At 35.1% G+C, this 72,089-nt stretch overlaps 2 protein-coding genes and 1 non-coding gene across 6 annotated transcripts; all 3 read right to left on the bottom strand.

Moving 5' to 3' along the window:
• Positions 1–40,838: 40,838 nt before the first annotated feature.
• LOC131178088 (small nucleolar RNA R71) lies at positions 40,839–40,945 on the bottom strand. Its single transcript, XR_009147221.1, has one exon. It is a non-coding gene; the product is annotated as a small nucleolar RNA R71 (small nucleolar RNA).
• An 18,202-nt stretch (positions 40,946–59,147) lies between these two features.
• On the bottom strand, positions 59,148–64,636 carry LOC110643719 (vacuolar protein sorting-associated protein 29). 2 transcript variants are annotated; one of them, XM_021796192.2, is made up of 4 exons: positions 64,402–64,636; positions 64,036–64,212; positions 60,264–60,401; positions 59,148–59,609 (listed from the first exon to the last, which is right to left on the bottom strand). In XM_021796192.2, the coding sequence occupies exons 2-4, from the start codon at positions 64,165–64,167 to the stop codon at positions 59,307–59,309; spliced, it is 573 nt and encodes a 190-aa protein (XP_021651884.2). In that variant the 5' UTR covers positions 64,168–64,212; positions 64,402–64,636; the 3' UTR covers positions 59,148–59,306. The 2 variants fall into 2 exon arrangements, with proteins under 2 accessions (XP_021651884.2, XP_021651885.2); XM_021796193.2 differs by having other exon boundaries at positions 64,036–64,178; positions 64,402–64,604.
• An 829-nt stretch (positions 64,637–65,465) lies between these two features.
• LOC110643712 (probable serine/threonine-protein kinase PBL3) lies at positions 65,466–70,195 on the bottom strand. 3 transcript variants are annotated; one of them, XM_058137709.1, is made up of 7 exons: positions 69,759–70,195; positions 69,290–69,409; positions 68,350–68,690; positions 68,132–68,267; positions 67,102–67,238; positions 66,844–66,967; positions 65,466–66,119 (listed from the first exon to the last, which is right to left on the bottom strand). In XM_058137709.1, the coding sequence occupies exons 3-7, from the start codon at positions 68,434–68,436 to the stop codon at positions 65,680–65,682; spliced, it is 924 nt and encodes a 307-aa protein (XP_057993692.1). In that variant the 5' UTR covers positions 68,437–68,690; positions 69,290–69,409; positions 69,759–70,195; the 3' UTR covers positions 65,466–65,679. The 3 variants fall into 3 exon arrangements, with proteins under 3 accessions (XP_057993692.1, XP_057993694.1, XP_057993688.1); XM_058137711.1 differs by having other exon boundaries at positions 69,290–69,406; XM_058137705.1 differs by lacking the exon at positions 69,290–69,409.
• Between the last annotated feature and the right edge of the window lie 1,894 nt (positions 70,196–72,089).

The following is a 72,089-nucleotide window of genomic DNA, read 5'->3' as shown; positions in this document are numbered from 1 at the left end:
AAAAGTCATAACTCAAATGGGAGCTCATCTCACTCATCCAATCCCATCATGCATACAGTTAAAAATTTTACAGGTCCAACATAACTTTTATAATACAGGCCCAAATTAAACATAAGTGCTTCTAACACATGCGGAGTCTAAAATTTAACTCAATTGTACAAAATACATTAAATACTACTAATGAACCTGCGAAGAAGAAGAGCAAGTTAGCCACAACAAATAATCCTCCTGTAGCCTAAAAAAATAGATGAATAGGAGTGAGCGTTCGACTCAGAGAGTAAAATATCAATTTTAACCAAAATCTCTATAGCTATCTAAAGCTAATGCACCCTATGGAGTGAAATGCAACATCGTCAAAAATTTTCATATCATAATAGCAAAAAGGCAATTTGGATTACTCACACACCCAACACTGTCAAGCAATACATATATGGGAGCTGATCCCCTATACAACCCTCTTAATCCAACCTCTGCCAGCGAGTGTCTCTCAAGCCGGACTTTTGCTTAATAAATCAAATTCGGGGTCCCAGTGAGTATCTCTCAAGCCGTGTCTACCCCAAAGAATCGAGTCCTAGTGAGTGTCTCTTAAGCCGTGTCTACCCGTCCTGTCCATATCCAATACCATACCACACGCACACCACGCACACACACTGCTCCAAATTATCACAAACATCATCCATGGCACTTCAACAATTATGAATGCAATATAAAATGTGCCTGGTGTTTAACTACATAAATACATATTTATAAGTGATGCATGGGCATGCTTGAACATATAATAATATCAAAATTACAATTAAAATTAATATTTTACTCACAGACTCAACCGAAGTCACTGTGGCGGCTAGGCAGAGGAGAAAGACTATCCCAGCTCACCTGAAAATTTTATTATAATTATTTAATACATTTGACTCAATATAAACTAAGAAAAGACCAAAGATATCCTAAGTCGTGCCGAAAATCCGGCAGAGTCTCCCCTATAACTAGGACCTACCCAACCTGCAAAAGGGCTTAAAACGTACTTCTATATCCACAAACCACACACCCACAACTCAATTACTTCACATAACTTCTCTTAGGCCCATCCAAACAGTCAACAATCACAATATGAAAAATTACAGTTTAGTCCTTATAATTAACCCTTTTGCAAAAACTATCCAAATAAGCTCTAAAAATTCTAAAACTTTGCCTCGCGGTCCTTAGCATTATTACTAGGCTAATGCAAAAGGAATTATAATTTTCTAAGCTACCACGAATATTTTATGGATTTTTAATCCAATTCAAGCACTAGATAATTAAGAAAAAGTAAGGTTCGGGTTTACCTATGCCGATTCCGACCCTAGGAATGTGCTTGGGACGTCTGACAACAGTTGGGTAGCCAAAATCTCGACCCAATTCTAAGACTTTTTCGGTAGTCTATTTGTCTGGCCCGAAATTTACAGACCCGAGCAATCGTTGAATTTCCGCGAATTGAAGGTACCTACACGAAGCCCACAATACGGGGGTTAGTACGTAATTTTTACAAAATTTTCTAAGCTCATTTAGTGCTCGGAAAAATATTATGAAGTTTCATGGGACCCATCGAAAAATGGTGTCAGAAAATTTTGAAATTGGTATTGCTGCGAAGCTCTCAATGAGTGGAGCACTCCGGTACTCTCGGTTTTCTAGTGGGGTTCACGGTTTGCAAGAAATTTAGCCCAAAAGTCGAAATGGGCTAAAACTTCCCGGATAAAAATTGGGCAAACCGCTCAATGGATTTTGGTGTTCTTGGTGTCTATGGAAAGCTCTCGAGGTGTAGATGAAGTTTGACACAAGACCCGGTCCGATTGATGGCCGGATCAATTGGATTTTGGCCGAGAAGGCCAAACGGCGCGCTGCGCAAAGGGGAGGGGCTAGGGTGGCTCGTCGGCGAGCTGGGAAGGCTGGGGTGTAGCGGTGCGGCGAGAGAAGGAGAGAGGAGAGAGAAAATGGGAGAGAAAGAGGGAGTGTCGGGCGCACGCATGGAGGAAGAAGAAAAAGAAATGGCCAGTCCGATTCGACCGGTCCGATCCGGTCTGGTTTGATTTGGCCAGTCCGATTCAGGATACAAAATTTTAAATTTTTACTCTGCCTTGGGATCGAAAATGAGGCCCAAAAATTTCGAAAAAATTTTAGAAAACTCAAAAAAATTCATAGAGTTCAAATATATTTTTAGTTTTGCCATATGATCTTTAAATTAATTTTTAAAATGTTAGTAGTATGCCCTAGAGCATATCATTTAGTATGTATCTTGTACATATTTTATTAATAAAAGGCATTTCCACTTTTCCGTTTACATAATATATTTATGTGTAATAGAAAATGTCCATTGATATTTTGTTAGAAATATTATTCTTAAGTTGTTAAGAATATGAGTGACAATATTTCTAGCACAAAGTATCATAAATAGGTTCACAATCGAGGATACTTCATAATAAGGACATGACTTATCCAGAAAGATTGTATTCATGTTTGTTCCCAAGTTATTTATATGAGATATAAATAAGATGGAATGGTGAGTCTCATGCCATATAACAAACATGATAGGCACTTATAAATGATAAGTAGGCCGAACCAGTGACACTTATGACAAGCACATGGAGTTTACTCTTGTCAATGTTTTGTCATAAATCATATCAGTGCATATAATCTTTAGACCTGAGATAGCACAGTTATCTTGTATATAGGTAGTTTGAGTTTGATACTGCTTTCATACTTGTACTGTGTATGGGTATATGGGCATCTGTTGGCTCCTATTAGTTATATATGGAGGTAGGTGTTGATCAAGATGGAATCTGTTCCTCTAAGTAAATAGAGATAAAATCCTATCTTCATTTAATTGTTCTTGACGTTTCAAGTTCCTGGCCAGGACAGATAGATTTATTCAGAAAAGAGTTTCTGATGAGAAAATCTTTTTAATCAAGAACTGGAATTAAAAGAGAACATAATATTCATAGCAAATGGAGTTTGACATAAACCATGACTCCAGCTTGAGTTGGGATTTTGTAACAGAGAGATTCTAGTGCATAGTAACATATGATTATAGGTTCATTTAAGGTAAACCTTATTACTAATTGGGTGGCCATGACATGCTATGCTAGGTGTTAACCATGGTCTATGAGGTTCATAAAATGATTTAGAGAAATCATTTATGGTAAGAAAGAGTTCTGATGATATTAAGAGTTGATATCATGTCTCATTGCCAATTAGTGATGAGCCTAGTAAGTCACACACATATACAAGTTATCACCTATTTAAATATGATTTAATTAATTAATTAAAGAGTTTAATTGATTAATTAAATAGGTTTGGTTTGCAATTAAATTGTAAAGTCCCTAGCATGACTTGAAACCAAATCTAGATTATTGGATGTATAATATAAGTTAAATTTATATTTAAAGTGTTTAAATATGAATTTAATTAATGAGAAATTAATTAATAGAGATTAATTAAATTAATTTATATTTGATATAAATTAGAAGAAGAAAAAAAATAATTATTTTGGGTTAAGAACTCAAAATTAAGACACAGGGGCATTTTGGTCATTTCACAGTGTGACATGTGGCACCATGAGATGGTGACACATGGGATTACACATAAGCTTGCCAAATGTTTTATTAATCATGTAAGATGATTAAAATCAAGATTAAATATAGATTTGACACTTGGCACAATGTGATTGGGTCACTTAAACCTAGAGCTAATCAAAGGGTGACATGTGGCAAGGGTTTAATATGTTAACCTAGCTATTTAAGTGTTGTTATGAAAAGAAAAACAACCAGCAGCCACTCCTCTCCTTTGTCACGCCATTTTGTGGCTCTTCATCTATTCTTCTTCATCTCTCATCAATTCAAAGAAATTAGCCATCAATCTCTTGAATTAAGAACACTAGGAATTGTTTCTAGTGTCCTGTTTACATCTCTAATCTCTTAAAAGGCAGAACTTGAATTTTTAATTAATAGAAAAAGCTTTAGAAGCTGTTCAAGGGCTGCCATAGGTGTTCTTGGTGTGGACAAGCTAGAGGAACAATATTTGGTATCCTGAACACGAATCTCAAAGGCGCAGACATGCTGCAGTGCATCAAGAGGTTAGTGTAATCGTTCTTGATTTAATCTAGGATTCTAAAATTAATCTGATTAATTTTAAAATCTTAAATGGCAAATACAGATCCAGAAACATATTAAAAGAGTTTTAATATGTTGTTTATCATTGAAATCAAATAGATAAAAATAAATCTTGCATGATGCATGTGACCCTAGGTGAAATTTTTGAATTCAATGGTATAAACTTGTGTTTTTCACGCTTTCGTTCCTTCAATTGGTATCAGAGCCACTATATTTGCCATTTAGATTGATGTTTATATAATTTAATTGTGTGTTTGATCATGAGATCAAAAGTTCATTTCTGGTTCCAAAACCAAGGTGGCGGCACAAATGATGAACACCATGGTGCGCATGGTTGATGCACCATAATGGTGTGCAAAGGTAAATGGATGGTGAATGTGCAATTGTTGTATGATCTAAGATCCATTTTATGTCTAATTAAATTGTTTAATTAGAATTTTTATCACACAATTAAATTATGATTCAAATTAGAATTTTAAAAATTGTTTCAATGTGATTCAAATCTGAATTTTAAAAGTTGTTTGAATGTGATTCAAATCTGAATTTTTAAAGTTGTTTGAATCATATTTAAATCTGATTTTTTAAAATTGATTGAATAAAATTCAGATATGATTTTTTAAAAAATGTTTGAATGTGATTCAAATCTGATTTTTTAAAAAATGTTTGAATGTGATTCAAATCTGAATTTTTAAATTTGTTTGAATGAGATTCAAATATGAATTTTTAAATTTATTTGAATTATATTCAAATCTGGATTTTTAAGTTGAATATGAGATATTCAATTTAATTTAAGTATGTATGTTTTGTTTAATTGTTAAATAGTGATATGCATGATGGATGATCATGGACTATAAAAGACCAATGTGATTGGATTTATTTCTTTTATGTTTCTTTGGGATTGTAAATTAATTAATTTATTTTAATAATTTTTGGGTTGTAATTTCATTTATTTAAGTTCTTATAAATTCGCCTTGGTATGCCAAGGATTACTATGTAATATTGGATTGCAAGAAGTTCAAGGAGGTCAAGAGCATTGGTGGGATCAGTGGGAGGAATTCAAGATTAAGTGTTGATTATGTACTCCTTCAGCAACTCTTATAAAATGAATGAATGAAATGCACCTAAGAATGTCCTGATTCAATTCTTGGTGGCTCAGAATTGAATCCCTTAGAAAGTCCATGATCATACCATATTTACTGCTTATCCATGAATGCATGAGATGTATGGGAATGTATGCAATTATATGATATATGCATGCTAAATGGATAATGTGCAATATGAGACCTAAATAGTAATTAGAATGACCATAAAATCTTCCAAACAAATGATTAAGTTGGAAATGCTATAATTAAAGTAATTATAACATAGGCCCTCCATTGGGGCAATTATTTTAAGAAATTTTAAATAGTTGCATAAGATGCAATTAATTTAAGAGATTTTCTTAAGAATAATTGTTAAGCATGAGATGTTGTAAATATGTAAATGGTTTGGTGGCCAATATTGGATGTACCTGAGGACATTAAAATTATTTACATAATTACTGGCTCAATGGGATCAACTTAATTAATGCAAGATAAGTCAATAATGGATGTACCTGAGATTTTGAGCATTAGGGGCTAGGTAAAGGATTGAACCTCACATGAGATGTGAGGGCAAGGAGTTGCTCACTTATAGCTTATTGTAATTCCAATAATGGATGTACCTGAGGATGATCAATAGAATTATAAGAATTCAATCACCCACTAGAAATCCATCCAACTAGGATTTCCGTTTTCTACTTTGAAAGTGTAGGATTCGCTAAGTTAGTGGGAGGACCAATTTGATTAAAAGACCATAATCATTTTGGTTAATTACATGATACATTTACCAATTAATCTGGTTATTTTCTGCAGTTAATTTTCTGATAAAAATGAGCACAGAACAACCACCACCATCCAATATCCTTACAAGCATACTTGATCGCAATAGGTTGACAGGACCTAATCTCTCTGATTGGCTAAGAAATTTGAAACTTGTCCTGAACCTTGAACATATAGGATATGTTCTAGATTCAAATGTTCCTGGTCCCTTACCTCCAGAGGCCACACAAGAGGAACACGAAACTTTGGACAAGTGGAAGGAGCATGATATGAGAGCTAAGTGTTACATGCTTGCTTCCATGAGTAATGAGTTACAGAAGCAGCATGAAAACATGCAGAGTGCAAGTGAGATCCTCCTTCACCTACAAGAGTTGTATGGTGAGCACAGTAGGAATGCTAGGTATAAGATATCTAGGCAGCTGTTCCGCATGAGGTTGTCTGAGGGACAAAATGTTGGGGATTATGTCCACAAGATGATTCGGCTGATTGAGCAGTTGGAACATCTTGACTTCAACATGAATTTCCAACTACAGACGGATTTGATCCTTCAGTCCCTTCCTGAGTCTTTTGGGAATTTTGTGACAAATTTCCATATGACTCAACAGGAATGCACCTTAGCTGGTTTACTCAACATGCTAGTTATTGCCCAAAAGAATATACCGGGCAATAAAGGAAAAGAGGTAGCTTTGATTGCATCTTCTTATGCTGGAAAGTCCAACAAGAAGAAGGGCAATAAGAAAAAGAAACCTCAGATTCCTGGTCCTTCTAAGAAAATAGCTTAACAAAAAAGGAAGACTAAAACTGATGGAGGCAAAGGAAAGTGTTTCCACTGCCAAAAGGATGGGCACTGGAAAAGGAACTGCCTAGAGTATCTTGCTTCTCTGAAGGACAAGAAGGATACACCTTCAGAAGGTATGTCCATATCTTGTTATTTAGATTCTAATGATACTCATTGTTCATTTACAGCTTGGGTTTTAGATACTGGTGCCAGTTCTCACATTTCTAATGATATGCAGGAACTAGCAAATAGTAGCAGCTTGCGTTCTCAAGATATTAGAGTCCGGATTGGCAATGGCTCAACTGTTGAAGCTTTAGCCATAGGATCTAAATCTTTTTACATGTTTGGACATGTTTTGTGTTTAGATAATATTTTATATGTACCTGATGCTTTTAAGAACATCATTTCTATATCTAGTTTGACTAGAAATGGCTATGAATTTCAGTTCACATATGATGTTTGCAATATTTATTTTGGAAATAAATATGTTGGTTCGGGTTATATGAATGATGGTCTTTATTATTTGGATAATAATGACAAACACAAATTGAATGCAAATGATCTAAAAGAATGCAATGCCATGGTGAAAACCAATTAAAGTTCAAAATATATTTGGCACTTAAGTTTATGTCATGTTGCAGAAGATAGGATTGCAAAACTGGAGAAAATGGGGATTCTATCCTCATTGGGCTCTGAGCCTACTCCAACTTTTGAATCTTGCCTTCAGGGCAAAATGACTAGATCACTCTTTGTTGGACAAGGGCTAAGAGCTGAAAATATTTTGGAGCTAATACATAGTGATGTATGTGGTCCATTTAAAGAAATGGCTAGAGGGGGCTTTCATTATTTTATTACCTTTATTGATGATAAATCAAGATTTGGGTATTTGTATTTGATGAAATACAAACATGAATCCTTTGAAAAGTTTAAAGAATTTAAATCTGAAGTAGAAAATCAAACAGGAAAGAGTATTAAAGCTCTTCGATCAGATCGTGGAGGTGAATATTTGAGTACTGAATTTGATGAATACTTGAGAGAGCATGGCATTGTTTCTCAGCTGACTCCTCCAGGAACGCCACAGCTAAATGGTGTATTTGAAAGGAGAAATCGTACCCTATTGGATATGGTACATAGTATGATGAGCTATACTGATATGCCAATCTTCTTTTGGGGATTTGCATTAGAATCAACTTTGTATATTCTGAATAGGATTCCATCAAAATCAGTTTCTTCCACACCTTATGAGATATGGCATGGAAGAAAACCAAGCCTTAAGCATGTTAAGATTTGGGGTTGTCCAGCTTATATCAAAAAGCTGAACACTGATAAATTGGAGACCAGATCAGAAAAAGGTCGATTTGTTGGATATCCAAAAGATAGTTTTGGGTATTATTTTTATTTGCCTACTTCACAAAAGGTTGTGATAAGTAGAGATGCCACATTTCTTGAACAACAGTTTGTTCAAGAAGGAGGCAAAGGAAGGCAAATAGAGTTAGAATTGGAGAATTCTGACCAACCAACAGATCAGATGGATATAGATCCATCTAGTCAACCTATACCCGTTGATGAAACATCTACAGCTATTCCTCGTAGAACAACCAGGGTATCTCACCCACCAGTGAGATATGGTTTTCTTCATGAAGAAGAACAAGAGTTGTCTATTCATGAAGAAGTAGATCATAGAGATGATCCACTTACCTATGAAGAAGCTATATCAGATATAGACTCTTCAAAATGGATTGATGCTATGAAATCCGAGATTGATTCCATGTATAAGAATCAGGTTTGGGATCTTGTTAACCCACCTGAAGGTATTGTACCTATAGGGAACAAATGAGTTTTCATGAAGAAAATTGGTTCTGATGGAAAGGTAGAGACCTATAAGGCAAGGCTAGTAGCGAAAGGGTTTCACCAAAGGCAAGGAATCGACTATGAGGAGACTTTCTCACCTGTTGCCATGCTTAAATCAATTAGGATTTTATTAGCAATAGCTGCATACTATGATTATAAGATTTGGCAGATGGATGTCAAAACAGCTTTTCTCAATGGATATATTGAAGAAAACATTTTCATGGAACAACCTAAGGGTTTTGAATTCCAAGATGGTTCCAAGGTAGGCAAGCTAAAGCGATCCATTTATGGGTTGAAACAAGCTTCGAGGAGTTGGAACATCCGTTTTGATGAAGCCATTAAATCCTTTGGTTTTATAAAAAATGAGGATGAGCCATGTATATATAAGAAGGTTAGTGACAGTGCTATCACTTTCCTTGTCTTATATGTGGATGACATACTGTTGATGGGTAATGACACAGGTATGTTGACAACTATAAAGGTATGGTTGTCAAATACATTCTCCATGAAAGACTTAGGGGAGGAAACCTATATTCTTGGGATTCGCATCTATAGAGATAGAGCAAAAAGAATAATTGGTTTATCCCAAAGTCTATACTTAGAAAAGGTGTTAAAGAGGTTTAACATGCTTGATTCCAAGAGAGGATTGTTACCAGTGAGACATGGTATCCACCTTTCTAAAGAGATGTCTCCAAAGACACCTGAAGAAAGAGATAAGATGGCAAGGATTCCATATGCTTCGGCTATTGGAAGTTTAATGTATGCAATGTTTTGTACTAGGCCGGATATCGTATATGCTGTTAGTTTGACTAGCAGGTATCAATCCAATCCAGGTTTGGAACACTGGATAGCTGTCAAGAATATCCTTAAGTACTTGAGAAGAACTAAGGATTTATTCTTGATTTATGGAGGTGGAGACTTGCAATTGGATGGTTATACTGATTCTGATTTCCAATCAGATATCGATGAAAGAAAGTCTACCTCTGGATATGTGTTCATTTGTAATGGAGGTGTAGTCAGTCGGAAGAGTTCCAAACAGACCACAATTGCAGATTCCACTACAGAGGCTGAGTATATTGCTGTATCAGATGCTGCAAAGGAAGCTGTTTGGATAAAGAAGTTCGTGACAGAACTTACAGCAGTTCCTTCCATTGAGTCAGCAGTTCCACTACACTGTGACAACAATGGAGCAGTCATACAGGCTAAGGAACTATGGTCTCACCCAAAATCCAAACACATAGAAAGGCACTACCACATTATCAGAGATATAGTTGGGCAAGGCGATATAGCCATGCAGAAAAAATAGCATCAGCTGAAAATCCAGCTGATCCATTCACTAAGCCTATGTCACAGACTCAGTTAGACCGACATCTTAAAAAGATAGGTCTAAGATATTGTAATGAATGGTTCTAGTGCTAGTGGGAGATTGTTAGTAGTATGCCCTAGAGCATATCATTTAATATGTATCTTGTACATATTTTATTAATAAAAGGCATTTCCACTTTTCCGTTTACATAATATATTTATGTGTAATAAAAAAGGTCCATTGATATTTTGTTAGAAATATTATTCTTAAGTTGTTAAGAATATGAGTGACAATATTTCTAGCACAAAGTATCATAAATAGGTTCACAATCGAGGATACTTCATAATAAGGACATGACTTATCCAGAAAGATTGTATTCATATTTGTTCCCAAGTTATTTATATGAGATATAAATAAGATGGAATGGTGAGTCTCATGCCATATAACAAACATGATAGGCACTTATAAATGATAAGTAGGCCGAACCAGTGACACTTATGACAAGCACATGGAGTTTACTCTTGTCAATGTTTTGTCATAAATCACATCAGTGCATATAATCTTTAGACCTGAGATAGCAAAATTATCTTGTATATAGGTAGTTTGAGTTTGATACTGCTTTCATACTTGTACTGTGTATAGGTAAATGGGCATCTGTTGGCTCCTACTAGTTATATATGGAGGTAGGTGTTGATCAAGATGGAATCTATTCCTCTAAGTAAATAGAGATAAAATCCTATGTTCATTTAATTGTTCTTGATGTTTCAAGTTCCTGGCCAGGACAGATAGATTTATTCGAAAAGAGTTTCGATGAGAAAATCTTTTAATCAAGAACTGGAATTAAAAGAGAACATAATATTCATAGCAAATGGAGTTTAACATAAACCATGACTCGGCTTGAGTTGGGATTTTGTATGTAGAGATTTTAGTGCATGGTAACATATGATTATAGGTTCATTTAAGGTAAACCTTATTACTAATTGGGTAGCCATGGCATGCTATGCTAGGTGTTAACCATGGTCTATGAGGTTCATAAAATGATTTAGAGAAATCATTTATGGTAAGAAAGAGTTCTGATGATATTAAGAGTTGATATCATGTCTCATTGCCAATTAGTGATGAGCCTAGTAAGTCACACACATACACAAGTTATCACCTATTTAAATATGATTTAATTAATTAATTAAAGAGTTTAATTGATTAATTAAATAGGTTTGGTTTGCAATTAAATTGCAAAGTCCCTAGCATGACTTGAAACCAAATCTAGATTATTGGATGTATAATATAAGTTAAATTTATATTTAAAGTGTTTAAATATGAATTTAATTAATGAGAAATTAATTAATAGAGATTAATTAAATTAATTTATATTTGATATAAATTAGAAGAAGAAAAAAAATAATTATTTTGGGTTAAGAACTCAAAATTAAGACACAGGGGCATTTTAGTCATTTCACAGTGTGACACGTGACACCATGAGATGGTGACACATGGGATTACACATAAGCTTGCCAAATGTTTTTTTAATCATGTAACATGATTAAAATCAAGATTAAATATAGGTTTGACACTTGGCATAATGTGATTGGGTCACTTAAACCTAGAGCTAATCAAAGGGTGACATGTGGCAAGGGTTTAATGTGTTAACCTAGCTATTTAAGTGTTGTTATGAAAAGAAAAACAACCAGCAGCCACTCCTCTCCTTTGTCACGCCATTTTGTGGCTCTTCATCTATTTTTCTTCATCTCTCATCAATTCAAAGAGATTAGCCATCAATCTCTTGAATTAGGAACACTAGGAATTGTTTCTAGTATCTTGTTTACATCTCTAATCTCTTAAAAGGCAGAACTTGAATTTCTAATTAATAGAAAAAGCTTTAGAAGCTGTTCAAGGGCTGCCATAGGTGTTCTTGGTGTGGACAAGCTAGAGGGACAACATCTGGTATCCTGAAGATGAATCTCAAAGGCGCAGAACATTTGCGATTGCATCAAGAGGTTAGTGTAATCGTTCTTGATTTAATCTAGGGTTCTAAAATTAATCTGATTAATTTTAAAATCTTAAATGGCAAATACAGATCCAAAAACATATTAAAAGAGTTTTAATATGTTGTTTATCATTGAAATCAAATAGATAAAAATAAATCTTGCATGATGCATGTGACCCTAGGTGAAATTTTTGAATTCAATGGTATAAACTTGTGTTTTTCACGCTTCCGTTCCTTCATAAAAATCATCAAAGTTTTATATTTTCAAAAAATCGAACCCGATTTCTAAAATCAGAAAAATTTCAAATAATTTCTTAAAATTTAAATAAAATAAAATATTAATATTTACTCATAAAATAATAAATTTAAAAATTATGGGTGTTACAAGCAGACTTACCTAAATAAAATTAATTTAAAATATAAAATATTAAGTGAAAACACTTGAAAAGCATAAAGAGGTTCCCTAATCATTTTAATTTACAGAATTGAAGATGCATTTGATGTTTTATGAACGCATTCGATATTTTTCTTTCTTTTTTTTTTTTCTCTATTATTAAGTTTATTTATCCATTTTAGGGACAAAATATAGAAGAAAATCACGAGAAATCAGAAACTAGGCTCATAAAAAATAATTAAGTAAATAAAAGCTATATAGTTGCCTGCACGCCGGTATCTAACTCTTAGAAATTAACAATGGATGACATTTTGTACTACAACAAATATTAAAATTAGCAATAAAAAAAATTTTAACAGACATTATTTTTATTGCTATAATTTTAACATGTAGCAATAACATAAATAATTACTATTAATAGTATATAAAAAAATATATGACAGTAATTATGTCATGACCCAACCTATGGGCCGGACCGACACTAGGACCTGGTGTCACACCCTACTCCCCTGTAAGATGCAACATGATCCCATAGTACACCTAATGAATTACCGTACTTCGCCTACCGATAACCCATTAGATATACTAGAAGGGATTTTAAAACAATTTTCGTGAAATTTAAATCATCGATTAAAATCTGGTGTTATAAAATTTTTTTCAAAATTTCGGCAAAGTGCCGACTGTATTTTGAGAAAACAGTTCTTCAATCCTGCAAAAGAAAATGCTCCCAATATGTTTTCTCAAATATAACTCCAATAAACTTTATTTCAATTCACAATTCAATTCTCAATAAACAATCAATTCATTTTCAAACTAATCTCATCATAAAAGAAACATTTCATTGATTACAATGCTCAACAGTTAATATTACAAAACTATTCAGATAATTGAAATTCCAAATTTACATTACAATGATTTACATTTAATTACACACCAAAATATTTTACAAGAGTTTTTATACAACTGCTCAAATAATTTACATACATATTATTACATGCATACATTAAAACCTATGTACATGGGTATACCTATGATATACCTGGAACTGATCTGAATGTATCTTCAAAGAAATTTACTCACTGCTCTATGCTCTTCTTACCTGCGACAGCATACAAAGCTATCGCTGAGTGGTGAACTCAATGGTGCACAACTATAATTTAAAACATAGTACAATATACATTGACAAAATTTACAGTAAATAATTTGGAAATCTGAATACTCATCAAATTCCAAAACTCAAATATTCATTGCCAATAATGTGAATCATTTGTATAAAATGACTTCGATCATGAAATTCAATTTATCAAATCATAACTAACCATTTAGGTAATTCCAACAAAATCAATTATACATAAATCATAATTGAAATCACAATTCTTTACCATTCAAAAGCCATTCTGTATCTCAAAAACCATGCTGTATCTCAAAAATCATTCTTTATCTCACTAGCTATACAAGACTAATCCGAAAGGGCCATATTCGATGTGATTCTAACTCCTTATGGTCGGGGAGGTCGAATCAGATTCTAACTCCCTATGGTCGGGGAGGTCGAATCATCGTGCACAGTACCATCACAATAATGAATCTTCCGCAAGGGCCATAACGATAAAAAAACTTAGATCTAACCTCAAATCAGAGGAAAATCTAAGCCTGTGCACGTACCATGGTAATCAAAACACAACTAACTCCATTGTCTTCTCAACAAATGAGAGAGACGGGTAATAACCTAGTCAAGCATCTATAGTGAGATATAAAATAATATCACAATCCTTTTAGTGAGCATAAATCACAATATAATTCGATTCAAAGTTAATTCCAATATCCAATAATTTTTATGCTCATCACAATTCAAATCATAAATTTGCATTTTTTCATGAAAATTACCATCACAATTCAAAACATGTTCTATCACAATTTTCTAAAACATAAGTTATTCAATCCATAATAATGCTTAATACTTGTGGAAATACCATTTCACAAAGCTAAATTCATACATACTATAACAATTTCAATAATCATTGAATTAAATCCAATGCTTGTTGAACATAATACATAAGAAAAATATGTCATTTAATCATATGAAATATTCAAAACAAAATCAGTTAAAAACTAGCTGTGCACAAACCTCTGATAACTGTCTCTTGGCTCTGACTCAGTGTTTCCTTCCTCTTTCCCTGAGTCTTTGCTAACTGAGAAACACAATTTGAAGTGTTTCAGTACTTAATTAAACTGCCTCTAACGATAATGTTTGATAATTAATTCACTGAATGCTATTATTTGCTTAATCAACCTAATATGTCGACCCTCGATGCATTCTAGGTAAATTAGGTTTTAATGTTACCAACATGTCACATTCGATAATCTTTTAGGGTTGGTACATGTTACCAAGTTTAGTTCCGTGTATACTGTATTTTCTTGCAATTTGTTAGATTCCGGGATACTAGTTTGACCTAGCCGGATGACCTAGTTCCCTCGGTTTTCGGGTTTCGGTCAAAACTACAAACTTGTAGATCTATGTCTAATTGCACGCGGGGCAAAATTTCAGGTCATTCCGAGTTATGTAGACCAAGTTATGGTCATTTTACTATTGCTGGTCAAATTGCATCAAAATTGATCACTTTAAGCCATTTTAGGTCATTTTAGGTTCGGCCAGTTTTTGGACCCGAACTTGTGCAAGCTGTTTGACTTGCTTATGGTCATTTCTGGGCTTTGATGTCTTCATAAGACTTGTAGATATGGGTCTTAACTATTCATGGTCAAAATTTTAGGTCAATTGAACCTGTTTTGAGTGAGTTATGGCCTAAACACTAACTGCTGCCCAAATGGTCAATTTTCAGGCCTTATTTGCACTTAATCCGTATTTGGTCATTTTTCAAGCTACCTTGCAAGCAGAATTTTGGCAAGTTTTCTTCATGAAAGTTGGCACATTTTGTGTCTAGTTTCACCTCCAATTTTTTTCATACCAATTGGAGCCACACACTTAAAGTTATAGGCCTAAAACTCAAACTGCCTTATTGCAATTCTTCCATACACATCAAGGATCACTCCTAACACTTACCAAACTCAACATTCAAGTCAATTCTGGTTGTACCATAACCTAAACATAATTTACAACATTTTATATGTCATTTTGGCAGCTTACAATTACATTCAATGTGCACCAACAAGTACAGAATTTGTCCAACTCAATTTACAACAATTCAATCACCAATTCATGCCCATTTACATGCCCAACTTCACACCATCATACATGCACTCAAACTGCCATAACCCCTATCACAATTTAACATCATTATTCCATAAACCAAGCATGAATTCCAGCATTCTTCAAGAGTTAACAAACTGCCACAATGGTGCATTCACAATCCATTAATTTCCAAGCTTCAAATTTCAATTCACATTTACATATACTAAGTATACATCACCCAAACAATTTCCTACACAATATACATTTAATCAATCATTTAATTCATCATTTACAAGCAAAAATAAACTGCCTTCAAAGTGTTTCCATGGCTGCCACAAGTACACTTCTCCATTTAAACATCAAACCTCAAAAATTTCTCCATAAATCAAACACCCATACCATGCTTACAAACTTTAACAAAGCAATATTCAAAAACTCAAACTTACCACTTTGGAAATTCTTCAAAATCTCTCCAAAACTTGGTTTTCTTGCTGCCAATCTACTGCCCAAGTGGTGTAGACTAACTTTGATGAAGGAAGGTAGAAGGAAAGAAGCTTGAATCTCATATGCATGGAGCTTCAACCATGCGTCAATGGAGTTTTTTTGGGAGCAAATTTTCTGCTGGTTCTAAGGTTGAAGATGAAGATGTATATTCTGCCCAAATGAAGCTTTAGTGGTCCACTTAAATGAGTTAGTCGACCACTATGTAAGAATTAAATCATTGTTTATTCTAAGGTTTCATTTTTCCACATTTAACTCCCAATTTTTGCTATTTACATTAGGTACCACTAAATTAATTTTTCATTATATTTTCCAAGTGTAATATTATTTATTTTTTATGGAAATTTAGGTCAAAAGACAACTCGGGGTGTCAAATGACCACAATGCTCCTGTTCGGGTTGCATTCCCGATTTTTCGGTAACACCGGGTTTTGTCCGTTTTTCGATTTCTCACTTTTCTTTGTACTAATTATTTAATTTTTCTTTGATATTTCTAATGATATTTATACTTCAATTAATGTCTCTTTAAGTCCTAAAAATATTTTCCAGGGTTCCTTGCGGTCCAGGGCTAGTCAAAGGTCCACGCCGTAACTTCCCGGTGCGGTCACCCATCGCTAGGGTTCCCGGCTCGCTTAACTTGGTTACATTTCTTTGCTATTATTTTTCCTTTGTTTTTCTTGTATTTTCTTTTCTTGTATTTCATTACTTTATGTCTCTTCACTCATATCGAAGTGTAGTTCTAGGCATCCTAGCTGTCCGGACAACACTGGTCACCGGAACAGTAAAACGCACTACCGAACTTAGGGGTGTTACACCTGGGCTAGCCTAAAGCCCCCGAGGCCCGTAGTAAGCCTAACTATTCCTCAACCCAACTCTAAAGCCCATTTGGGCCCAATTTCAAGAATTCAACTGGACAGAGTCCGACCATAAAATGAACCATTCAACGGAGAGTTTTTGACTAGCCGGACCTGCAAATACAATATATAATAAATTGGGGAGCTCAGCTCACCCTCTACATAATCAAAATGTCATAACTCAAATAGGAGCTCAGTTCCCTCATCTAATCCCATCATGCATACAGTTAATAATTTTACAGGTCCAATATAACTTTTATAATACATGCCCAAAATAAAAATAAGTGCTTCTAACACATGCAGAGTCTAAAATTTAACTCAATTGTACAAAATACATTAAATACTATTAATGGACTTGCAAAGAAGAAGAGCAGGTTAGCCACAACAAATAATCCTCCTGTAGCCTGAAAAAATAGATGAACAGGAGTGAGCGTTCAACTCAGAGAGTAAAATACCAATTTTAATCATAATCTCTATAACTATCTAAAGCTAATGCACCCTGTGGAGTGAAATGTAATATTGTCATAATTTTCATATAATAACAGCAAAAAGGCAATTTGGAGCACTCACACACCCAACACCATCAAGCAATACATATATGGGAGCTGATCCCCTATACAACCCTCTTAATCCAACCTCTGCCAGTGAGTGTCTCTCAAGCCGGACTTTCGCTTAATAAATCAAATACGGGGTCCCAGCGAGTGTCTCTCAAGCCGTGTCTACGCCGAAGGACCGGGTCCCAGCGAGTGTCTCTCAAGCCGTGTCTACCCGTCCTGTCCATATCCAATACCATGCCACACGCACGCCACGCACACACACTGCTCCAAATGATCACAAACAACATTCATGGTGCTTCAACAATTATGAATGCAATATAAAACGTGCCTAGTATTTAACTACATAGATATATATTTATAAGTGATGCATGGGCATGCTTGAACATATAATAATATCAAAATTACAATTAAAATTAACATTTTACTCATAAACTTGAACCGAGGTCACTGCAGCGGCTGGGCGGAAGAGGAAGGCTGTCTTGGCTCACCTGACAATTTCATTGCAATTATTTAATATATTTGACTCAATACAAGTTTAGAAAAGACCAAAGACACCCTAAGTTATGCTGAAAATTTGGCAGAGTCTCCCCTATACCTATGACCTACCCAACTTGCAAAATGGTTCAAATAACACTTCTAAACTCAACCCATATCTCATCATCATTATATGGCCCCTCCTGGGCCCTCCAAACCAAGCAATAATCACAACATCAGACAACTCAATTATAAGACTTCAAAACTAATATTTTTCAAAAACTATCTGAACTAACTTTAAAAATTCTATAAACCTGCCCCGCGGTCCTTAACAATATTATAAGGCTATTACAATGGGAATCATAATTTTCTTATCATCCACGAATATTTTATAAATTTTATTCTAACCCAGTACAAGGCAAAAATTGAGTAATGTAGAGTTCGAGTTTACCAATGCCAAATCTGACAATTGAAACGCGTCTTGAACGTCTGAAAACGGTGGGGTAGCCTATAATCTTGACCCAGTTCTGAAATGGTTCCAGCAGCTTATCTGCTAGACCCAAAATTACAGACCCGGGCGATGATCGAATTTTCACAAAATGAAAGTACATACGCGAAGTCCACAATACCAGGTTTAGAATAAAATATATATATATATATATATATATATATATATATATATATATATATTTAAAAATTAGGGATGTTACATTCTTCCCCCCTTATAGAAAATTCGTCCTCGAATTTTACATAAGACAGAACAATGGCACATAGTTGCATATCAAACTTATGAGTACTTGCTGCGCATATCCCACTCTAATTTCCAAGTGCATTCCTCCATAGATTAACTCCTCCACAGGACTAACCATAGGGATTTGCCTTGACCAAAGTTGTCTCATCTGATAGTCTACTATAGCTACCAGTTGCTCCTCAAAGATCAAATTCTAATTTAACTCCACTGTGTTTGGTCGCAGCACATGAGAAGGATCGAGAACATACTTTCTAAGCATGAAAATGTGGAATACTGGGTGGACATGAGAAAGGTTTGGTGGCAACTCTAATTGATAGGCAACTACTCCCACTCTGTCCATGATCTTAAAAGGTCCTATATAATGGAGTGCCAATTTGCCTTTTCTTTCTAAATCTCATAACCCTTTTCATAGGAGAAACCTTCAAGAATACGATCACCCATTGCAAATTTTACATCTTTACTCCTTGGATCTGCATGGATGGTTAAAAATTTTTATGTCTATCTGCCCCTGTCGTAGTATGCCAGGTACCATCCTCCTTCTGAGTCTAAACCATCACATTTGACTACTCGTTTACCCCTCTTTTTTTTTTTGTCATCTCTAGTACTCATTATAACTCCATCACTCTCAACTTGATATCTGATAACTTTATTCAACTTTGGCGCTTACCTCACTTTTATTATACCGTAAAGTGTCTCTTGGTGACTTCAGTCCCCATTCCTTTGTTTCAATAATCTCTGTTCCCCAAAAACATGACTTATGTTCCTTACCCTATAGTATCCTATGAAATGCTTTCCTGTAGCACCTATCATATACATCTTGTTCGAAACCTTTACTTGTCCTATGACCTCAATGGTCAATACGTATAAATCTTCTCACTCCCATGATACTTCAAATTTTCAATCTCTTTTGTGTCGTTACTAAGGTCCTTAGACCAGCTCTTGTCCATCTTATGTAACTAGTTATGTAGAGCTCCATCCAAGTGTCAAGCATACCCTACACCACTTATCAATATTAGAAAGTGAACTGGGTCTCTTCTCTTATAGGACAAATGTATTTGTATTCCTTGACAACCCAGTTAATGCAACTTTATCGTTTCCTACTCCTTCTCTGGAATGGAAATATCTAGATTTCTTCCTAAAGCTTCTTAGTATGTATCCTACTTCTGACACATTGGCACTCAGATCGAGGCTCTACTACTCATAATAACTTGTTTCAAACATCTCTTAGTGTGTTCCTAGCATACCTATTCCTTCTTATCCTCATCATTATAACTAACTCTACCGAGGTTTCTTCCTATCCTTTGGATTTTATCCACTTTCTTTTTCGATTTCTGCTATCGTTGATATCTTTTCAACATGCTATACTTATTCCTTAATCTTAGTCCTATCTCACCCTTACACCTTTTTCTTCAAGGATGTCCATCCCATCATCAACTTTAACTTTCTTTTTTTTTTTTTTTATTTCTTAGTCTTATCTTGATTACTAGTTCCATTACTTCAAGAATTCTAACTTTACGATTGACTCCTACCCGCACATTCTTCACATTACGTAACACTTGTAATTAACCATAGAAAATTCTTTTTGTATCCCCTTTCCCAACTTACCTATCAGAACATTATCATTCCCTACCAGCCTTAGTAGGAAATTGCTCATCCTGGATGGATAGGAGCCCCAAAAATTATAAGTTCCATCTGAACTAACACGGCTGTGGGAAATATGTGCCATGTCTTAATTCTGAACATATACTGCCCATAGCTTTCCAAGCTTCAGCCTCAACTTTTCCCATTAGCAACAATTTCATTCGCTGTAACTCATTAGCAAATAGCACTTTCTACAGTTTATAGTTCAAAAGGGTTGTAAGCCCTAGTAACTAGCTTGATTTAACTCCTGTCACCTCTCTGATCATTCTTTCATACTTAACATTAGGTACACCATTATCATCATTTTCGCCTCAAAAGATTGGATATGTATTAACGCCCATCAAATTTTCAATTAATTGGATCACTTTGACACGACCTCTCTTCTTAACATAATCTCCTAGAATCGAAACACGAGCCAATTTGAAAAGAAGGAGAAATGTTCTCCCACCATTTATGGTATATCATTGTTTGATAAACAAGATTTAACTCATACCCCTTAGTCTTCCTTTTTAGTTTCATTATTTCTTTGTAATTATTGTGCGTTATTACAAAATATCAGTTGTATCTACCATTTGTTATACTGTTGTCCTGCCTGACATATCATCTTAGAATTTACTATTTCCTTTTTACTCTCCATTTATCTTCCATACTTATAATTATTTGTCTAATGCTCCTTATACTTAGTTATATTCTAGAAGATAAAAGCACTCACAGATTCTTTCAGATCTACTCCAATCTTACCAACAATCACTCCTCTAATCCATGTACTTCTCAATATCTTATAATTACACCTATACCTATCTTGTCCTATTCTGACCGTTATTAGCGTTCTGCTACATATTATCATACTATTATTTATTTATTTATTATTACTCTTTTTTTTTACGTAATGATTCTATCGATCACACTGAAAATATATGTCTAACTCTAATTTTTTACTTTAGGTCTCACCACTCTAAATTTTAATATCAAGCTTCTGTGACATTATCCCTCATCTTGCATATTTATATCCCTTATGTTGACTTTTATATTGATCTTGCTTCTTTATTTGACAATACAATTCAAGTTACCACAGCACGCTCAACAGTTACTACCTACTTTGGTCGCACACCTCACCTAATTTCCATTATACTGTCAACAACCAAAAGGGTTCTTATGTCATTGCCCCATTATCCTACCTTGGGGTAGAAAACAGATAAGTTCTAATCCAGATCCTGTAACTCTAAGCTCTAGGCTCAGGCTCCTAACAATACATCAATTATGACCTGCTCTAAGTCCTGTACTTCTGGGTTTCATAACTTAACAATGTTCTTCCTAATGCCATCCTTTTCTACGCTCTCTATCCTTATTTTTTATTTTTTATTTTTTTTATCTCATTTACCCTTCCTAGAACCACATTCACCTCCTCGGTATTTTGGCTCTATTCTTCCTAATCTTATCCTAATATGTTTTTCCAGTTTATTCTTTAGCTAACTCTTTTTATCTTACCCAAATCTGAACTTTCACTCTTCTATCCTTTAGGTTTATTTTCTTTTTGAACCTAATTGTCATATCAGAAACTTATACCTTTCCACTATCCCTACCATGTCATCTATACCTCAATGTTACTCAGAATTGATCCTCTAACTACCCTAGCTAGACTTCTACTGGCATTCAGGCTATCTCTCTTACTGCATTTGAACTGCACTCTATCTATCTATATATATATATATATATATATATATATATATATATGGCATTCAGGCTATCTCTCCTACTGCATTTAAACTGCACTCCATCTATATATATATATATATATATATATATATATATATATATATATATATATATATATACATATTCTATGATTTATCGATGCTAACTTTTGTCCTTTTTCTTTTACTTTATTTGGAGTATACTTTAGTTTTAAGCATTAAGAAGCTAAGGATGAACTTAGGGAATAGCAGTCATACTTCTCCTGCGTGATCTCTATTCTTACCCTTTTGGACTACATATTACCCCCTACTACCTTAGGGAGGAGATCTGTAGCAACTCTAATTTTTTATATCCATTTAATTAGCTAAAACTTAAAATATTAGGTATCCAAACCTGTCATTCAATTTAAAGGCTTACATACATCTTGATCTTACATCTTATAATTCCTACATGGAACTTGTACCCTCTCCAGAACACCTGAGCTAACAACTCTCTATCTCACGCTACAATCCCATCTGGGACACTACTCCAGAAGTCATCATTATCAGTAATAACCTTTGATCCCTTCTGAAAAGATAGGACTATACCCTAACTTACTGCAACAAAGGTACTACATTTACCACCTTGCTAAAACCATGTCAAATTAATGACTCTCTTATCATATCATAGCTCTGTAAATCATCAATTCATAGTTTCGACCTTCCCTAGGTAGTAGGGTTGTACTTTACACCTTGCTGATACACACAAGGTATACTATTCTCACTAAGCTCTAAGCAAAACGTCTGTCGTACCGCAAAAACCATCCAAAATTCCATACCGAAGACCAGATGGTCTCACTCTATAGATGTCACCTTTACTTTGCAACTAATCCGCAACTAATCCGCAACCTCTGGTCTGATGGCAACTCTTGATGTAACTCGAGCTCATGCTAGGGCAACCGAGTTACTGACTCTAGTTACCACCCAATTGTGACCTTTCGATATTCTAGCTCTAGATCCCTAACCAAGAGTTCCCAACTCCTCTGCAGATATAGAACTCTGTTCTGGCATAATTGTACCAAAACAGAGGCCATCCATAAACACCCTCATTATGGAGCACCACGGGGATGCACGCAGCTCTACATAATAATCTCATGTCAGTACTGTAATCTGCAGCTTGTAGAGCAGACATTGAGAACATTGTATAGTTACTACGATACGTCCTAACAGACTAGGTCTCCTAATCTCTTATCTCTCTTAAATCTACTATTATCATAAACTTACCCTGACTGGGTCATCCACTGATGACTGCCAGCAGTGGTATCCTCACCCTCATCTAGTGCAATTATACTATCAAAACTCACCTTTATGTACTCGTGCCTAGCACCAGATAGGTACAACACTTAGACCCATACTGATAGAAATATAGTGTTTCTTGGAGAACGTATTTCCATGGCAGACCTCAACATGTCTGCTAACTCTATTTCACACTTCTATGTACTTCACAAAACTGAGGTGCTAAACTAAAGCACTCTTGTATTAACCGAGGAATAACGCAGAATCTAGAAATGAAGGATTACAGAAAAAAGACGAAATAGAATCCTATACTCCCCATGTGACAACTCTAGGTGCACACTTTCCCATGAATCTAAAGCGTAAGCTTTGATACCACTTTTGTCACGACCCAACCTATGGGCTGGACTGGCACTAGGACTTAGGCCAGCCTAAAGCCCCCAAGGCTCGTAGTAAGCCTAACTATTCCTCAATCCAACTCTAAGGCCCATTTGGGCCCATTTTCAAGAATTCAACTACACAGAGTCCAACCATAAAGTGGACCATTCAACGGGGAGTTTTTGACTCGCCCGACCTGTAAACGCAATATATAATAAATTGGGGAGCTCAGCTCACCCTTCACATAATCAAAATGTCATAACTCAAATAAGAGCTCAGCTCCCTCATCCAATCCCATCATGCATATAGTTAATAATTTTATAAGTCCAACATAACTTTTATAATACAGGCCCAAAATAAAAATAAGTGCTTCTAACACATGCGGAGTCTAAAATTTAACTGAATTGTACAAAATACATTAAATACTATTAATGGACTTGCGAAGAAGAAAAGCAGGTTAGCCACAACAAATAATCCTCCTGTAGCTTGGAAAAATAGATAAACAGGAGTAAGCGTTCAACTCAGAGAGTAAAATACCAATTTTAATCATAATCTCTATAACTATCTAAAGCTAATGCACCCTGTGGAATGAAATGCAATATCGTCATAATTTTCATATCATAACAGCAAAAAGGCAATTTGGAGCACTCACACACCCAACATTGTCAAGCAATACATATATGGGAGCTAATCTCCTATACAACCCTCTTAATCCAACCTCTGTCAGCGAGTGTCTCTCAAGCCGAACTTTCGCTTAATAAACCAAATGCAAGGTCCCAGCGAGTGTCTCTCAAGCCGTGTCTACCCATCCTGTCCATATCCAATACCATACCACATGCACGCAATGCACACACATTGCTCCAAATTACCACAAACAACATCCATGGCACTTCAACAATTATGAATGCAATATAAAATGTGCCTAGTGTTTAACTACATAGATATATATTTATAAGTGATGCATGGGCATGCTTGAACAAGTAATAATATCGAAATTACAATTAAAATTAACATTTTACTCACAAACTTGAACCGAGGTCACTGCGGCGGCTGGGCGGAGGAGGAAGTCTGTCCCGGCTCACCTGACAATTTCATTGCAATTATTTAATATATTTGACTCAATACAAGTTTAGAAAAGACCAAAGACACCCTAAGTTGTGCTGAAAATCCAGCAGAATGGTTCAAATAACACTTTTAAACTCAACCCATATCTCATCATCATTATATGGCTCCTCCTGGGCCCTCCAAACCAAGCAATAATCACAATATCAGACAACTCAATTATAAGACTTTAAAACTAATATTTTTCAAAAACTATCCAAACTAACTTTAAAAATTTTATAAACCTGCCCCGCGGTCCTTAACAATATTATAAAGCTATTGCAATAGGAATTGTAATTTTCTTATCATCCACGAATATTTTATAAATTTTATTCTAATTCAGTACAAGGCAAAAATTGAGTAATGTAGAGTTCGAGTTTACCTATGCCAAATCTGACAACTGGAACGCGTCCAGAACGTCTGAAATCTGTGGGATAGCCTATAATCTTGACCCAGTTTTGAAATGGTTCCAGCAGCTAATATGCTCGGCCCGAAATTGCAGATCCAGCGACGATCGAATTTCCATGAAATGAAAGTACATACGCGAAGTCCATAATACCAATTTTAGAATAAAAAAAAATTAATATATATATATATAAAATAATTATTTGAAAATTAGGGTAATTACAAATTATTATTCATTATTTTTACCATTAATAAATTTTTTTTGCAGTAGCTATAATTTTGTTATAAAATACTCACAATCACAATTTTTTAACAGTAATATGTAGCAATTCATATATTGCTGCTAAAAGTATAAAATTTATTACCATAAGTTTATGACCACAATATTATAATTGCTACATGTTACTGCTTAAAAATTGTGATGGTAAGTATTTTATAATAAAATTGTGATGTGAAAAAGAAAAAAATTAATGACAGCAACAATTATTGCTGCCAAAAGTTTATTAATGATAACAACAATAAACAGCAATAGGTATTATATCTTTTTTATGTATTATTGGTGACAATTGTTTATGTTGCCATTATATGTTAATTTATAGCAAAAAAAAATAATGTTGTAAAATTTTTACTGTTAATTCTAATATTTGTTGTAGTGGTAATGCAAATTCATCATTTATATATATTTAACTAAACAAAAAGATTAATTAATTAGATTATTTTTAATAAGATATAATTCAACCTAACATAATCAAATTTGAAATATAATAACGAAAAAAATGAAATGGTATATATATAATTAATGGAATTATAATAGTATTTTAATTTTTATATTTAATTGTTGTCGCAAGGGTTTTGCGGTTGCAGGACGATTCTCACCGAAACGGGAAAGTGAGGAGTCGTCACTTTAATTTTGAGAGAAATTAAAGAAAACTATTTATTGTTTTTTTTTTCAAATATTCGTAAAACCACTTCTAAAACAGAGATTAAAGGAACGTTTGATATTTCACTGTTCTGGGTCTCCCAAGAACACAGGTAAGTGGGAAAACCCCGAAGTGAGTTAAGGTTGTGTTTATTAAATTAACTATAAATGTGTTTTATTAAATTCCTCCCTCCCTGAAATTAGGACTCTAATTCCGAAGAGGTATTATTTGGCCCCTAGAGATTCATAATGAGTGAGGAGGACTATCGGCTCATGTATCATGCACCTCATCATTGGCATCCAAATTATTGAGGGTGCGGTGTGTGTAGTGAATATACATGAACCAATACGGGTATAGATTTTCATTCCTTTTAATTAGGACTCTAATTCAAAAGGATGTGTTAATTAAAACCTAGAGAATTCCCTTCATTAATGAGGACTCTCAGTTAATGAAGGAAGGTCCCATCATCGACATAATTACCAGTAAAACCTTTACCCATATCATTTCATCTTAAACGATTTAATGTTTTGGAACAACGGTATTTGTTTGATTAAGCTGAACTAAAGGAAGAACTCTCCCTTAATAATATAAGCATGAGGACTTCGAGAAGGACTCTCCATCAGGTCCCAATTAAAATTCGAGGTTCTTGGAAGGACTCTCCCACGAATCGAACATTGGAATGTGTTTGATAAATTTTGTTAAAAATAAGAGTTCATAGGATTTCTGTAAAAATAAATTAACATCAAGGATTTTAAGGAAATGACTCTCTCCCAATCTCCCGTAATTATAAAGAATGAGCTTAATAAAAAGACATAAAATGGTGGGGGTTTCCAGGAAAGGACTCTCTCCCGATCTATCACATTTATAAAAAGTGATGTTTATAAAAAGGGGAAGAAAAATTGTGGAGGTTCAAGGAAAATACTCTCTCCCGAACTCATATTTTTTAAAAATTTTTTTGTAAAATTTTAGGGGGTTCAAGGAAAGGACTCTCTCCGAACTCATATTTTTTAAAGAAATTATTATAAAAAAAAAGATTTTGTAAAATTTTGGGAAGGAGGGGTTCAAAGAAAGGACTCTCTCCAAATCTATATTTTTTAAAGAAATTATTATAAAAAAAGATTTTTTAAAATTTTAGGAAGGTGGGGATCAAGGAAAGGACTCTCTCCTGAACCCACATTTTGAGAATTTATTGTCAAAAAAGATTTTGCAAAATTTTATAAAGGTGGGGTTCAAGAAAAAGACTCTCTCCCGAACTCATTTTTTTGGAATTTATTATAAAAAAAGATTTTGCAAAATTTTAGGGAGGAGGGGTTCGCCCATAGAGTTTAACCTGCTCTTGGCTCTCCCGTAGAGATCATCCTACTTCCTAGTTCACCCATAAAGATCGACCATAGAGTTTGGCTATAGAATTTAGCCTGTTCCTGGATCTCCCATAGAGATCGGCCTACTTCCTAGCTTGCTCATAGAGATCGGCCATAGAGCTCAGCGATAAAGTTTAGCTTGCTCCTGGCTCTCCCATAGAGATCGGCCTACTTCCTATCTTGCTCATAAAGATCGGCCATCTTCCTAGCTTGCTCATAGAGATCGAAGAGCTAGGCCATAGAGTTTAGCCTGCTCCTGGTTCTCTCCGAACCCATGTTTTTTTAAGAAATTATTATAAAAAGAAGATTTTGTAAAATTTTAGGAAAAAAGGGGGAATTCAAGGAAATGACTCTCTCCCGAACCTCATATCTTAAAATGAAATTATTGTAAGATTTAAGATATAAAATAAATAAATAAATAAAAATGAAAAAAATAAAAAAAGGATTGGCCGATCTTCAAAAATAATTATTTAGAAAAACAAAAAAAAAATAGAGAAAGACTTGAACTCGTAGGGCAGTATTTTTATCAAATAATATAAAATGACAAGAATGTACTATGGTTATGCATGCACTGTTTCCAATCTCTCACCATCATAATCGAATCCCATCACCCGCATCTCGCTTTTATTATTTCTGATCTCTCATCATCATGACCAAACTCTCTTCTCTCTTTTTATTACGCCCAGATTCTAAGTGAAACCCATTATTATCCTACTCCTAATACTATTTCAAAATAAGAGAAGAAGTGTTTTCCATTAAAAAAAAAGAAGACAAAATGATATTTATGTAGTATCGCAACAAAATGACAACAGTAATATTTACAAAAAGGGAAAAGATGATCTTAACCCTATTCCCTTAGGAGTTCAGCATGACTTAAATAATTAAAGAACTTGGATTCTAGCTTATGTGAGATGCAACTTAACTACCCATTTTAAAAGAGACAGGACGAGAGTTTTACCAGCAAAGGGGCTCTAAGCAATGATGGGGTAAGTATACTCTGACTTGTGAAGATTGGAGGTGGAGCCAAGGCACTTTTGAAGTGACGGGTTATGGAGTGTGAGCCTTTTCTTAAATTCTAAGCTCTACTTTTTGAAAAGGGACCTCTTCCACAGTGGAGACTTTGAGTATTTATAGGGAATGGGAGTCCTAAGATGGAAGTTCAGCATTTTAGATGGAGAAAATAAAGGGTCTGGATTTAGAAGGACAAAATCTGAGGGTTAAGAATTAAAGAGATAAAAAATTAAGGGCAAGGATTTAACCAAGGACTTCTTTGTCATTTTCTCTTTAATCCTATGGTTGGGAATTATGCCTTATAAAATAAATCAAAGGGTTACGGATAAAAGGTGCCAAATCTATCTTTATTACTTTAATCCAATGGCCCAGGATTTGTTCTTACAAATAGGATTAATGGCGAAGATCAAATAATACCCAAAATGCTTTAACGAACTCTAATCTGATGGTGAAGATTTAATCTCTAAAAATTAAGGGCCAAGATTGATTCTCTTCCTAAAAATCTAACATTAGTAGAATTGGATATTTTAGTACCCTAATGCTTGGATCCCTCTAGAGCTCTCCTTACTTCCTAGATCACCCATGGAGATTGGCCATAGAGTTTGGCCATAGAGTTTAACCTGCTATTGGCTCTCCTGTAGAGATCGGCCTACTTCTTAGTTCTCCCATAGAGATCGGCCATAGAGTTTGGCAATAGAATTTAGCCTGCTCTTGGCTCTCCTATAGAGATCGGCCATAAAGTTCGGCTATAGAATTTAGCCTGCTCCTGGCTCTCCCATAGAGATCAGCCTACTTCCTAGCTTGCTCATAGAGGTTGGTCATAGAGTTCGGCTATAGAATTTAGCCTGCTCTGGGCTCTTCCATAGAGATCGGCCTACTTCCTAACTTGCTCATGGAGATCGACTATAGAGCTCAGCCATAAAGTTTAGCCTGCTCCTGGCTCTTCCATAGAGATTGGCCTGCTTCCTTGTTCGCCCATAGAGATCGCCCATAGAGGTCGGCCATAGAGATCAGCCTACTCCTAGCTCTCCCATAAAGATCGGCCTGCTTCCTAACTCGCCTATAGAGATCAGCCTGCTCCTAGCTCTCACGTAGAGATCAGTCAACCATAAAGTTCAACCATAGAGATTGGCCTGCTCCTAGCTCACATAGAGATCGGCCAGCCATAGAGATCAGCCTGCTCTTAACTCTCACGTAGAGATCGGCCTACTTCCTAGCTCGCTTATAGAGATCGGCCATAGAGTTCAACCATAGAGATCAGCCTGCTCCTAGCTCTTACGTAGAGATCGGCCTGCTTTCTAGCTCGCCTATAGAGATAGGCCATACAGTTCGATCATAGAGATCAGCTTGCTCCTAGCTCTCACATAGAGATCGGCCTACTTCCTAGGTTGCCTATAGAGATCCACCACAGAGATCAGCCTACTCTTAGCTCACGTAGAGATCGGCCTGCTTTCTAGCTCACCTATAGAGATCGACCATAGAGATCAGCTTTCTCCTAGCTCTCACGTAGAGATCAGCCTTAGAACTCTTAAGAGGGATGTGACGATGCTCATATAGGTGTGGATGAGTATATACTTTCCCCTTCAAATAATAAAGTTGATTTTTTTTTAACCAAAAAATATTCTAAGAAATAATTTTATTTACTTTTTTTTATTTTTACAAAATTAAATATTAAAATCAGATTACACATGAAAGTGAAATTCAATAACTTTAATTAAACCGGAGCAACGTAAAATTGAAAATAAAATCAACATGTAAAAAAAAATAATTGAAAATAAAATTATAAGGAAAGTGAAAATAACAATGCAATTACACATATTTCTTATTAATCCGGATAAAATATGGTATATATAGCTGCCCCTCTTTATATGTTTTCTATTAGAGAAAACGGAAATTAAATTTCGAGTTTTCTCCAGATAGGAAACATATAAAGATATAGACTCATATTTTGGACGGGTGAGACATGAAACTAAACCGAATCTGAAAACCTTCAAAATGCAAAAGTTGGCATATTAGAGTTTGAATAAAGGAAAACCATTTTAACATATAAACTTGAAAAGTTGATAGAAATAAATTACCTCGATACATAGAAAGTTTTAAAAACTTAAAATCAACATGGACTTTGAGTCTGGAATCAACATGAACCTTGAGTTCGGAGGTTGATAATTAAGGAAAAATAACTTGCAAGTAATTAAAATCAACATAGGCCTTGAGTCCAAAGGTTGATAACAGAAAAATTAAAATCAACTTGGATCTTGAATCCAGAGGTTGATAACAGGAAATTAAAATGCTAAAATTAAAATCAACATGGATCTTAAGTCAAGAGGTTGAAGACAGAAAAATAAAATTGTAAGAATTAAAAATCAACTTGGATCTTGAATCCAGAGGTTGATAGCAAGAAATTAAATGCTGAAATTAAAAATTAATTTGGATTCTGAATCCAGAGGTTGATAACTGAAAAGTAAATCACAAGAAATTAAAATCAACTTGGATCTTGAATCCAGATGTTGATGATAGGAAATTAAATGCTGAAAATTAAAATCAACATGGATCTTGAATTCAGAGGTTGATAACTAAAAACTAAATGCTGAAAATTAAAATCAACATGGATCTTGAATTCAGAGGTTGATGATAGGAAATTAAATGCTGAAAATTAAAATTAACATGGATCTTAAATCCAGAGGTTGGTAACTGAAAAGTAAATGCTGAAAATTAAAATCAACATGGATCTTAAATCTAGAGGTTGATGACAGAAAATTAAATGTTGAAAATTAAAATCAATATGGATCTTGAATCCAGAGGTTGATAATTGAAAAGTAAATATTGAAAATTAAAATCAACATGGATCTTGAATCCAGAGGTTAATGACAGAAAATTAAATGCTAAAAATTAAAATCAACATGGATCTTGAATCTAGAAGTTGATAACTGAAAAGTAAATTGCTGGAAATTAAAATCAACTTGGATATAGAATCCAGAGATTGATGATAAGAAATTAAATATTGAAAATTAAAATCAACATGGATCTTAAATCCAAAGGTTGATAACTGAAAATTAAATTGCATGAGATTAAAAATCAACTTGGATTTTGAATCCAGAGATTGATAACTGAAAAGTAAATTGCATGAAACTAAAGTGCGGAAAATTAAAATCAACATAGATCTTGAAATTAAAGTGCAAAAAAATTAAATTACACAAATTGATGCTTAAGAACAAATGGATGGCCATTTTATCTAAACTAATAATTTTATTTTGAATTTTGTGAGTATTTAATTATCTGCTACTTAATAGGTAAGTTTTTCATAAATTTAATTACGAAAGATTTAAAGCCTAATCTTCAAAGCAAACCTGGTGAGGGACTCTACTCGAGTCAAAAGTTTACTTAACCATGAGCCTGAAGCTAAAGATTTAAGTAGAGGAGCAAGAGTAGTTGCAAAGACAAGACATTTCATTATACCCCGTTCTACTTTTTCTTTCATTCTTCTTCCTGAAAGTCAATGAAGGGTTTTTGAAGAATGGCCTCAACTTGCTTTTTATTTGTTAGGAGTGCCTTTTCAGGTTTTCACTCTTTTTTTTTTTTTGATAACTCACTTTTTCAGGATGTCCTCTCGGGTTTTCATCCTTTCCTCATTTTACAGAAAGCGCCCTTTCGAGTTTTCACATTCTTTCCCTCATTTTGCTAGGAGAACCCTTTCGAGTTTTCACCCCCTACAATTTTTCTTTTTTTCTTTCTTTTTTCTCTTTTTTTTTTTGAAGTTCGACTCCCAACTTCCCATATCAATAGGCTGTGTGTTCACCACTTAGTCATTCCCTACAATTCTCAAATCAATGTATATAAAGTTACCTGTGTTTAAATTTTTAACTCATAATAAAGAATTAATAAGTTAACAGCACATGTTCCAAGGTAAATGGGCTAATGGAATAACATAGCTATGGTTTTCAATAACAAGGAATAAGAATACGTGGAAAGTATATAAATTTGGAAGAAAGAAAAATCTCATGAATTTCTTCATTAACTTTTCTGGACCCTTCACTGCCCCAAATACTAGTTATTTGAGAAGAACCCCTGTGCCATGGTCACTTGCTACCTTTCGTCTTTATCCCATTGACTATCCTTATAACTCCATTTCACGTTCTCAACAAGGCTTCATGTTGCTAACAGCGTCTTTTCAGGTTTTCGCTCCTATGTCTTTTTTTTTTTTAGTTCATTTTGTTTTTCTTTTTCTCTTTTTTTTCCTTTCTTCTCTCCTTTTTTTTTATGCTCACTCTTTTACGATGCCTTTTCAGAATTTCATCATTCACTCATTTTGCAGAAAGTGCCCTTTTGGGTTTTCACTCCTATATTTTCTTTTCTTTTCTCTTTTTTTTTTTTTTGAATTTTGAGTCTCACATCTTTGGTAGTATTTTCTTTGATACAAGATCTCCTAGTTGGAGCTCTCAAGATCGTCCATTCTTATTCAAATGCCTTGGCCATTCTTCTTTGGTATAATTATCCATGGCAGACTGCTCTAATTTGATCAAATCTTGTTTTGGCCTATTCAGTTTCATCCAACTCTACCTCCATTAAGATTCGCAGAGAAGGAATTTCTACCTCGATTGGCGAAACTACTTCCATGCCATACACTAACGAATATGAAGTTGCCCTGGTCAATGTTCTTATTATTGTTCGATAAGCATGGAGGGCAAATGGGAGCATATCATGCCAATCTTTGTAAGTGACAGACATCTTTTTGATCATTCATTTGAGATTCTTGTTTGCAGCCTCTATAGCTCTGTTCATTTGGGGCCGATAAGGCAATGAATTAAGATGAATTACCCTGGAGGCTTCCAGTGACATCGATGCCCCACATTGCAAATGGCAATAGGGTTACCAAATTCAAAAAATGGATGGCGTGGGATGTTTATCCGATTAGCATATATCTGGCACTTGTGACACTTTCAAACATATTCAATACAATTTCTCCTTCCAAAGCAGTCCAATAGTATCTCCGTCGTAAGATTTGCTTGGCCATCATGTGTTCGTTAGCATGTGTGGCATAGTTCCTCTTCATCAGAATCACTAGTATCCAGGGCAATTATTGGCCTTTCAAAGTTAACTTGAGGAATATCAGAGTTGATTGAATCATTATGGTTGGGTTGATCATTATTCCTCAAGAAAATGAAAATGGGGCGGTTAAAAGAGTAGAATTTTATTAAGTGGTCTTATTAAGCAAAGAAAAGGCTAAATAAAAAGAAGTAACTGGATATGAAATTTTGGAAAAATACGCTATTAATTTATTAATGCTTAATCATGAGAAAAGGTCTATTCACGGTTCCACTTGACACCATGGACAAAGTGGTCAAGTGTTGGTAACAAAATATTCATTACTCAAAAAAAAGTATGGGGATATCCTTTGCTCCCCAATTATCAAGCTCTTGATTTCCTTTCATTTGCACAATCAGCATTTCTGGTTCTAAAGCATCCCCTGTGCATTCTATCATGTTCACATTGCCTCCTTTACCAGTTTTGTGGTTAGGCAATGGATTAGTTCCAACACTAGGAGTTGCACTTCCACCTTCTATCTTCATCCACCAGTTTCTGATAAGGGACTGTACCCTACCTTTGAGAGCTCCACAATTGCCCCCCTATGGTATTCACAATGAGCATTTGGATCACACCACCTCAGATATGGGGGTTACAAAAGGTCAAGTGGTATGGGAAATATCTGGTTTATGCACAAAAGGTAGCGATAAATCTAGCTTAAGGGCATAAGCAGTGGTGGAGATTCCTAGGCAGCCTTGGATTAATTTGTGGAGTGGGTTGTCGGATGAACTGATTTGTTTAAGTCGACGGATGTGAAGCATAGTTAGTTGGTTATGGAATTATTATGGTTGGGGATAAGAATAATTCATAACTGTGGTAGAACATTGGCTACCAGTAGGTTTTGGGAAAGAAATAGGGGACAATAGGTATTTTATGGGGGGCATGGTTGATAGGCCTGTTGCGTCACATTGTGCACTTCCCCTTCCATTTTCTTCCTAGAATTTTTCATCCTTTTCACTAAACTTTCCCCTACTGCTTCATGTAACCTCTCTAGTCTCAGATTTGCTTCAATTCTCTCTCCAGTCTGTATAATGTCAGCAAAGTTGTTGGAGGTGTTCCCGATCATTAGATTGAAATAAGGAGCTTTTAATGTTTCAATGAACAGGGAACAAAGCTCACTGTCCGTCACTGGTGGATATACTTCTACGGCTTTCTCTTTCCACCTCTGAGCGTATTCCTTGAAGCTTTCTCCTTCTTTTTGCACCAAGTTTTGGAGGTCCCTCCTGGTTGGGGGCACATCACAATTAAACTTATACTGCTTCAGGAATGCGTTTGCTAGGTCTTTCCAGGAGTGCAATTTACTTCTATCCAACTGAAAATACCAGCGTAAATTTAGACTGGAAAGACTCTTGTGGATGAAATGGATCAGTACCTTGTCATCGTAAGATAGTGCTGACATCTTTGCTATATAAGTGGCCAAATGTATGCGAGGATCAGCAGTGCCATTATACTTCTCAAACTCGGAGATTTTGAACTTGGGAGGTACCACTACATTAGGGACTAATCTTAAGGCAGAAACATCTAGTGAGCCATACATACTCAACCCTTCAATGGCTCTTTTTTGCTCCTCTAGAGCGGAAAATTTCTCACTCTCCTTTTCTTTCACCTTATCTGCCCCAGTAAGTCTATACACAACCCCTCTTACTGCTAGTGAATTGGTAACTGGTTATGCTAAAGGGTTTGGTAGGATTATAGGATTAGGTGCTAATGAGTAATGTTTAATGTAAGGAATGGCCTAGGTATAAGGCATACTAGAGTATTGGGCCACAAGAGGGAAAGATGTCTCATTAGTCTGGAACATAAAGACATGGGGATTGGTTTGAGTATTAGCAATGGCTGCTAGATCAGTATTTAGTGGTTGGAAAGAGGTTGAGGGTTGGTCTTAGGGACATGAGCACTAGAGTCTCCAATCATTATTGAGACATTTGGGTTATGAGTGGGAAATGTTGTTTCTTTATTTGGGCCATTTTCCTCATTAACTTTATTAGCTCAGAAACTTGCTCCTTCAATTCAGAGACTTGGTCTTGTAAACTCTGAACTTGTTCCTGCTCCTCCATCCTTCTCCTTCTTGTTCTTGCTCGAGCTAAGTAAACTTTTGACAGAGCAGTAGATTGTTTCACCAAATCCACTTTGAGTTGAGCAATGTTAGCTTTTCTTAATCTACAGTGGGCAAATATATTATTGTATTTACTTAGTTATTATTTTTATGATTAAAAGGATATGGCGACAATTTAATTGTCATGTTTGCAGAAGGGTAATTTGAATCATTGAGCCAATGGCATCGTTCAATAGTCCAACCATGAATGACGGAGTCATGCACATGTTCATGATATTTATTCATGTCATGCTCATGACTTTTTGCTTAAGTCTGACGAGGATTAATCCTACAAGAGTTTTGCTATTCATTTGTTATTGTGATCTCATCAACTGACTGACTTGAAGATACTATTGAGTCTACTCTTGTTTACCCTTTACAAATGAAGATCTTATGATACCTGATCATGTGAGGATAAAAATGAAAATGCATGATTTAAGTAATCTCGAGTCGTATGATTAAGGTAAATATTATCTATACATCTGTCAAGGTAGGAAGATGTTTAGCCTACTTTAACAGTACGATTCAAAATTACCTTTTCTTGAAGATGGAAGATGCTCAAATGATAAATAAAGTTAAAAAAGAGAATGGGCGTCCCTTTTGTCCTATGAGTGGGATAATCCTAATATCGGATAGGTGCTATCTAATTGGATGGTTCTACCCTTAGAGATGGCTTACTAGAGCTCTTGACTAGCGTGATGGTTTAGCTCATAGTCTAATTTGCTAAAGTTTAAAGGTCCCCAAATTGTCCCTACTGTAAACAGTAAAGCCTCATTCTAATATTATGATACTAACAGGAAAATCCACGGGTATCACAATAGGTGAAACGAGTTCCAATCTGAGTAGAAGCCTTCATGGATAGTAACGGGGTATAACCCACAGGTACCGCTACACGACTCCTTCCTACTTCCTAAAGGGTAGGAAAGCCCAGGTATAGGGTTAAATTATGTGAGGACATTGTGTAAATATTAGGTATGTGAAGGGACATACTCACCTCTTTCTTATTCATGGGAATTAAAATAACATTGCTCTAACACAATAAAAAAAAAGGTAATTAAACAAGCTAAATCATTAAAACAATTAATAATAAAAGCCAAGAAGGAATAGTGATAATTCGAATTTTAGGGCCCTCAATATTTATTTAGTTAAACCCATAATCATCGATTTTAATTTACAAAAGCACAAGATTAGATCTACTTTTGGACCTCTGAACCAGGGATAATTCCTATTAAAATCCCCAGTAGAGTCGCCAAGCTGTCGCAAGGGTTTTGCGGTCGCTGGACGATTGTTACCGAAGCGAGAAAGGGAGGAGTCGCCACTTTAATTTTGAGGAAAATCAAAGAAAATCATTTTTTTTTTTAATTCGTAGAGCCACTTCCACAATAGAGATTCTAGGATTGGGGTTCGTATACGTGTGGGGAAGGTGTTAGGCACCCACATCGTCCCTCAACGAGGGCAATTTAACGATGTGCTCATTATAATTTAAAACTAATAATTTTGGGGTTAAAATTATGATGTTGGTCCTCATTATTTATTAAAGGAACGTTTGATATTTCACTATTCTGGTTTTCCCAAGAACACGGGTAAGTAGGACGGCCCCAAAGTGAGTTGAGGTTGTGTTTATTAAATTCACTATAAATGTGTTTTATTAAATTCCTCCCTCCCTGAAATTAGGACTCTAATTCCAAAGAGGTATTATTTGGTCCCTAGAGATTCATAATGGGTGAGGAGGACTATCGGCTCATACATCATGCATCTCATCATTGGCATCCAAATTATTGAGGGTGCGGTGTGTGTAGTGAATATACATTAACCAATACAGGTATAGATTTTCATTCCTTTTAATTTGGACTCTAATTCAAAAGGGATGCATTAATTAAAACCTAAAGAATTCCCCTACATTAATGAGGACTCTCAGTTAATGAAGGTAGGTCCCATCATCGGCATAATTACCGGTAAAACCTTTACCTATATCATTTCATCTTAAACAGTTTAATATTTTGGAACTATGGTATTTGTTTGATTAAGCCAAACTGAAGGAAGAACTCTCCCTTAATAATATAAGCATGAGGACTTCGAGAAGGACTCTCCATCGGGTCCTAATATAAAATTCGGGGTTCTTGGAAGGACTCTCCCGCAAATCTAATATTGGAATGTGTTTGATAAATTTTGTTAAAAATAAGAGTTCATAAGATTTCTGTAAAAATAAATTAATATCAGGGATTTCAAGGAAAGGACTCTGTCCCGATCTCCCGTATTTGTAAAGAATGAGCTTTATAAAAAGAAGTAAAATGGTAGAGTTTCCAAGAAAGAACTCTCTTCCGATCTCCCACATTTATAAAGAGTGATGTTTATAAAAAGGGGAAGAAAAATTATGGAGGATCAAGCAAAGGACTCTCTCCCAAACCCATATTTTAAAAAAAAAAAAATTTGTAAAATTTTAGGAAGGAGGGGTTCAAGGAAAGGACTCTCTCCGAACCCATATTTTTTAAAGAAATTATTATAAAAAATAATTTATAAAATTTTGGGAAGGAGGGGTTCAAGGAATGGACTCTCTCCGAACCCATATTTTTTAAAGTAATTATTATAAAAAAAAAGATTTTGCAAAATTTTTGGTAGGAGGGGTTCAAGAAAAGGACTCTCTCTCGAACCCATATTTTGAAAATTTATTATCGAAAAAGATTTTGCAAAATTTTATAATGGTAGGGTTCAAGGAAAGGACACTCTCCCGAACTCATATTTTTTGGAATTTAGCATGAAAAAAGATTTTGCAAAATTATAGGGAGGAGGGGTTCACCCATAGAGTTTAACCTGCTCTTGGCTCTCCGGTAGAGATCGGCCTACTTCTTAGTTCGCCATAGAGATCGGCCATTGATAACTGCATAATTTATTAATTTTACTTTCATCAAATTTAATGTTTCTAGGATATCTTTATGTCTAATTCAGTTGATTAAAGTATAATTATCTATTAGGCATATGTTTAGAGAGTTGTTGAAATAATTGTGTTAAATGGAGAAATTGTTAGCATTAATATTAATTTGGCTCTCGCTGCATTTTTCAGGGTTTTGGTGAAGTCCCAAAACATAGAAGTGTGGAAGGAAGCTTGGAAAGGTCGAAGGATTGAGAAGCATTAAAGAAACAAAGTACACGGGTCGTGTAAACACAACCACAGACCCGTGTAATATTCTGCCAGAAGAAATCTAGAGAACCGAGGAAGAGACAAAGTACACGGGCCGTGTAACTTAACCCGTGTAAATCTTTGAGACTCGTGTAACTTTCTGTGCCAATGCGAAACATGCCCATTCATCTCCAGTAAGTTACACGGCCCTGGGCCGTGTAGTGATACACGGGCCATGTATCCGCTGATCGCTTTCGATTTTGCTCGATTCTGCTTTTGACAGAGACTCTAAAAACCTAACCCTAGACCATTTATTATAAATAGAAGAGGCAGCAGCCGACTCAAGGGACCATTTTGAAGACGCCTCCACACCTTTAGATCCGAATTCAACAGCCTCTCCATTCGTCTTTTAGATTTCGTCTTTATTCTTCTTTATTTTTTTTTTGTAAGCCATGAACATGAGTGGCTAAGTTTTTAATTCAGTTCAAGGGATTCAAGTTCTTTTGCTTGATTTGTGAGACCAGGTTCTTAATTTAATTTATGTCTTTTTGAATATCTATTGTTTTCTAATTTCTTTGTCTATGATCTATTGAATGATTTGCTAAAAAGGCCTATTAGTTAATTGTTTGATGAGATTAATTGCTAGTTCATCTTCATAATCCATAATTGTTGTGTAAGATTGAACAAGAGTAGCAATTAGGTTTTATTGATTATGATCCCAGTTTTCGATAATAACCTAAGAAAATAATAGGGTGGATTAAATGATTTATACTTCATAAATTGTTATTCAGCTTAACTACTTCCTTTTCTTAAAGCAGTTATTAATTTGATGAGGATTGCTTAATACCAACTCAGTTAATAATTAGAGTCAATAAGAGTACTGGGCTCGAATTGATGAGTATAAGAAAGTCAGGGGTTTACCTCGCTGTTTGGTAAATCTACGTTAAGTATTCAATAAGAGCTAATTGTATTTCTTTTGTCTATGATCAAATCAATGCAATTGGAATGCGAATTACCTTAGACTGAAGTTTGTTTAAATTGAGATTTTCATATTTAGTTCTTGAATTTCTGATTTCTTCTGATTTTGTGTTACAAACACCCCCCTCCCCCCCCCCAATCTTTGTTTCTTTCGTTTTCCATTACACAAGTGCACGAAAATCCAATAATTTAGTCTCTAGGGTTCGACCTGGATTTACCACTTACTACAAAAAATATTTCATAATTGGTGATTTCAGTTAATTTAATTTCTGGTGGATTCGACACCATCCAGAATTTTGGCGCCATTGTCAGGGACTGAAATTTATTGGAATTTATGTTTTGTGTATTCTGTTATTAAATTTGTTTGTGAAGTGTTGCTATTTTCAGGTTTCGAAAAAAAAAATTATGGTGTTACTATTCATTAAGAATTTTAGTTGAATTTGGAGGGTGGCCCATACCTATTTTGAAGGAAATGACGCTCTGATCAAGACCAATGAATCCATTGGATTCTTTGGCCCCATGCTCTTGGGGCTAAATTCAATTGTTTTCTAGGGTTTTGAAGCATTTTTCTGTTTTTACTTTAATTTTTTTTGTTTATGACAAGAACTTCTCAATCTGGTGAGTTGATCTTTGATCCAGAAGTAGAAAAAATAGCTAAACAGCTGAGAAAATTGGCTATGCAAGGTAGGCTGATTCCGAGTTCATCTTAAGGAGTCCAATCTCTAAAGGAGCTAAGTTCGGGTACGGATTCGGATTCAGAGTCAAATTTCGAAAACGAAACCATGGCTGCTAGAACTTTGAAAGAGTTGGCTGCTCCTGATCTAAACCAATAGCCTTTGTATATTCAATACCCTGCTTTAAATGTTGTTTTTGAATTGAAATCTATACTAATCCATTTGTTGCCTAAGTTTCATGGTCTTGCAGGTGAGGATCCACATAAGCATTTAAAAGAATTTCATGTTGTGTGTTCCAGCATGAAACCTCAAGGAGTTTCAAAAGATCAGATCAAGCTTCGCGCTTTCCCTTTCTCACTGGAGGGCACAGCTAAGGATTGGTTGTATTACCTTCCTTTTGGATCCGTCAACTCATGGAATGGGATGAAGCAGATATTTCTAGAGAAGTTTTTTCCTGCTTCCCGTGCTGTCAACATAAGAAAAGAAATTTGTGGAATCCGGCAGTACAGTGGAGAGAGCTTGTATGAGTACTGGGAGAGATTTAAGAAGCTGTGTGCAAGTTGTCCCCATCATCAAATAAGTGAGCAGCTATTGATTCAGTATTTCTATGAGGGACTTCTACCAATGGACCGCAGTATGATAGATGCTGCTAGTTGAGGAGCTTTGGTTGACAAGACACCAAAAGAGGCAAGGAGGTTGATTGCTAACATGGCAGCAAATTCTCAGCAGTTTGGAATGAGAATGGATCACACACCTATGAAGGTTAATGAAGTAAGTACATCTAACCTGGAGAAACAAATTTCTTATTTAACTTCTTTGGTAAGGCAATTGGCTATAGGGAACATGCAAACTGTTAAGGTATGTGGAATTTATTCGGGTTTGGGTCATGCTACTAACATGTGTCTTGCGTTACAAGAGGATGAATCAATGCAACATGCTAATGCAGTAGGACATTATGGACAGCCACAACGCATGTATGATCCCTATTTTAGTACTTATAATCTAGGATGGCGAGATCATCCCAATTTGAGTTATGGGAATCAACCGGTGCAAAACCGATACCAACAGCAAAGACCACAACTGAATCAACCACAACCACCTCACCCTCTGCCTCCCTCAAATCAAAGTATTTCACTTGATGAAATTGTTAAGGCCTTGGCTAACAATACACAGCAGTTTCAACAGGAGACCAAAAATAACATTCAAAACATAGAGAGGCAGATTGGTCAGTTAGCCTCATCTGTGAGTAAGCTGGAAGCTCAAGGTTCTGGAAAGCTCCACATGAGTGCTATAGTGTTACGAAGTGGGAAAGAAGTTGATAACCAGACTCCACATGAGTCAATAAAAAAGAAGAAGCAAGGAGCAAAAGAGTCTGAAGTTCCTGAAGTTGAGGTAACTACTGAACCCAAACTGAATAAGGTTAATAATTCTATTCTTCCTCCATTTCCCTGTAGGTTGGCCAAGACTAAGAAAGAAGAACAAGAGAAAGAAATTTTTGAGACTTTCAGGAAGGTGGAGGTGAATATACCTTTACTTGATGCAATCAAACAAGTTCCCAAGTACGCTAAATTCCTTAAGGAACTATGCACTACAAAGCACAAGTTGAGGAATAATGAGAAGATCAGTGTGGGGGAAAATGTGTCAGTATTAATTCAGCAAAAATTACTCCCTAAGTGTAAGGATCCAGGTTCATTTTCTATTCCCTGCAGAATAAGTGATTCTAAATTTGAACGTGCAATGGCAGATTTAGGAGCATCTATTAATGTTATGTCAAATTCAGTTTTTCAAACTTTAAATTTGGGTCCTTTGAAAGAAACCAGTGTCACTATTCAGTTAGTTGATCATTCTAATGCTTACCCATTGGGAGTAGTTGAGGATGTGTTGGTGCAGGTTGGAGAATTGATTTTTCCTACAGATTTTTACATTCTGGATATGGAGGATAGTGTTCCCACATCAAAGTTCACTTTGATTTTGTTTGGAATACCTTTCCTAAAGACTGCCAAGACGAAAATTAATGTGGATGATGGTACCCTAACTATGGAATTTGATGGAGAGACTGTCAAATTTAATATCTTTGATGCCATGAAGTATCCTGCTGATGACCATTTTGTTTTTTCTATTGATGTTATTGATACAATTGTGCAGGATGTTTTTGAGTTAAGCATGGAGGATGGGTTAGAAGTGGTGATTAGTGAAGGAATTCAAGAAATTAGTACCAATCAACCATTAAGTGTAGAGGTTCAAGAGGCAGTAATGGCATTGCTGTCATTACCTCCTGTTCAAAAAAGGTATGGAGTATCAAAGATTGACTTACCTGTATCTCACATAAAATTATTACCTTCTGCGGTGCAGGCACCAGTTCTTGAACTCAAGCCTTTTCCTGAGGATTTGAAATATGTTTACTTGGGAGACAATGAGACACTTCCAGTTATCATCTCAATTAATTTAATAAAGATTCAAGAAGACAGATTGACTAGAGTTGTGAAACTACACAAGGAAGCAATTGGATGGACAATAGCTGACATCAAAGGTATAAATCCATCAGTGTGCATGCACAGGATTTTAATGGAGGATGAGGCTAAGCCAAGTAGAGAAGCTCAAAGGAGGTTGAACCCACAAATGATAGAGGTTGTAAAGAAGGAGATTTTAAAGCTACAGGATGCAGGAGTTATTTACCCAATTTCAGACAGCAAATGGGTCAGTCCAGTCCAAGTAGTGCCAAAAAAATCAGGAGTCACTGTGGTAACAAATCAAGATAATGAACTTGTTCCAACAAGGATTCAGAGTGGATGGTGAATGCGTATAGACTACCGCAAGCTGAATTCAACAACAAGGACCACTTCCCACTACCATTCATTGATCAGATGCTTGAGTGGTTAGCAGGTAAGCCTTATTTTTGTTTTCTCGATGGATTTTCTGGGTATAATCAAATTGTGATTGCACCGGAGGATCAAGAGAAGACTACCTTCACTTGTCCTTTTGGAACTTTTGTTTTTAGAAGGATGCCCTTCGGGCTTTGTAATGCACCTGCCACATTTCAGAGATGCATGATGAGCATATTTTCATATTACATTGATAAATGCATTGAGGTGTTCATGGATATTTTACTGTGTATGGTGATTCATTTGATGCATGTTTACATCATTTAAATTCTGTTCTTGAGAGATGCATAGAGAAAAATCTTATTTTGAATTATGAGAAGTGTCATTTTATGGTGAAACAGGGGATTGTTTTGGGTCATGTTGTCTCTAATAGGGTTATTGAGGTGGATAAATCTAAAATTGATTTAATTGTGAACTTACCCTACCCCACATATGTGAGGAAAGTACGCTCTTTTCTTGGTCATGCAAGTTTCTATCGCAGGTTCATTAAGGATTTCTCTAAGATAGCATTGCCTTTGTCTAGACTCTTGCAAAAAGATGTTTCTTTTGAGTTCAGTGAAGAGTGCAAGGAGGCTTTTGACAAATTAAAATCTGCATTGACATCACCCCCTATTATCCAGGCTTCTGATTGGACTATACCATTTGAAATTATGTGTGATGCGAGTAATTATGCAATGGGAGCAGTTTTAGGGCAGCGTGTTGGGAAGCTCTTTCATGTGATTTATTATGCATCCAAAACACTCAATTCAGCTCAGTGCAATTATTCTACGACTAAAAAAGAATTTTTGGCTATAGTTTTTGCTTTATATAAATTTCGATCATATTTGCTTACTTCTAAAATAATTATCTTCTCTGATCATGCAGCATTGAAGTATCTCTTGGCAAAGAAGGAAGCAAAACCAAGGTTAATTAGATGGATCCTTCTGCTACAAGAATTTGATCTTCAAATCAAAGATAAGAAAGGAGCTGAGAACCTGATAGCAGATCATTTGAGCAGGTTAGTGACACAAGAAGATCCACTTCCTTTGCAGGAACTTTTTTCCTAATGAGCAGTTATTTAAATTGTAAAGTATGATCCCTTGGTATGCTGATTTGGTGAATTATTTGGTTACTAAAGTTATGCCTTTTGATTTGAGTAGAGCTAAGAAAGAGAAATTGAAAAGTGAGACTAAGTATTATGTCTGGGATGACCCGTATTTGTGGAAATTTTGTTCAGATCAAATTATTAGGAGATGTATTCCTGATAATGAGATTCAATCTACTCTTGCTTTTTGTCATGCCTATGCATGTGAAGGTCATTTTGGACCCAAGAGAGCAGGTAGAAAAATATTAGACTGTGATTTTTACTGGCCCACTATATTTCGTGATTCATATTTGATGCAAAAATTGTGAACAATGTCAAAGAACATGAAGTTTAACCCATAGGAATGAGATTATTCAAAATCCAATACTTGTTTGTGAGATTTTTTATGTGTGGGGTATTGATTTTATGGGTCCATTTCCTTCTTCTTTTGGCTTTGTTTATATATTATTTGCTGTTGATTATATTTCGAAATGGGTGGAAGCCAAAGACATCAGGACTGATGATTCTAAAGCTGTCGTAGGTTTTATCAATTCAAACATTTTTAGCAGGTTTGGAGTTCCTAGAGCAATAATCAGTGATCGGGGCACACATTTTTGTAATAGAACTGTTGAGGCATTGTTGAGGAGATATGGTGTTTTCCATAGAATATCTACAGCTTATCATCGTCAAACAAGTGGGCAAACAGAGGTGTCTAATAGAGAGATCAAGTCTATTTTGGAAAAAACAGTGAAGCCAAATAGAAAAGATTAGAGCCTTAGACTTGATGATGCATTGTGGGCTTATAGGACTGCTTATAAGACACCCATAGGTATGTCCCCCTTCATATTGGTATTTGGTAAGTTGTGTCACCTTCCTGTAGAGTTAGAACATAAGGCTTATTGGGCTGTTAGATAATGTAATTTGGATTTGGATACTGCTGGTGTGGAAAGAAGATTACAATCGCAGGAATTAGAAGAAATTCGACTTGAGGCTTATGAGAATTCTAAGATCTATAAAGAAAAGATCAAGGCATTCCATGACAAACTAATACCAAGGAAGCAGTTTGTGATTAGACAAAAAGTTTTATTGTATAATTCCAGATTGAAGCTGATGCCTGGTAAGTTGCGTTCTCGTTGGATTGGACCCTTTGTTGTTACTAATGTGATTCCTTATGGAGCAGTTGAAATTCAAAGTTTAGGAACTAATAAGGTGTTCAAGGTCAACGGTCATAGACTCAAGCCATTTTATGAAGGGTTTCAGGAGCATACAGTGGAGGAGCTCAAATTGAGTAACCCAATTTATGAGGATTAAGGAGCTTTGCCATGTCGAGCTAACGACGATAAACAAAGCGCTATTTGGGAGGCAACCCATGGGTGGCTTGTTAGCCACAATCAGATTTATTTTCTTTTCCTTAATTTATTTTATTTTCTAGCATTTTTTCTTTTCTTTTGCATTTGGACTTTACATTGGGGACAATGTAAGTTTTAAGTGTGGGGGAGGAGAAATTTGTTGCTTTAATTTAAAAAAAAAACAAAAAAAAAATTTGTTCTTATAAGTTTTATTCATGATTAACTCTCGGAGAGAAGTGCTTTGTCTTTGAAATAACTTTTCTATTTTAGATTGAATTTTTGAAATTTTAGGCAAGGTAAAGGTAACTTTAATGATGGATTTTCCCTCTTTCCCATACCATATAGCAATCTGTTTCTGCATAAATCATTTAGGCTCGATTTAATGGTGAAATGATTAGTTATGTGTGCTTTAAACTAGTGTTATGCATATTTCAGAACTTTGTTTAATCTATCAGGGCACTTTATAATATGTAGATGCATAAATTGGGGGAAATAAAATGTTGAACTTGAAAATTGCTCCGCTATTTTAGTTAAGCAAACTAACCAAGGGTCTTCATGAACTCCATGTCGATTCTCAAGCCAAAAGCTAGTGAGGATATGAGCAAGGTACTTTTCTGAAGGTGCCGGTTAAAAAAAAAAAAAAAAAGAGTAACTGTGACAAGAGAGAAGTACCAATTTCAAATATATATAAATATAAAAAAAAAGGGCATTTCTATCTCTCCTAAGATTTGGAAAGAGCTATAATTGCTGTGCCTTGATAAATTAGCCTTGTGTTTTGGTATGTGTATTGACTTAAAATTTTATGGAACTTTAATTGTGAGCTTAATTAATTTCAAGCCTTTTGTTTTGTGTTGAAAAATTGTTGATATATTGGTATAGTATTGATGGAATTTGTTGTGATGGTTATTACCTTACTTGCCTTTTCTTTCAAACTTTTAATATTTTGTTACAGAATGTTGTGATAGAGTAAAGTTAAGGAACTTCTAAGTGGAGTTGATTGAGAATTTAAGTCATGCTCAAGGACAAACATAGAATAAGTGTGGGGGAATTTGATAAGTGCATAATTTATTAATTTTACATTCATCAAATTTAATGTTTCTAGGATATCTTTACGTCTAATTCAGTTGATTAAAGTATAATTATCTATTAGGCATATGTTTAGAGAGTTGTTGAAATAATTGTGTTAAATGGAGAAATTGTTAGCATTAGCATTAATTTGGCTCTTGCTGTATTTTTCAGGGTTTTGGTGAAGTCCCAGAACATAGAAGTGTGGAAGGAATCTTGGAAACGTCGAAGGATTGAGAAGTGTTAAAGAAACAAAGTACACGGGTCGTGTAAACACAACTGCAGACCCATGTAACATTCTGCCAGAAGAAATCCAAAGAACCGAGGAAGAGACAAAGTACACGGGCCGTGTAACTTGACTCGTGTAAATCTTTGAGACCCGTATAACTTTCTGTGCCAATACCAAACATGCCCATTCAGCTCCAGTAAGTTACACGGCCCTGAGCCGTGTAGTGATACACGGGCCATGTATCCGTCGACAGTCAGTTTCCTGATTTTGCTCCAGTTGCAGTTTTTGATAGAGACTCTAAAAACCTAACCCTAAACCATTTATTATAAATAGAAGAGGCAGCAGCTAACTCAAGGGACCATTTTGAAGACGCCTCCACACCTTCAGATCCGAATTCAACAGCCTCTCCATTCGTCTTTTAGATTTCGTCTTTATTCTTCTTTTTTTTTTTTTTTTTTGTAAGCCATGAATATGAGTGGCTAAGTTTTTAATTCAGTTTAAGAGATTCAAGTTCTTTTGCTTAATTTGTGAGACCAAGTTCTTAATTTAATTTATGTCTTTTTGAATATATATTGTTTTCTGATTTCTTTGTCTTTGATCTATTGAATGATTTGCTAAAAAGGCCCATTAGTTAATTGTTTGATAAGATCAATTGCTAGTTCATCTTCATAATCTGTAATTATTGTGTAAGATTGAACAAGAGTAGCAATTAGGTTTTATTGATTATGATCCCAGTTTTTGATAATAACCTAAGGAAACAATAGGGTGGATTAAATGATTTATGCTTCATAAATTGTTGTTCAGCTTAACTACTTCCTTTTCTTAAAACAGTTATTAATTTGATGAGGATTGCTTAATACCAACTCAGTTAATAATTAGAATCAATAAGAGTGTTGGGCTCGAATTGATGAGTATAAGGAAGTTAGGGGTTTACCTCGCTGTTTGGTAAATCTACGTTAAGTATTCAATAAGAGCTAATTGTATTTCTTTTGTCTATGATCAAATCAATGCAATTGGAATGCGAATTACCTTGGACTGAAGTTTGTTTAAATTGAGATTTTCATATTTAGTTCTTGAATTTCTGATTTCTTCTAATTTTTTGTTACAAAACCCCCCTCCCCTCCCCACCAAATCTTTGTTTCTTTCATTTTCCATTACACAAGTGTACGAAAATCCAATAATTCAGAAAAGGATTTTGGGATTTCAGTTAATATTTCATAATTGGTGATTTCAGTTAATTTAATTTCTGGTGGATTCGACACCCATCAAGAATTTTGGGAGAAATTTGTTGCTTTAATTTAAAAAAAAAAAACAAAAAAAAATTTGTTCTTATAAGTTTTATTCATGATTAACTCTCGGAGAGAAGTGCTTTGTCGTTGAAATAACTTTTCTATTTTAGATTGAATTTTTGAAATTTTAGACAAGGTAAAGGTAACTTTAATGATGGATTTTCTCTCTTCCCCATACCATATAGCAATTTGTTTCTGCATAGTGAAATGATTAGTTATGTGTACTTTAAACTAGTGTCATGCATATTTTAGAACTTTGTTTAATCTATCAGGGCACTTTATAATATGTAGATACATAAATTGGGGGAAATAAAATGTTGAACTTGAAAATTGCTCCGCTATTTTAGTTAAGCAAACTAACCAGGGGTCTTCATGAACTCATGTTGATTCTCAAGCCAAAAGCTAGCGAGGATATGAGCAAGGTACTTTTCTGAAAGTGACGGTTGAAATAAAAAAAAAAAAAAAGTAACTGTGACAAGAGAGAAGTACCAATTTCAAATATATATAAATATATAAAAAAAAATATTTCTATCTCCCCTAAGATTTGCAAAGAACTATAATTGTTGTGCCTTGATAAATTAGCCTTGTCTTTTGGTATGTGTATTGACTTAAAATTTTATGGAACTTTAATTGTGTGAGCTTAATTGATTTCAAGCCTTTTGTTTTATGTTGAAAAATTATTGATATGTAACACCCCAAAATTTTAAATTTTATGAGCATTTTTGGTATTTTAATTTTATTTAAATTTTAGGAATTTTTTTGAGATTTTTCGGATTTTAAAAATTGGGTTCGATTTTCCGAAAATATAAACTTTGATGAATTTTAAAAATTTATTTAAAGACCACGTAGCAAAACTAAAAATATATTTGGAGTCTACGTATTTTTCTGAGTTTTCTGGAATTTTTCAGAATTTTTGACCTCGTTTATCCCGAGGCAGAGTAAAATTCAAAATTTTGTATTGAATCGAACCGCCGAATCAACGGATCGATCGGACCGGCCGAATCGGACCGCTCCTTTCCTTTTTTCTTCCTCGCGTCGCTCCTCTCCCCTTCTCTCTCTTTTCTCTCTCCTCCCTCCCTACGGCCACCACCTCCCACCTCACCAACCGGCGCCACCGCCACTCCCACCACACGGCCGCTAACGGCCGGAAACCGCGACGATCCTCCTCGCGCGCAGCTGCTTGGCTCCGGCCAAAATCCGGCCGATCCGGCCACCAATTGGACCGGGTCTTGTGTCTAAAATCATCTACTCGACGAGAGCTTTCCATAGACACCAAGAACGCCGAAATCCATTGAGCGGTTTGTCCGATTTTTACTCGGGAAGATTTTAGCCCATTTCGACTTTTGGGCTAGATTTCTCGAAAACCGTGAATCCCACGAGAAAACCGAGGGTACCAGCACGCTCCACTCGTCGAGAGCTTCGCGACGACATAAATTTCAAATTTTTTCGACACCGTTTTTCGGTGAATCCCATGGAACTTCGTAGTGTTTTTCCGAGCATTTAATGAGCTTAGAAAATTCTGAAAAATTTATGTACTAACCCCCGTGTTATGAGCTTCGTGTAGGTATCCTCGATTCGCGGAAATTCGACAGTTGACCGGGTCTGTGAAATTCGCCGCATGCACTGCACGGAAAAGTCTCGTAATTGGACCGAGGTTTTGGCTAGCCCCATTGTCGACGCCCAGCGCGTTCAAGTCGAATCGCAAAGGTAAACCCGAACTTTGTTTTTTCGTAATTTTCTAGTGCTTAAATAGGATTAAAAATCTATAAAATATTCGTGGTAGCTTAGAAAATTACGATCCTTTTTGCCATAGCTTAATAATATTGCTAAGGACCGCGGGGCAAAGTTTTAGAATTTTTAGAGCTTGTTTGGGCAGTTTTTGCAAAATGATCAATAATAAGGACTAAATTGAAATTTTACGTATTGTGATGGATGACTGATTTGATGGGCCCAGGAGGGGCTGTGTGATATGATTGAGCTGTGGATATATGGATTGTAAATATAGAAGTGTGTTTTGAGCCATTTTGCAGGTTGGATAGGTCCTAGGTATAGGGGAGACTCTGCCGGATTTTCGGCACGACTTAGGACGTAATTGGTCTTTTCTTGAATTGTATTGAGTCAATTGTATTAAATAATTGTAATATAATTGTCAGGTGAGCCGGGACAACCTTCTTTCTCCGCCCAGCCGCCACAGTGATTGTCGTCAAGTCTGTGAGTAAAATATTAATTTTAATTGTAATTTCGATATTATTATATGTTCAGCATACCCATGCATCACTTATATGCATATAATTATGTAGTTAAACTCTAGGCACGATTTATGTTGCATTGATAACTGTTAAAGTGCCATGAATGTTGTTGCGGTAATTTGGAGCAGCAGCGTGCGTTGGCGTGCGTGTGATGTGGTGTGGACTATGGATAGGACGTAGTCACGCTTGAGTTCTTCATGGGACCCGATCCTTCGAGAGGTAGTCACGGCTTGAGTTCTTCTGGGACCTCGATTTGGTTATTAAGTGAAAGTCCGAAATGAGTTCTTCACGGCACCAGTTGGATTTAAGAGAGTCAGATAGGATCGGCCCCATATATTATGATTGATGCTACAGGGTGCGTGAGTGCTCCAAATTACCTTTTTGATGCTATGATGTGAATTTATTGCTGATGTTGCATTTCATTCCACAGGTTGCATTAGTTTTAGATAGTTATAGAGATTATGGTTAAAATTGATATTTTACTCTCTGAGTCGAACGCTCACTCCTGTTCAAAAATTTTTACAGGCTACAGGAGGATACTTTTTTTGAGGTTAACCTGCTTTCTCCCTCGCAGGTCAATTATTACTGTTTGTATAAACTTGTTAAATCTTAGAATTTCCGCATGTGTTAGAAATGTTTATTTGATTTGGGTCTGTAAACTAATTATTATTTTGGGACCTGTAAACTTAATATGCTATGCATGTTTGATGGATTGGATGAGGGAGCTGAGCTCCCATTTATTATTATGTTGATGAGTATGTGGAGGGTGAGCTGAGCTCCCCAATTGACTATATATTGTGTTTACAGGTCGGGTGAGTCGAAAACTCCCCTTTGGAAAGTCCATTTTATGGCCGGACTCTGTCCGTTTGTTTTCTTGAATTTGGGCCCAAATGGGCCTTAGAGTTGGGTTAATGAACAGTTAGGCTTACTACGGGCCTCGGGGGCTTTAGGCTGGCCCAGGTCCTAGTGCCGGTCCGGCCCATAGGTTGGGTTGTGACATGATATATTGGTATGGTGTTGATGGAATTTTTTGTGATGGTTATTAGCTCACTTGCCTCTTATTTCAAATTTTTAATCTTTTGTTAGAGAATGTTGTGATAGGGTAAAGTTAAGGAACTTCTAAGTGGAGTTGATTGAGAATTTAAGTCATGCTTGAGGACAAGCATGGAATAAGTGTGGGGGAATTTGATAAGTGCATAATTTATTAATTTTACTTTCATCAAATTTAATGTTTCTAGGATATCTTTATGTCTAATTCAGTTGATTAAAGTATAATTATCTATTAGGCATATGTTTAGAGAGTTGTTGAAATAATTGTGTTAAATGGAGAAATTGTTAGTATTAGCATTAATTTGGCTCTTGCTATATTTTTCAAGGTTTTGGTGAAGTCCCAGAACATAGAAGTGTGGAAGGAAGCTTGGAAAGGTCGAAGGATTGAGAAGCGTTAAAGAAACAAAGTACACGGGTCTTGTAAACACAACCGCAGACCCGTGTAACATTCTGCCAGAAGAAATTCAGAGAACCGAGGAAGAGACAAAGTACACGGGCCGTGTAACTTGACCCGTGTAAATCTTTGAGACCCGTGTAACTTTTTATGCCAATGCGAAACATGATCATTCAGCTCCAGTAAGTTACACGGCCCTGGGCCGTGTAGTGATACACGGGCCGTGTATCCGTCGACAATCAATTTCCTGATTTTGCTCCAGTTGCAGTTTTTGACAGAGACTCTAAAAACCTAACCCTAGACCATTTATTATAAATAGAAGAGGCGGCAGCCGACTCAAGGGACCATTTCGAAGACACCTCCACACCTTCAGATCCGAATTCAATAGCCTCTCTATTCGTCTTTTAGATTTTGTCTTTATTCTTCTTTATTTTTTTTTTTTGTAAGCCATGAACATGAGTGGCTAAGTTTTTAATTCAGTTCAAGGGATTCAAGTTCTTTTGCTTGATTTGTGAGACCAGGTTCTTAATTTAATTTATGTCTTTTTGAATATCTATTGTTTTCTGATTTCTTTGTCTTTGATCTATTGAATGATTTGCTAAAAAGGCCTATTAGTTAATTGTTTGATGAGATCAATTGCTAGTTCATCTTCATAATCCGTAATTGTTGTGTAAGATTGAATAAGAGTAGCAATTAGGTTTTATTGATTATGATTCCAGTTTTCGATAACAACCTAAGAAAACAATAGGGTGGATTAAATGATTTATGCTTCATAAATTGTTGTTCAGCTTAACTACTTCCTCTTCTTAAAGTAGTTATTAATTTGATGAGGATTGCTTAATACCAACTCAGTTAATAATTAGAGTCAACAAGAGTGCTGGGCTCGAATTGATGAGTATAGTGAAGTCAGGGGTTTACCTCGCTGTTTGGTAAATCTACGTTAAGTATTCAATAAGAGCTAATTGTATTTCTTTTGTCTATGATCAAATCAATGCAATTGGAATGCGAATTACCTTGGACTGAAGTTTGTTTAAATTGAGATTTTCATATTTAGTTTTTGAATTTCTGATTTCTTCTGATTTTGTGTTACAAAACCCCCCGTCCCCCCCCCCCCCCCCCAATCTTTGTTTCTTTCGTTTTCCATTACACAACTGCACGAAAATCCAATAATTTAGTCTCTAGGGTTCGACCTGGATTTACCACTTACTGCAGAAAATATTTCATAATTGGTGATTTAAGTTAATTTAATTTCTGGTGGATTCGACACCCATCAGCCATAGAGTTCGATCATAGAATTTAGCCTGCTCCTGGCTCTCCCATAGAGATTGGCCTACTTCCTGGCTTGCTCATAGAGATCGACTATAGAGCTCGGCCATAGAGTTTAGCCTGCTCCTAGCTCTCCCATAGAGATCGGCCTACTTCCTAGCTTGCTCACAGAGATCAGCCATCTTCCTAGCTTACTCATAGAGATCGGCCATAGAGCTAGGCTATAGAGTTTAGTCTGCTCTTGGTTCTCTCCGAACCCATGTTTTTTTAAGAAATTATTATAAAAAAAAAAAAAAAGATTTTGCAAAATTTTAGGAAAAGGGGGGGAATTCAAGGAAAGGACTCTCTCCCGAACATCATATCTTAAAATGAAATTATTGTAAGGTTTAAGACATATAAATAAATAAAAATTAAAAAAATAAAAAAAGGATTGGCCAATCTTCAAAAATAATTATTTAGAAAAACAAAAAAAATAGAGAAGGACTTGAACTCCTAGGGCAGCATTTTTATCAAATAATATAAAATGACAAGAATGCACTATTGTTATGCATACGCTATTTCCAATCTCTCACCATCATAATCGAACTCATCCCGCCACCCGCATCTTGCTTTTATTATTTCTGATCTCTCATCATCATGACCAAACTCTCTTCTCTCTTTTTATTATGCCCAGATTCTAAGTGCAACCCATTATTATCCTACTCCTAATGCTATTTTAAAATAAAAGAAGAAATGTTTTCCATTAAAAAAAAAAGAGAAAATTATATTTATGTAGTACCACAATAAAATGACAACAGTAATATTTACAAAAAGGGAAAAGATGATCTTAACCCTATTCCCTTAGGAGTTCGGCATGACTTAAATAATTAAAGAACTTGGATTCTAGCTTATGTGAGATGCAACTTAACTACCAATTTTAAAAGAGACAGGACGAGAGTTTTACCTACAAAGGGGCTCTAAGCAATGATGGGGTAAGTATACTCTGACTTGTGAAGATTGGAGGTGGAGCCAAGGCAATTTTGAAGTGACGGGTTATGGAGAGTGAGCCTCTTTCTTAAATTCTAAGCTCTACTTTTTGAAAAGGGACCCCTTCCACAGTGGAGACTTTGAGTATTTATAGGAAATGGGAGTCCTAAGATGGAAGGTCAGGATTCTAGATGAAGAAAATAAAAGGTCTGGATTTAGAATGACAAAATTTGAGGGTTAAGAATTAAAGAGATAAAAAATTAAGGGTAAGGATTTAACCCAGGACTTCTTTATCATTTTCTCTTTAATCCTATGTTTGGGAATTATGCCTTATAAAATAAATCAAAGGGTTGCGGATAAAAGGTGCCAAATCGGTCTTTATTACTTTAATCCAATGGCCCAGGATTTATCCTTACAAATAGGATTAATGGCGAAGATCAAATCAAACCCCAAATACTTTAACCAATTCTAATCTGATGGTGAAGATTTAATCTCCAAAAATTAAGGGCCGGGATTAATTCTCTTTCTAAAAATCTAACATTAGTGGAGCTGGATATTTTAGCATCCTAATGCCCGGATCCCTCTAGAGCTCTCCTTGCTTCCTAGCTCACCCATGGAGATCGGCCATAGAGTTTTACCTACTCTTGGCTCTCCTGTAAAGATCAGCCTACTTCCTAGTTCTCCCATAAAGATTGGCCATAGAGTTCGACAATAGAATTTAGCCTTCTCTTGGCTCTCCCGTAGAGACCGACCTACTTCCTAGTTCGCCCATAGAGATTGGCCATAGAGTTCGGCTATAGAATTTAGCCTTTCTCTTTAATCCTATGTTTGGGAATTATGCCTTATAAAATAAATCAAAGGGTTGCGAATAAAAGGTGCCAAATCGGTCTTTATTACTTTAATCCAATGGCCCAGGATTTATCCTTACAAATAGGATTAATGGCGAAGATCAAATCAAACCCCAAATACTTTAACCAATTCTAATCTGATGGTGAAGATTTAATCTCCAAAAATTAAGGGCCGGGATTAATTCTCTTTCTAAAAATCTAACATTAGTGGAGCTGGATATTTTAGCACCCTAATGCCCGGATCCCTCTAGAGCTCTCCTTGCTTCCTAGCTCACCCATGGAGATCGGCCATAGAGTTTTACCTACTCTTGGCTCTCCTGTAAAGATCAGCCTACTTCCTAGTTCTCCCATAAAGATTGGCCATAGAGTTCGACAATAGAATTTAGCCTTCTCTTGGCTCTCCCGTAGAGACCGGCCTACTTCCTAGTTCGCCCATAGAGATTGGCCATAGAGTTCGGCTATAGAATTTAGCCTGCTCTTTGCTCTCCCATAGAGATCCACCTACTTCCTAGCTTACTCATAGAGATCAGCCATAGAGCTCGGCCATAGAGTTTAACCTGCTCCTGACTCTTCCGTAAAGATTGGCCTACTTCCTAGTTCGCCCATAGAGATCGACTACAGAGTTCGGCCATAGAGATTAGCCTACTCCTAGCTCTCCCATAGAGATCGGCCTGCTTCCTAGCTCGCCTATAGAGATCGGCCATAGAATTCGGCCATAGATATTAGCTTACTGCTAGCTCTCACATAGAGATCGGCCTGCTTTCTAGCTTACCTATAGAGATTGGCCATAGAGTTTGGCCATAGAGATCAGCCATAGAGTTTGGCCATAGAGATCAGCCAACTCCTAGCTCTCATGTTGAGATCGGCCTGCTTTCTAGCTCGCCTATAGAGATCGACCATAGAGTTCGACCATAGAGATTAGCCTGCTTCTAGCTTTCACGTAGAGATCGGCCTACTTTCTAGCTCCCCTATAGAGATTGGCCATAGAGTTTAGCCATAGAGATCAACCTACTCCTAGCTCTCACGTAGAGATCAGCCTGCTTTCTAGCTCACCTATAGAGATCGGCCATAGAGATCAGCCTGCTCTAGCTCTCACTTGGAGATCGGCCTACTTCCTAGCTCACCTCTAAAGATAGGCCGTAGTGTTCAGCCATAGAGATTAGCCTACTCCTAGCTCTCACGTAGAGATCGGCCTACTTTCCAGCTCGCCTATAGAGATTGGCCATAGAGATCAGTTTTCTCCTAGCTCTCACGTAGAAATCGGCCTTAGAACTCTTAAGAGGGATGTGACGATGCTCAAGTAGGTGTGGATGAGTGTATACTTTCCCCTTCAAATAATAGAGTTGATTTTTTTTTTAACCAAGAAATATTCTGAGAAATAATTTTATTTACTTTTTTAATTTTTCCAAAATTGAATATTAAAATCAGATTACACATGAAAGTGAAATTCAATAACTTTAATTAAACCGGGGCAATGTAAAATTGAAAATAAAATCAACGTGTAAAAAAAAATTGAAAATAAAATTATAAGGAAAGTGAAAATAACAACACAATTACACATATTTCTTATTGGTCCGGACAAAATATAGTATCTACAATTGTAAAAATAAAATTAATATAGTGAAAGAAATGATAATTTCCATTCCTATATTTAGTTCAATAGCAGTGGCGATGTTGGTCGCAGCTAGAGGATGGCGGCAGCGGCGGTCATTGTTGGACATGCATTACCTAATTTATGTATGTGTGCCTTATGCATGGTTATAAGGAAAACTACTTTACATATATACATAAGAATTTTACTGATTTTAGATCTATTTTGACATATAAAATTATCATGGAAGATTCTCAACTTATAATTACAAAAGTTCTCATGAAAAATCCAAGTTGCCTGAATGAACCTGGTCTGAATTGTGGAACCGAGGGAAGTACGTGGAGAATATAATGTAGTGGTGAGCGGTCACAACTCACACGGCTCTATCCTCAACCTTGATCTGTTCTTGCACCTCTTTTAACCTTTTCTTGCTTCTTTTTCTGAAGCTACAACAGCTTCAAGAATTACATGCAATCGCTTTTGGTACGTGGAGGCTATCTTGATGAATGCATATGTGGCTAAGAAATATATGTGCGAGGAGGTTTTATCAAATGGAAGACTGTATTTTGAGATGACACTTGAGTGTATGATCTAGAATCTTAATTCAAACCTACTTTTTATCTACGAGAAAAGGACTGGAGATGTATATAAAGAGATTGCCACCGGAAAGGGTCATTTTCTATCAGCAATTTAGTCCAGTGTTGCGTCCAGGTTCGCCACCGGCCCATGAGATGATTTTTATGTATCTTCTCAAATTTCTAGCTAAATGAGCACCAAACCAGCTCAAAAGATGGTCCCTGCAAGCACAAGAGGTCCTATAAATAAGATGGCAATTGGGTCACATAGCCATAATCTTACCACAGAAAGCAGTATCAAGTGTCCCCTAGAGTTCCCCTGAGCACTTCATTGTAGACTGAAAGAGTAGTTCGTTTGCACTGAAGTGTTTGGGGGAACTCCTGGTGTCACTTGATGATAAGATTTATAAACTCACTGTACCACAATTCTTTTTTTTTTTTCCTTTTCATTAATAACTTTTTTTTATATAAGTTTTACATTATTAATTGCAGTGAAATAGCATTATAACTTAACAAATATATATTATGTTTTTTTTTTATTGGAACTTGAAATTTTACGAGTTTATATACAACCTTAATACTGTTAAGTTAAAACTCATTGATCATACACCATATTAAATTCATCTTCTTATTTGATCAAAGATATATTAATTTATTCATTAAAAAAAATATATAATTGAGTTAATTATAAGTTGTGCGCAAGTTGGGAGAGTTGGAATTTCTTTTTAATTGTGAATTGTTTTAAATTTTATATTTTTTTATAAATTTAAATTAAATTATTTTAGATTGTGAATCAATTTAGATTATTCATTAAGCCGTTATATATATTGAAAAATGTAAAGTTACAGGTTAATTTATAACTTACAGATCATTTTGAATTTATTTTTTATGAAATTATTTTTAATTAATTTAATTTTCTTAATTAAAATTTTATATTGATTATATGTTGCAATTATATATTTGGTATTGCAAATTAAAATTTGTTATTGTATTAGCATATTTTATAATGCATTTTTATATAATCTTTTGTCTTAGAAAAAGCTGTTTCATTTCAATTTTTTTAGTACTTTAATTTCCCTCATTTTAATTTCCCTCATTGATCCTAATGGAGAATTAATCCTTTTTTTATTTATATTTTGAGTTTAAATTATCATTTACTAGCATGCATGGCACAAGTGTTTTTCATTTGATGATTTTTCAGGTCCCAAAACCTGAGTAGTGGTGCCTGCAACAAACTTGACAATGCAGGGCCGTCGAAAAGGTGGCTACAAGGCATGCTCGGAGCAAATTTCCAAGCTCTTTCCAAGCATCTTCAGCGACTCTTTCTTTTCTATACCCTGATGGCTGCTTCACCAAGTAGTGTCGCTGATCGCAGCCCCCACTTTCACACGCTAGAGCATCCTTGACTTTCTAGCAATTGGTACGTGGCAACATATTGTAATTTCTTCTTTCAAATTCCAGCACCGACTCCCTCACATGTGAAACAAAATAATCTTGTTTTTTCCCCTCTATACCTTCAACAGCAATTGCAATTTGCAAGACCTTGCGCTTCGTTGATTATCTTTAAAATCCAATCTTTCATGGCCTCGTTAATCGATTCCTAGACGAGAGCCAACCTGGCGAGAGATGGTCGTGCAGTACATAGTAACATGCTTGTTCTTGAAGAACCTAATATCCGACCAGAAAGCAACAATGATTGGGCTGTCACTGAATCCACCAGGAGGGGTTTGTCTGACTTCAGGTGAGACCCAAATTCCCTGGTGGTGAACTTGGCAGGACAGCTTGAAGTAAACTTGCAGCCGCATCGGCCATCAGGGTAGGGGAGTCTAGCTAGGTTCAGTTCTAGGACATGTTGAATTCTCTGGGAATGGAAAAAGAATAGAAAACACCAAAAAATCAGGGTTTTCTTTTCTTTATTGCTTGAATTCTCCCCTGAAATTAGAATTTTTGAGGCGCTAGAGACGTTTCATAAAAAACACATTTATTCATCTCAATATGTATTCTGCTTAGATTTAGCAACTCGATAACAAGGCTTCTACCTCTACAGCAAAAGGCCCCACGACAAAACAAATTTTAAGGAACTACCACAAGTCAAAGTAATCACTAATTAATTAGAACATGGGTCAATTTGATGAACGAGTAGTGGCTGTCTTCTTGAAATCAATTTTGTCAACCTTTACTTCCCCATCTATTAGTTCGTAAACATAAACCACAACACGCAACCCGTCAATGTCCATCAGCACAAAGCTTGGGTTTACATCGTAAGTGAAACTACTGTAGGCACCAGTGGCTGAGCCGGGATTTATAACCACACCACCCTCATGCTTGTAGGCTTTGAACTGATGGGTGTGACCAGTTACTAGGATATCAACATCCAGCTGCCTCTGTAACATTGCCAGTGAATCCAAGTCACCCCATGGAATGACCTGCAGAAAGAAAACCACACAGAGGATAAGCACCAAATGCAGGAAGAAAAATTAAAAATTTTTCATTATTGCAATTATCATGGAGGCAAATATTCCCCGAAACATGTTTACAGGAGAATTGAAATGAAAACCTGTTCACAATGATCATGTCAAAAAGAAAATAACCTATAATTTGATGGGATATTTCACATTCCCAGCAGCCCAAGTATTACTGCAGGCATTAAAATTTGGTGGCCCTTAGGCACATGTTAAAAAATTAATCTTTCTTTTAATGTTCAACGGAATTCATTGCATTATTACACTCTTCAGAAAGAACCAACTATTCAAACATGTCCTTGAACAGAAGCACATGTCATCATATCCAACATTACAATGATAGGACAAACTTGACATTTTGAGACATATAGTAACTGAAAATCAACTGATATTTTTAATACCACTAAATCACAATGTTTTCATTTTTCCCCAACAACAATAATAATAATAACAATACATGTAAGAGTCATTCAAATCAATGTAGATATCTAAAGGTTTGAATTGTAAGCAAAACAAGCTATAAACATAAAATTGCGTAGTGACAGTAAATGTACATTTCTTTAAACTTAGGTGACAAGATCAAGCAAACACAGAGGCATGGATGAATAAAAACAAAACCTGGTGACCATGGCATATTCCAAGCTTAAATTGGCCAATGGAGAGGGTTTTAGTCTCTGGATAACGAGAATCTTCATCATATTCACCATGAGTAATATGCAAATCAGGGCAAAGACTTTTCAAATAATCATGCACTTCCTGTTCATAGAAGGAACACACCACAGTACTAATATTAAAAAGGAAGGTAATGCCACCAAAAAAGATATTCAGAATTCCAACATCTACCATTTTATCAATAAACATAATGATTTTGTGTGCACATGCAGTAAGCACACAAATGCTGATTAATAATCCTATTTAAAATAATCTTTTTTCTATCTTGTTTTGTTGATCCAACAATCTTACTCTACACAATTTTGGTGGTTTTGATATGTTTCTGTATTTTTATTAACAATCAAGTAGTCATGCTTTTACAAAATAACTCAGGCAAATCAACAGTAGTTGCTAATTGAAAAGAAAAACTAGAAGAAGATGAAGAAAAATAAATCACTTCTCCGATTTAAAAAAATAATAATGGAAAAAAGAGGACCCAGCATGCACCATCCACCAAACCTAGGGTTGTAAATGAGCTAAGCCACTCGTCAACCACTCAAGACTCTGCTTGATAAAAGCTTGGGTTATTTGCTTAATAAGCCAAGCTCGAACTTGAATTTTAGACTCATTTAATAAATGAATTAGGCTTGAGCTTGCTAAAATACAATGGGTAAATTGCATCTACCATCCCTCAACTTAGATTGTTATTTCGTTTCAATCACTCAACTTCAATGCGTTAAAATAAACTCCCTCAACTTTAGTTTTGTTTCAGAAAAAGTCCCTTTAACCTACTATAGCAGATTTCCAAATTCATTTTTAAAAAATTAACACTATATTAATATTTAATCAAAATAAATCTATAAATTATTATTTTTTTATATAAAAATTAAAATATTGATAAAACATCATATATTAATAAAATATTATTTTAAAATTTATTAATATTATTACAAATTAATTTTTAATTAATAATTAAAAACACATACATAATTAATAATTTTATTAATAAATTTAGTTAAAATATAATAATTTTATTGATAATAATTATTAATTAATTTAATCATAAAGATAAGAAAGAAGGGGAAAAAAAGGAAAATAGGGCAAAATAGTAATTTTATTCTTTTTAATCAGGAAATCTGTTATTGTAGTTTAGGGGGACTTTCTCTTAAATAAAACTAAAATCGAGAGACTTTATTTTAACAAATTAAAGTTGAGTGACTGAAATAAAATAACCACATAAATTGATAACAGTTAGTGCAATTTACCTAAATTTCAACTTGTTTAAACTCGAGAATTGACTCATCTATAGGCTCATGAGTATATATGTATAACTATGACTAATAATAAGATAATTAAATTAATTAACAATAACAACAACAACAACAACAACTCAGTCTTAGTCCCAAACTAGCTAGGTGAAAATCACCATTATCAAAGCGCGCCTGAGGCGCAAGGCACAGCCCCAAGCGCCCGAAGTTAGGAAAGGCGCAGCAGCTCATCGAAGCGCATCGAGGTGTGCCTCAAGGAGGCAAGGCGCAAATAAACAAAGTGGCTAGGGTTTCACTTTTAAAAGTGCACCAGCAGCCAGTGAAAAGAAGAAGAAGAAGAAGAAGAAAAAGAAGATGGAAAGGAGAGATCAAACCGGGGATTTCCAACAGGCATGTTTTAATTTTTCTTGTTTCTTCTTCTTCTTCTTCTCTATCTCTCTCTCTCTCTCTCTCTCTCTCTCTCTCTCTCTCTCTCTCTCTCTCTCTCTCTCTCTGTGTTTCATCCATGGCGCTGCACCCCTTTTTTTTTTTTTGCTGCCATGCTCTCAGCTCTCTTCCTACCCATATGTACCCCTCTCTCTCTCTCTCTCTCTTTCTCTCACTGTGTATTATCCAAGGCCAGCAGCTGCACATTTTTTGTTTTCTTTCTTTGCCATGCTCTCCTTACCCTGTGCCATATGCTGTTTTTCTTTTTTTTTTTTTTAGTCTAAATTTGTGATTTTGTTTATTGTGAATGTGTAAAAGTATGTTGAGACTGGAGATGCTATTATGCTAATTCCATTACTCTCATTAGCTTTTAGTTTTATTATTTAATTAAAAATGGTTTATTACTTTATTTTCTTATTGCTAATTGCTAATAGGTCTTATTATAAATTATTAGAAATATTGTAATTTCTACTCGTACTTCTTCACTTCTTGAAGATGAGGACGAAGATTATGACTATGAACATGTTGGTTTGAAAGATGAGTATAAGGAAGATAATGAAGTTGACGAAGAAGATAAAGAAGATGCAAGAGGACTTTGATGTTTCTATTGATGTGGATTGAATATTTAGTAGTTTACTAGTTTATTAAACTTTAACTTTTAGTAGTTTATTAGTGTTTTTAACTTTTTACTCGTTTATTTTTATCTTTTTCGGATTACAAAATTATTATTACTTGAATGCTTGTTGGTTATTATTATCTAGTTTTATGTTACTTGAAGTGTGATAGGATATTCATATTTTTTCTTAATTTTTAATTTTTAATTTTTTTTAATTTTTGCTCCTTGCCTCACTCGGGTTCGAGCTTGCGCCTTGCACCTAGGCTCCAAGACACCTTGGCGACTTGGTGCACCTTAAGTCTTTAATAACTATGGTGAAAATCTAACGAGCCAAGCAGGAGCTATTTAAATCTTGACTCAACTTATTTCGTTTACAACCCTAACCAGATCCATGCACATAAACTTTACTTGCCTACTTGCCCTCAAACATCTTCTCCTTCTCCACTCTCTCTCCCATAGATAACATCATGCACACAAGTTGTCACTCAAATCACAAATCCAGGCAATTTGGCTTTCAATTCTGTTATAAGGGATAGTTCCTACAATATAAACCCATCAAAAGAACCATTTATTTGTAAAAAAGATGGTTGAAGGGGGCTACCAAGTGCAAACATTTTTTTAGTGGCTTTTGCATATAAAGCACATTCAGCAATAATGAATTTCAAAGTTGAGTAAATCCTTAGTGTATCTTACAATCTGGATTTGGTTTAATCCCTTTTGTGTAATCTTCATTGTTGAATTTCTACGCAAAGTGTGAGGAATTAAGGCTTGCAAGCAAGGTACTTAATGAAATTACTAACAGGAATCTGGTTTCTTTAAGATAAGTGGCTATGCAAGGGAATGGCCAAGATATAACTCATCAGAGCTCTTCCATAGTAAGAAGATGTGTGATCATTTCTGGCGTCTAGTTTAACAATCTATCAACTAAGGACTTATGTAAGATGTTATAAATAAAAGTTCAGGAATGTAATTGATAAAAATTAAAGTCTGAGAACTCGACCAGAAAAACAACTAAAGTTACTTCTTAAATTTAAACCAATACTAGTTTACCCGGAGACCACTTTTCACAGATTGAAAAGAGACCTTCACTTCACTTTTCACAGATTGAAAAGAGACTTTCACTTCACTTTTCACAAATTAAAAACAACTTAATTTACTTCATAAATTTGATGGGAATTGGCTTTAGTTATAACCAATGCTATGGAATTAAATTCCAAAACTTATATATACCAAACACATGATATATAGAATATTGTCGAATTCATTTGAACCCAAAAAAAAAAAAACAAAACCTTAAACAAGAAAGGGAAAAAATAAACCATATTAACAGCTAGAAAATGAGGAAGAAATCATCCAGTCAACTCCAAATAAACTAACCTTGTAAACAAAAATATAAATAATTAGCTTAGTGGGCAAGAGAGAGAATTACTTTAATGCAGAGATTGCCAGTGCAAATGATGTGCTGAATCTTGCCAGGAACAAGCATGGACTTGAACTTCGGAGGGAGATCCGCAGCCCTGTGAGGTATGTGAAGGTCTCCTATTGCTAAAACCAGCACCATTCTCTTCAAAACTGATTAAAAAATCGTCATGAACATCATTATAATCTGCATATATTACAAAAATAAAGGAAACCCAAATCAAAATTCACAAATTTGATCAAAATGCAGAGTTGCCCATCCAAAATTAGCTCAAGTGTTCCCAATTCAATCGTATAATAGGGGTGCGTAGAGAGATTCCCATCAAACAGAACAAAAGCTTCATATTGAAAATTCAGGAATTCGAGTATTAATTACCTGGATGAGTGACTGATTTGAGAATAAGCCGATCAACGGCGACGAGCCAAGGGAAGAGGCGGAACTTGTCCTATAGGTCCGCAGCGCCAAGTTGAACAGTGACGGTGAAGATGAAATCTGAAATCTGGTGTTTGTTAGCTTTGGATTGTTGGGATCGTTAACTTTTTATGTACCGGGTCCATCCTTAGGACCCATAACCTAAATTTCCTGGATTTTATATGTTTGAATAATAATAATGATAATAATAATAATAAGCTATATTATAGAGTATATTATTTGTTGCACACAAAAATAATAAATTTTATATTTATATAAAAATAATTATAATATAAAAATAAATATATGAAATTCACTATTTTTATGATCGAGAATACACACCATGTACACTTAATAATTTACCGACATTAGCACTCCCTTATGTGTTACTATTAAGATATTTCTTTTTTCATCAAGTTTCTGACTTATTACTTAATCCAGCTACTTCTCGTATTTGCTATGTAGTATGAAAATGAACAAAATTTTAACAACTTCTTACTTTTACCAGTCATGCATTTTAATTATTTTCTTATAATATAAAAATAATCAAATTTCATAATTTGCTTTACCATTCTACACAAGTGTTTTCTTAATGGTAAATTGAAACTTTTATCTTCTTGTTTCCAACCTCAAACTTCGACACAATCGGTGGACGAATGTTTTATTTGTCCTAATTAACACACATGAAAATCGAACTTCCTGAAACTATATGTACATATCAAGATTTTTGTTTCTTTTGTTTTTATGTAGGACTAGCCACGATCCAATTTCTAGCCTCAATTGGCTATTCTGATTTAAAATTCAATAGGATTGAAATTGACTCTTAAAGGTTCCTTCGATTCAAGTATGCTTCCTTAAAAAATAAAAAGTCAAATTTTTCTTAATTTTAGAAAATATGTATGCGCTCAAGATGCACTAAATAATCCCTCCAAGGGAGAATTATTGTATCAAGATCAGAGAGGTCGAAAAAAATTGATCTGCATAGATCGGTTGGGGCGGAGAACAATTGCCATCCTTTAGAATGCATGTATCAAGCAAAAAGGCTATTGACACCAGATACAATTACATGACTGAAATGCAGATTACCCCGAAAACAAAGCTACAGATCTTCCAGAGTACGGGTGGTGACAATGGTGATAATCTGTTTTAGTAGGAATCAAAATTGCTGCGAGATACACGCCCAAATTAGATCTTATACAAGAACATATGCAAGTGAATGTAAAATTTACAGACACGATCTAATCAACGTAGTCGTGGAGATGGCCGGTGGGATGGCAATGGGGATGCGCTTGGTGTTAGATTAAGAGGAGAATGATGATGTCTCATTGGGGATTTCCGAACAGTTTGAAGCTCTGACTGGGAATATTTTGTAGTTTTTGGGGACTCTATTTGCTCCAATGTCGCTAACACCTCAGACATTCGAGGCCTGGCTTTGGCTTCAGAGCTTAGACACTGTAAGGCAAGGTTAGCAGCCATATAGGCTCCTTTCTGAGGATACTGTGCCCCCAACTTGGTGTCCATTATCCGGAATAATCTTCTCTTGTCACCAAGATAGGGTTTTGCCCATTCTACCAGATTCTGCTCCGCACCAACCTTTGTTTTATCAACAGCACGCCTTCCAGACAGGAGTTCAAGTAACACAACCCCAAAGCTGTATACATCACTTTTGGCTGTCAACCTACCTGTTCAGAATGGAATCTTTGTTACATTCATAATTTTGGTTCAGTTTTAGGAAATTCCATGGACAAGATTATGAGATGCAGACGGTGAATCAAATTAGAATATGAGCCCTAATTTTTAAATGTATTTACAAAAGACAATCTACATTGTAATAGCCTTCCAACATTGACATATTCACTGTAAGGACACAAGTGACTTGATAACAGGAAATAGATGTTATATAAGAGTGTTTGCGCCCATGGACAGAGAGGTAGGTCCTAAGAAAGAAGGGTTGGGTAGATAAAATGATTAGAACGTCAATGTCCCCTTTCTAATAACCAAACCATTCTGTTGCCATAACCAAGCCTTCAACAGGCAAATGTTTCTGCGATGACAAAGCCTTTAACCTCATGAACAATTTAATGAAGCCTTTTCTCTAATTACCAATGTCTCATTAGGGAAACAAATACTAGGACGATAAGGAGAAGCAGCCGTTAAACATAATAGAAAAGGCTTAGCGAAGAAAACTGGTCAGGGCCACCAGGCATCAGTAATGCACCAGTTCGTTCATCAGAGGTGAGATTGGACACATAAGTTTCGTACAAGAACTAACAAAATAAAATGGATACCTATAATTCATCACAAGATGCAAGACAACATGAAAAATTCGCATGAACAAATTATTTCTGTTAGTTTCAAAAGGGACAAGGAAATGATGATAGTATTTAGGACAAGTACTTAACAGACCTGTAGCAACATATTCCGGTGCGGCATAGCCATGAGTACCCATGACTTGAGTGGACACATGAGTTCTATCTCCAGTAGGGCCTGCCTTGGCCAAACCAAAATCAGAGAGTTTTGCATTGAAATCCTGCATGCACAAATCCAATGCATTATCATCACCGGAAATATATCAGATCCAATACCACCTTTATGGGAAAACAAAAAAAAATCCATCATTCATAAATAGCGAATAAATTCCATTCCCCTTTTTATTCAGCATACCGCATCCAGTAGAATATTAGAAGCCTTAAAATCACGGTATATGACTTGGGATTTTGCATCATGAAGGAAAGATAGCCCTCTGGCAGCACCTATGGCCACTTTTATTCGCACTGCCCATGATAGCGGCTGAGGCCCTCCTAAATAGAGAGGAGAACAAAATTTACCAAAGTTTACCAAGTGTTCTCAGATGTATGCACAGGTATTTTCATGACTTTCAGATACTTCATTTGCAAGCCTGCTTATACCCACATGCCAAGCCTTAAAAAAACCCATGAATTACACATTCTATTCATCTTGAACACTTGTTGAGGAAAAAATAGTATGGCTCAGAGCTTTGGAAGAGAAGTAAAAATAATAAACAAAAAGTAGAAATCAACATCACAAAAAATTTGAACAAACCAATAATTATTCACTTCTAGGTATTTTATGAAGTCCTCCAAAATCTGCATGTGTGACACTGCAGCATCTATTGTTTAAAATCACTAAGGTAATTAACGTTCATCAAGACTCAAGTAAGGATATTTGGGAATAGAAATGATTAAGACAAGTAAAGATGTTCTCCTGGCAACTTTGAAAATTATTGGCCTTTATTCATCCTCTTTTCTAACACGATAACTTATCCCGAGGCATAATTGGCTACCAAATCTATCTAAGAACACATTAGACAACTGAAAATAACCACAAGAAGAGCAGATACAAGAAAAAACACGGTGGGAAGAGCAAGAGAAGCATTAAATTTTGCAAGAGTGCACTTATATCAAGAGGCTGTCACAGTTCCATGTGGCATCATCACTAAAAGCAAATGACCAGTCTAAGATAGAAAAAAAACAGGGATCCAACCAACACTTTATCTATTGGGAAAGGAAAGTGTAGCACTATTAAATTACCACAATGTCAGCACAGGAAGGATATTAAATTTCTCTGATTTCATTACACAAGGATTTTGAATCTCCTAGAATTAAGAAAGTAGAACAGGATAGAATATTGACCAAATGATTGTCAGATCATATCATTTGAATTCATTACTTACTTCTGAATAGATGATTCTCTAAACTCCCTTTCGGCATAAACTCATATGCCAAAAGCCGGTTCTCACCCTCCAAGCAGTAACCAATCAGCTTGACCAGATTTGGATGATGAAGTTGGCCAAGATAATTAACTTCTGTCTGAAACCAGCTAGCTATCAGTAAATAAGCAAAGATCAATTTTGGACAACATATAATAATTTTCACAGAGGAAGAAACATACCAACCACTCCTTGTGGCCCTGGAAACCTTCAGGTTTAAGCTTCTTGACAGCTATAACCATTCCAGATCCAGGCCTTGCAGCAGTCATTGTGTTTTCATCAATCCATCCTTTAAAAACATAACCAAAACCACCTTCACCTAGAAGACTGTCGGGACGAAAGTTTCTGGTGGCATTCTTTAGTTCATTGAATGTGAAGGCCTTTAAATTTGGGGATGACAATATTTCACCTTCAGTCCTTGGAGTAGGAAGACATTCAAAATTGCTCGTTCCACTGTAAGATGGGATGGTCAGAGTAGAAGGAACTGAAGAACGGCTGGTTTTGCTGGAAACTCTTGAGGCTCCTGATGCAAGCAAGAGAAAAATAAATGAAAATTTTCAGTGTTGACAAAAGTATCTGCAGCCTTTCAAAAGACCACCATTACCAACGCTCAGGTATCAGACATACAAAAATAAGATTCCAAAATCAATATTTGCATTCCATCCACCAAATACTTACAAGTTAACCAAACAAGCTTTTACCATTTAAGCCTGTAACTGAAACCTCCATTAATCTTTCCAACAGGCTTAAAATTTCTTTATGTATTATTCGGACTAACCCAAACAACATACTTGCGCATGCAGTAATATGCATTTGCCCAAGTATGTTGGATGTGATTTGATCTGTTGAACCTTAACTTAAAAAAGGTTTTTTTTTTTTAGCAGAAAAAAAAGGCAGTGCTCTTAGCATAGAGATTTTTTGCCTTTTTCTTTTGTAGGGGGTGGGGTAAGTTGAGAGGAAAAGTAATCACTGAAATTAACATTTCTCCCTAAGGGGATTGCTTACTAATGGGTTAAATGAAATACAAATTATAAAAAAATTGGAATATAGGAGTAACCATAAACATCAAGTCCTTACATTAAGTATAATTTATTAAGTAATAAAAAGAGTGTATAGATCTACCAATTTATACCGAACGCGAACTTGAAGAATCCATTAATCTAAGGGCAGATGCAGCCATCTGAATAAGAATTTCAACCTTCACATAATAACCCAAACGCACAACCAGCAGCTCTTTGACTTCTAATACGAAGTATCAAGTAAAGTAAACAAGCTATATTTAGTAGAAACTAAAACCAACAAAATTAAAAGAGAACGTTATCGTTTAAACAAGCTCGTTAGAGTTTTGCTCAAGTGAAAAATAAATGCAATAAGTATCCAACCTAAGCCCCCAACCCCGCAAAAAATAAATAAATAAATAAATGAAGGAAAAAAACTAGCTCACAGTTCAGCAACAGTAAAGCCATTGAAAACCTTACATCTGAAGAAATAACAAAATAATTCCATCAAATTAAAGCAAATTCCATTTAAAAGAATCATAGAAGGGATAAGATTAGCACCGCTTAAAGGTCAAAATCGAAGCAATAATTACCAGAAGGAGTATGTGAACCTTGCGTAACATCAACTTTAGCTGCAGAAGAATCTAAACAGTTTCCCATAGGGAGCACCAAAGATAACCACTTCAACCCACAAAAACGTAATGTTTTACCTTTCTTCCAATACTCCGTACGTTTCTCTAACGATTAACAAGTAACCGTAAAGGCATAAACTTGAGCTTCCAATCAGAAGATAAGCAAGAGAAAAACAAGCAAATGACTTGTGGGTATTCCTATATAAAGTCTGGTTTGATAGAAAGCAAGAGATGGAAGAGAGAGATAGAAAGAAGCAGGAGATAAGAAAGAAGATGGAAGAAACCAAGGTGTTCGATGTCCTGAGGGAAGAAATGGAGAGAAGAGAAAACGCAGAAGAATTATTGTCCAGAGAGAGTGTCTGTAGACACGACCAAGCGCGTGGGGACATTGCCACCTTGCAAAATGACGTGTGCACTACATCTGACCTTTTTCATTTGGTTTGCTCCAGCGATTTCACACCAATGCCCCATTTTTCGTTCTGCTAATAATCATAATCCCATATTATTACCTAATTATCCTTTTCTTTTTTTCCTTTTTTTCTAAATTTATTTAAAATATTTATTTAACACTGAAAATAATTTTTTATTTTTTATTTTATAATTTGATTAAATAAAAATGTTTAGAATGATTTTAGAGATTTTTATTATAATTATAAATTAGTTGTTTAGAAGCAAAACTCATGTTGGGCTTGTGCTCCATTCCATTTCATTTCATTGGATTGCTTTGCTTAATTGGCTTCGCTTCAAATTCACTCTTAATCAGAGACTTTATTGATTCATCTAAAACTATTGGTTGACTTAATTCACATGCCTCATACATTCAATACACGTAATTATTGCCACTTTACACATTATGATCCAATCTCTAAATCCTTCGATCCCACATGGGTCATTAAATCATTACCATTTCACGATTCAATCTTTACAATTTTTAACTTCAGAATATATCCTAATTAGCAATTAAATTTGTTCCACAAACCTTTTTTTAAGAATTATCTATTTTAATCTTATATTTTTAAATAAATTTAAAATATAAATTAATAATTCAAAATAAACGAGTAGGAATGGAAATAATCAGGTTTTCATAGATATATAATATAATCAAATCAAATCATAATATAACATATTTAAGTAATAAATAATTAAATTTAGAGTGGATTCATATTTAAAAAATAGTATTCGTGACAGTTTTAAATTTTATATGTTGTGTAACCGGTTTTATATAAATATTTAATTAAATATAAAATATATATTTTTATAATAATATTTATAAATTTTATATTTTTATTTTAAATAAAATAAAATTTAAATATTTTATGAAATTATTAAATTTTTAAAATATAAATTATTAATAAAAAATAAATTTTTGTGTAAATTATTAATTAAAATATATAAATTAAATGGGTTTTATTTTTTTTAATAATAATAAGGTTTGTGATGAATTTTAATAATTGACAATTAAATTTAATCAATTTTGAAAATAATTCATATTTTAAAAATATTAATCCGATTTAGACTCGAATATAATGATTTTTACAAATAGTCTACCCATTGCATCTCTAGAAACGAGACCATATGAGGCATATTTTATATATTTATTCTCATGAAATTTGTAACTCACATATACAAAATTAATAAAATTGATCTCCAAAATAATTTCACCTAAAAATTACAAGTTCTCTATTAGGTTTTTTTTTTTTTTCATTTGTCAATTTTACCATTATCTTATTATTACAATTATCTAATATATGACTTTTTAATTTCTTAATATTTAACATTTCTGTTAATTTTTATTAATAATAATTAATATTGATATGTTAAATAAAATTAATTAGTATTGTAAATTACTACTAAGCAATATGTGATTTTTTAGTTTTTTAATATTTAACATAAAAAAATTAATTTGATAAAAATATATAAAAAAAATTAATTAAAATTGATATATATTTATACACAGAGATTATAATTCGAAAAAAAATGTAACACCCCTGATTTTTTTATATATTATTATTGGGCTTCGTGTAGGTATCCTCGATTCATGAATTCGGCGGTTGTCCGGACTGTGAATTTCCTACGCATGCACTCACCGGAAAAGTCTCCGAATTGGATCGAGGTTTTGGCTACCGCACCATTGTCATGCATCCCGAGCGCGTTCCCGAAGTCGGAATCGGCAAAGGTAAACCCGAACCTTGCTTTTTCGTAATTTTCTAGTGCTTAAATCCATAAAATATTCGTGGTAGCTTAGAAAATTACGATTCTTTTTGCAATAGCTTAGTAATATTTCTAAGAACC

Source organism: Hevea brasiliensis, chromosome 2 (genome assembly GCF_030052815.1).
Source record: "Hevea brasiliensis isolate MT/VB/25A 57/8 chromosome 2, ASM3005281v1, whole genome shotgun sequence".
Taxonomy (NCBI): domain Eukaryota; kingdom Viridiplantae; phylum Streptophyta; class Magnoliopsida; order Malpighiales; family Euphorbiaceae; genus Hevea; species Hevea brasiliensis.
This window is presented reverse-complemented; position numbering and strand designations above follow the sequence as displayed.

Bases quoted from the DNA above. Each gene is read 5' to 3' on its own strand.
- LOC110643719 (XM_021796192.2), bottom strand. From the start codon at position 64,167: ATGGTGCTGGTTTTAGCAATAGGAGACCTTCACATACCTCACAGGGCT. The intron at 60,402-64,035 runs GTAATTCTCTCT...TTCTATGAACAG, and splicing joins CTGGCAATCTCTGCATTAAA to GAAGTGCATGATTATTTGAA. The intron at 59,610-60,263 runs GTTTTGTTTTTA...TTCTTTCTGCAG, and splicing joins GAATATGCCATGGTCACCAG to GTCATTCCATGGGGTGACTT.
- LOC110643712 (XM_058137705.1), bottom strand. From the start codon at position 69,825: ATGGGAAACTGTTTAGATTCTTCTGCAGCTAAAGTTGATGTTACGCAA. The intron at 68,691-69,758 runs GTAATTATTGCT...TGCTTGCATCAG, and splicing joins AGGTTCACATACTCCTTCTG to GAGCCTCAAGAGTTTCCAGC. The intron at 66,120-66,843 runs GTCTGTTAAGTA...CATTCTGAACAG, and splicing joins ACCGGAATATGTTGCTACAG to GTAGGTTGACAGCCAAAAGT.